Source organism: Sarcophilus harrisii, chromosome 3, assembly GCF_902635505.1.
Source record: "Sarcophilus harrisii chromosome 3, mSarHar1.11, whole genome shotgun sequence".
NCBI classification, from domain to species: Eukaryota; Metazoa; Chordata; class Mammalia; order Dasyuromorphia; family Dasyuridae; genus Sarcophilus; species Sarcophilus harrisii.
Window position 1 is genome coordinate 534,829,925 of NC_045428.1, and position 72,089 is coordinate 534,902,013.

Sequence of the window (72,089 nt, forward strand, 5' to 3'; positions counted from 1 at the left end):
CTCAATTCAGAAAGAATTCATGAGTAGGCTGGCTGCTGGGAGATAGATAAGGTATCAAGACTCAACATCTTTCTACCAATTTGTGAAAGGAAAACAATTCTATAAAGGAGGAAGTTCTTAGACTATAAAATTAAGGATTTCTCAAGTAATGATTTACTGTTTTTATTATTATTGTTATTATATGTAAGAAATCCTCAATATTAGTTTTTGATGTTTTTCTTTTCTTTTTCTCCAGAGAGTTGGAAGAAAGGGAAATAAAGATGGGGACCCATGGGCAGAAGAAAAATTAAAGAATAAAGAAAGGGAATACATAAATGATAACAATTCAAATTTAAATAACATTCCAAAGCTTACAGAGAACTTGCTCAACAATTCTATGAGTCAAAAAGCACACATATTATTATTATTCCTATTTTACAAATTATTATCTATAAAGACTACCTCCTAAGGAAATCCATTCAACTGATGGACAGTCTGACCATTAGATATAACTTATAAACAAACACAATTTGTTACCAAAATGCCTAATGTTGTCCTCTGGTCATCAAACTTCTTCCATACAACAAATTTTCCAAGTGCTGAAAAAAGTGATCTTATCCTCCCTCAGGAATAGTATTTACAAAGGAAAAAAAAAGTATAATGGAAAAAACAGACAGAAGAAAAACTTTAAAGAGTGAGAAAATTATCACTAAGTACCTAAACTTTGACTTTTTGTTTTCATTGATTACTGATATAATTTTGCTCAAACTTGTGTTTGTGATTCTTTGAACTTTTAAAATGTATGCTGTGTTTAACTTATGTTTCTTTAAATAAGGTACTTTTCAGTCTTAGAAAAGGCAGGAACAGAGTGTTGTAATAAATAGGTTAGAGCATTATAGAAACCTGAATAAAGGAGTTTCCCTTCCAGAGGAATGGGAGCCTCTCTGGTGATTCTGATGCCATGTTGCCTACCCAACATGCATTTTCTTCACTATGTATTTGTGCCTTTCAAAAAATGGCACAATATTCCATCTTTGAACTTATGACAGAAAACAGGCCAGTAACCCAACAAGCATTTATTAAACTTGTTGTCAGTTTGGCTTATTGTGTGCCCACCATTATGCTGAGTCCTGGGGATAAAGTTACAAGTAAAAAGAAAAATACTACCTGCCCTCAAGTAGTTTACATTCTAAAGTGAAAATACAAAACACAAATTACTTGGGTTGAGATGGCAGCTGAGGCATGGTGGCCAAACCACAAAGTCAGGACTAAATCTGAAATAGGAATGGAATATGGCAGGCCTAGGCCCACCCCCTAAATGGAGATCCAGGAGGACCTCACTAATGGGCCAAAGAAGCCAACATGATTGAGAGTGGTTTCAGATTAGGCAGCAGTTGAGGCAGAGTAACAAAATCTAAAAAATTAAAAGCAAGGCTGGGAGAATAAACCTCTGAAGCAGCAAAGGGTCCATAAGGACAGTAATACTTAATTCTCCAGACTCATCATATCCCAAACTCTAGGAATGATATTTTAAATTGATCTCTTTTACTTTGAACTCTTTGGAATCCATAATCCTACAGAATAAAGAACAAATCATACTATACAAGATATCTACCTCCCCAAAGTTCAGGAACTCTTAAAATGAAATGGTCTCTTTCTACCAAAGTTCTTATCATTCACATTTCACTAAACAGTTCTTTTGTTTAAGTTGAAAGCAGGATCATAATAGCTGTTTTTGTTACATTATCTACCTTGTGAAGAGTGAAATTAACCAAAAGGCAAAGACAAAAATGCTTTTTTCAGACCACAAAGACCATCAAAATCTTATAGGATTACAGGAGTTAATTGGGCTTATATCCCAAAGAGATATTAAAGAAGGGAAAGGGACCCACATGTGCAAAAATGTTTATGGCAGCCCTTTTTATAGTGGCCAGAAACAGAAAATTGAATGGATGCCCATCAATTGGAGAATGGATGAATAAATTGTGGTATATAAATGCTATGGAATATTATTGTTCTATAAGAAATGACCAGCTGGATGAATACAGAGAGGCTTGGAGAGACTTACATGAACTGATGCTAAGTGAAATGGGCAGAACCAGGAGATCATTATACACTTCAATAACAATACTGTATGAGAATCAGTTCTGATGGACATGGCTCTCTTCAACAATGAGAGGATCCAAATCAGTTCCAACTGATCAGTATGAACAGAACCACATATGTACAGCAAAAGAACACTGGGAAATGAGTGTGGACCACAACATAGCATATGCTCTTTCTGTTATTGTTTGCTTGCGCCTTTGTTTTTCTTCCTCAGGTTATTTTTACCTTCTTTCTAAATTTGATTTTTCTTGTGCAGCAAGATAACTGTAGTAATATGTATACATATATTGTATTTAACATATACTTAACATACTTAACATATATGGGACTACCTGCCATCTAGGGGTGGGGGATGGAAGGAAAGAGGGGAAAAGTTGGAACAGAAGTTTTTGCAAGGGTTAATGTTGAAAAATTACCCACACATATGTTCTGTCAATAAAAAGCTATAATTAAAAAAAAAAGGATTATGGGAGTTAGGGATATTGAAACACATTATAGTATGAAGGTCTGGTCTGGGACTCAAGAAAATTAGTCTTCAGATCCTGAATCTGACACTCACTGCCTATGTGATCATGTGAAAACTGAACCTCAGTTTTCTCATCTGTAAAATGAGGGGTTGCCTTTAATGCCCCTTCTCACCATATATCTAAGATCCCATAATTATGTAGTCCAACCTCCTTGTTGTACAGATAAGTATACTTCCTTCTTTACTAGGAAAGAGTGGCAGGATCCAAACTCAGGTCTTCTGACACCAAATCTAATGCCCTTTCTATTATTCTCATTTCCTCTTTAGCAGATGTCCAAATGGTTAATGAAGTCCCAAGACTCAAGTATATTCTATGTCACTATCAGTTTGGTGACACATTTGTAAGTCATTCCTTAGACAATTCTTCATGGCAGGACACCATAATTCTAGTCTTAACCCATTACTGGTGTTCTTGATCAGTCTGTGGGTCCTCACCCAAGTATATGTGAGCATACATCTCACCTCATGGTCATGTGCTCTCAAGCATTTATCTTCCTGATTTATGATGGCATCTGATTTTTCTTTTCCATTTAAAAGCAGAATATCCTTCTACCAGCACATTAATCACAAGAAATATAGGGATCACAGTGACTTGAGAGCTATTTCCAAAGGCAAGTTAGAAATAAAGCTCTATTTTTCATACTGTCTGTGAGATCCTAACCTCTTAGGATGCTATACAACTTTTTAAGTTGCAGAGAAAATTGCTGACCCGTTTTGGCAGAAAGAATGTCCCAATCTATGAGTGCTCTATGAAATCACTTTTCCAGTCCTTTTCCTAATGTTTCACATACCAACCAATCTCGGTGATAACTATGATGTTGAATTTACTTGTTCTTAGCAAGATATCTAGCTGACTGTATTTCTTTGCCATTCTCTGTGCATCGGTATCTGATCTCACAAATATTGATTCTCTATCACTTCCTCTTATGAATTATGATTCTCAAGTGCTATTCTTTTCTTTAGGTCAGAAGTTCTTAACCTGGACTCCATGAACCTGGATTTTCTTTAATATTTTTCTAACTGCAATTCAATATAAATACTTTCCTTTTTAATCCTGTTTATTTTATACATTTAAAATATATTATGAGGAGTCCATAAGTTCCACTAGATTATCAAGGAGGTCCAAAATGAAGAAAAAAAATTCTAAGCAAAACCTCCTGTTCTCTGTAGATTTCATTTAATTGTTATATCTAAGATCTTTTCACAACCTTCTCTTCTTTTTCAGCTTAAAATGAAAGTATGACATATATTTTGACTACATTGCTTTTATTTTCTGCTAACAAAGAGATTCAAGAATAGGAAGGAGACATTCTGTACTGATAGGTCTGAGAAGAATGAGAAAAGAAAAGTCTGAGAGACAGAGAGCAGCCTGAAAAAATGTGGGAAGGGGAGAAAGATATAGAGGCAAAAATGCAGAGAAAGACAGAGCCAGAGGAATCAGAGACAGATAGGGGAAGAGATTTGTAGAAATAGAGAATCTGTCTGAGGTACAGAGAGAAGGAAATACTCAACACCTCAGGAAGGGTGGGCAAAGAGGAGGAGGAAATTAGAATATAGTGAGAAGGAAGACTCGGTAAATGAGACTTAGTAAGTGAAAAGAAGTAGAAAATACTGACCCTACAATGGTATTTCTCTGAGGCCATTTAATTCAGGATTCTGTCTTTTGACAGGATTGTTGTTTCTTGGTGAGATATGAATGTATCTAATCTTTCAAAACCTCCAGAACTGGAAATTCTGTGATCACTTTCCATGACTGATGTGCTACAACTCTTAGGGGAAACATAGCAGTAATGGGTTCTCCTGAACTTAGGATGCTTTCCTTCTAACAATCAATCTGATTCTAAAGTTCTCTGGCCTTAGGATAGTCCTACAAACATAGCTGACTGTCAAATAGATAATCTGCTGGGCATTGTGTTATGCCCTGAATAAAATTATTATGGCCACCTCCCTCCCCACCTTGCCACTAAGATTAGAGGAATTGTGTCAGAAAAAACTTGACATACCCTTGAGTCGTAAACTCCAGGTGCTTTATCTCAATCCTTGCTGGGATAATTCCCAATCCTTTTGAGTATTGCCTCACTGTCTCTCGCCCTCAATCTTCTTATTTTAACCCTATCCTGTCAAGATTAAATTATGATCCTTTCCTGGAATCATGGCTTGTCTACCCACCCAGTGTCCTTGCCCCCTTTATCTGCCTTTGTTCCCCCTATAAGATTGTATACTCAGGTTATGTATTCTGTTTTCTAACCCTAAGTAGGTAAAACTCTATATAAGTTCCCAACCTCAGTTTCTCTGGGCAGAATCATTTTGAACATGAGTTCAATTCAGTCAGCTAGCCCCAAACTCTCCACATTAAAAAATTAAAAACCAAATCTCTATCTTGCCTCAATTTCTCTGGCATTACAAGTGATAACCAAATTCCTGAGACAATAGTGAATGGTCTACTCCTCATTTCTACTTCTAGGCCATAAAATTAGCATATCAATGACGTGAAGAACTGGATAAATTTGTCTTCTAGTCCTTTTGGAACTTAGCCCACTTCACTTGGCATTACAATGACTATAAACTTTGCACCTTGACTTGGAGATGGGTTCAGGCCTGCCAAATCTTTTGAGACACCTTTCTACACCAATCTGTCACTCCAACCTTTTAGGGTCTCCCTTCTGAATCTCCGCAATGATCACCATCAGTATCTCACTCAGTTATTGAGCTACGGGATTTCTCTTTGAAATGTCTTATATCTCTTTCAATGTAGCTTCAGACCTTTCTCTTGTGTTCTATTTTTGAAATTCGCTATGTGGAATTTAAAAATAGTAGAAAGACTGCTAGATATATAGTTAAGAGTCTCTATTTCCAGGCTCCATTACTGAAAAGCATGAAGACAAATCTTTCATGTAAAAGATTTGAATCAAAAAGGGTTACCTAGTAATTGACCTCCTTGACTCAAAGTACTGTATTGAAGATCAAGTGAATTTGTGGAAGAAAGGTATAGTGATGAACACCTACAGGTCTTGATACTGAAGAAGCTGAAACTGGTGGATCACTTAAGTTTGGGAATTCTGAGATGCGGTACAATTGAAGCCCATCAAGTACCATATATTTGAACAATATATGAACTTTTCCAGATAAGAGGACAACAGGTTATATGAGAAGGGGTAAACTAACTCAGATCTGAAATGAAGCTTAGCAATGGGGTGGGGCCAATGACAGGGTCTGGACAAGCAGATCCAGTCTCAAAAATTGATTGAATAATAAGAAAAATAAAAGTCTTTGAAAAGGGGTAGCTAGGTTGTACAGGGGCTGCATCAGCCCTGAAGTCAGGATCTGATTTCAAATCCGACCTCAGACACTTAACCCTTCCTAACTGTGGGACCCTGGGCAAGACAGTTAACACCAAATGCCTCAACAAAAAAATAAAAATAAAAAAATAAAAGTTTTTGAAAAGTAAAAACAGATTGAAAAAATGTAAGTAATAGGTATTGTTAATACTTAATATTCTTCCTCTTCTATTCCCTCCTATTCCCTTAACTCAATAATTCAAGATTCTGTTCGAGCTATTAGAGATTATCTTCTGGCAGAGCTGAACTCCACCCCAGTCCCTATACTCTTCATATTTACTCACCTGCTTTCTTTATCAGCTGGGCTTCCTCTGCCCACATCTGCAGAACCCCAGACCTATCCTCTGCCTATCTAGTACCCCAATCTTTTTCCCTAGAGTGGTTGATAGCCTTTGGGTCACCCCCTGCTACTGAGATATTTATAGTAACTGCACAAACAATGCCTCTGGGACTTCAGGCTAAGGCTTAGTAGTGACTCTTAAGGGACTCCTATATTCATAGGAAGCTTTTGAACTCACAGATTTTGGGGGTTTGGGGGGGTCAGTGCTCTTCCCTCCTTTCTCTCCTTCCTTGCCCAAATGGATGAAGATTTTTAAGTTTTACTGCAAAGAGATCTTAGAAATCAATTAGTCTAATTCTCATATTTTAAAGAAAGGAAATGAGATGTGATGATAATTAACATTTATATAAGCCTTTAATATTTACACAGCCTTTCAAATGAATTTTCTTTTTTGAGCCTCTCAACAAAACTTTGGGTTCACAAGTCAAGTCAATAAGCATTTATTTAGTGCCACTGTATGCCAGGCATTATGTTAAGCCCTGGGGGATACAAAAAAAAAAAGGTTAAAAAAATAGCTCTTACTCTCAGAAATCTCACAGTCTAATGAGGAAGATAATATGCAAATAAAAATGTACAAACAAAATACAGTAATTCTGGTAATATAATAATAATAATAATAATAAATATAATAAATAAAGGGAGTAGTCTCATAGGGAAGATATTCAGGTTAAAAAGGACCCAGGAAGGGGCAGAGCAAAAGAGTAGAGTAGAGGAAGGAATCCAGCTAAACTCTTATCAATCACCTCCAGGGCACAGTAACAGCAATATTGTAATGATCAACTGTGAAAGATTTAGTTATTCTAATAGATACCATGATCTAAGAGAGGTCCAAAGGATTCATGAGGAAAAATGTTATCCCCCTCAAGAAAATGAACTGATGGACTCAGAGTACAAATTGAAATATAATTTTTTCACTTTTTTTTTTTTTGCTTTTTTTGTAGCATAGCTAATATGGAAAATATTTTGCCTTATTTTACATGTATAATTTAAATCATATTGCTTGTCTTCTTAGTGGGTGAGGGAAGAAAGGATGATTCTGGAACTCAAAATTTAGAAGGTCATTTAAAATAAATAAATAATGTAAAAGGACTCAGGAAAAGCTTTTTATAGAAGGTGGGATTTTGACTGAAACTTAAGGAAAATTAGGTTAAGATAAAAGATAGAAATGAGGAGGGAGAGTCCCAGCCCTGATCACTGAGGTGATCAAAATGTCTGGAATGGGAAGATAGTGTCTTGTGAAAAAGAACAGCAAAGAGGCCAGTGTCACTGGATAAAATACAGTATGTGAAAGGGAGTGAAGTGTAAAAAGACTGGAAAAGTAGGAAGGAACCAGCTCATGAAGGGTTTTAAAAGTTAAACAAAGTGTTTTATATATCCTGGGGGTTAAAAGGATTCACTGGAATTTATTGAATAGGGGAAGGATATGATCAATCATTATTTTAGGAAAATAACTTTGATAACTGAATGGAGATTGGATTGTAGTGGAGAGATACTTGAGGCAGAAAGGAAGGGCAGGAAGAGGGTGACAGAGAGAGAGATAGCCTGAGAGAGACAGAGAGAAGATGCATAATGCTCAAGAAGCTTCTGGGTTTTCCTATTGCCATGTAAAAAGTCCAGATGACTTTTCCAGACAAAGGTCATATTACTTTCCCATATAAACTCCTTGAAGGAAGGAATTTGTTTAATTTTTGTCTGTACGTGTATTGTCTATAAGAATTTTTAACATATTAAAAGTTAGGAAGAACTTAATTCAAATTCAGCATTTACTAGCTTGCTGATGTTGCGTAAGTAATTTAATCTCCATTTCCTCAAATTTAAAATGGGAATGATAATAATATTCTTTTTCTCTCAGGATGTTATGAAGAACAAATGAGATATTTGTAAAATGCTTAACATACAATAGTCATTTAGTAAATGCTTATATACTTTCTCTTCCTTTCCTATAAATAGATGCTTGATAAATTGAATCTATCAGGAAATAAATTCCTTAAGGGTAGAGTCTATGTTTTATTTGGCATAACAGATATAGCACTGGAACTGGAGTTAAGAACAAAAAGCAGAGTTCAAATCTAATCTCAGACACCCCTGGACAGCTCATTTAATCTCTATGTACCTTAGTTTTCTCATCTGTATAAATGGAATCAATTAACTCTTGTTGTGCCACAGTTCTCTTTTAATTGGTCCTGCCTCAGTTTCCCTAAATTGTTCTGCCTCTATCCCCTTGGTTGCAAACCCCACCTCTGGTTCATTAAGACTGATATAACTCAAGGCTCTAAATTTATAAATTGTCAATGTGTAAACTCAAAAAAGGGGAGTCCAGACTGTGTGTCTCTAGTCAGATACTTTCTTACTTCCCAGTTTGTTAGAATCTATGGTCCTACCCCCTCCCCCAACCTGTCAGAACAGAATTGATAGATCCTGCCTGAAGATTTCCTCTCACCAGAGTTTGGACTCCACCCCCCTGTCTTTGTTTAGCTACATTGAGAACTCACATTGGCTGCTGGATGCTGGATGTTGGAATCTTGGAGATGATAGTCTCATTCAGGCCTGGGACCAAACCATGGATCCATTTGGATCCATGGATTCAATCTCTCCCTTTCAAATAAATTATTTAAAAAACTCTCTAATCTCTATCCTACCTCAGTTTCTCTGGCATTACACTCTAAGGTCTCATTCAGCTCTAATTCTGTAATCCAAGATTGTTTGGATTCTTAAGGCTTAGTATAGCATAAGTACTTAGGTATTTGGAGCTGAATACAATTTTATTGAATCTAAATGAACTTATTTCAATTTGTACAATTCTCCATCCTTCAGAAAAGTTTTACATAATTGTTGTTCAGTTGTTTTTCAGTCATGCGTTTTCTTGCCAAACATTTTGGAGTAGTGTGACATTTTCTTCTCCTCCTCATTTTGCAGATGAGGAAATTGAGGCAAACAAGAAATGACAGCTTTAAGCGTCTGAGGATGGATTTGAACTCAGGATTTCCTGACTCCAGGCCGGACATTCTACTCTGTATCCATCCACTGATGATGATGATGATAGTGTCTGACCAATATTAACGATGAAGATAGGGAAAACTCAGATTAGTACAGGCCTGCCAAGGACCCTTTCTTTTGTTGGCTTCTTACTAAAGTCTCTGTCCTTTTCCTCTGTCTCCTCTCTCTCATTATACTCTCTCCATTGTTGACCATGCCTATTTATATAACTTGAGTGATCACTTCCATGTTGATAAATCTCATAGAAACACCTCTACCCTAAATTGCTCCTATAAATTCTTACACCACAATTCCAATGACCTAAAGAACATTCTTACCTACTTATCCCATAGTGATTTCAAATTCCATATTTACAAAAAACATGCCATTATCATCCCTGACTTCCTAACCCCCAAAACACCAAAATAAAAGACCCCTGCCACTCTTCCTAATTGATTCATGTATTGATGATACTATCAACTTCCTAGACTTCCAGCCTCTATGCCTCATGATCCTCTTCAATTTTTCATGTCTAATCAATGTCCTAGATCAGTGCTTTTACCACTATAATATTTTTAATCTACTCTCTTTTCTCCACTTATTCAGTCACTACCTTAAAACACGCCTTTCTCACATATGTCTTGGACTATTGAAATCACTGTATTCTAGATTCAAAAGCTGCATAGAAGTCTTCAGAGTATAGTTCATGTATCATCGCCTCCTTTTAAAGTAATAATATTAAATAAATCATTGCTGGAATACAGGATACTTCTGAAGAGTCTTCAGCATTTTGCCCATGGCACGTTCTAAGTCCCTCATTGGAGTTTCCCCAAAGAGACCACCTTGAGGATGGCTCGGCGGATTTGCTGGGTCTTGACACTGTAGATCACAGGGTTCATCAAGGGTGGGAAGAGCACTGAGACTGTGCCCATCAGCACATGCACAATGGGAGAAGCACGGCGCCCAAAGCGGTGAACTATGGACAAGCCGAGCACAGGCACATAGAAGCACAGCACGGCCAGGATGTGGGACACACATGTGTTAAGGGCTTTGAGTCTCTCCTTGGCAGAGGCGATGGAGAGCACAGTGCAGAGGATAACGGTGTAGGAGACCAGGATAAAGAGCACATCAGAGCCCATGGCCAACATGATAAGGCACAGGCCGTAGATGCTATTGAAGCGTGTGTCAGAGCAGGCCAGCCGGATCATGTCCTGGTGTACACAATAGGCATGAGAGAGGGCCCCAGGGTGACAATACTGGAAAGTGAACAAGTGGAGTGAGGGGGCTGCTGTGATAGCAGCACTCCTCAAACCCAGCACTGCCCCAGCCAGGGCCACACGGGGGCCAGAGAGGATGCTGGAATAGCGCAGTGGGAAGCGAATGGCCACCAGGCGGTCCAGGGCCATGGCAAAGAGGACAGCAGACTCCATAAAGGAGAAGGAATGGAGGAAATGCTGCTGGAGAATGCAGGACACCAGCCCAATGGCCCGTGCATCAAACCACAGCACACCCAGCACGGTGGGCAGAGTCGACATGCACAGACCCAAGTCTGTCACTGCCAGAATCGCCAGGAAGTAGTACATGGGCTGGTGCAGGGAGTTCTCAGTGCGCACTAGGTGGTGATGTTGCCCAGGACAGCCACTAGGTAGCCTGCAAAGATGGGCAGAGAGATCCAGCAGTGAGCCCACTCCAGACCTGGGAAACCAGTCAGCAAAAAGGTGGTAAAGCTGAAATTGGTCCTGGGCAGGTTAGGCATCCTTGGAAATTCTTCCTGGGACAAATTGGTATGGAGTAGTTAATAAAATAAAATTTTTTAAAAGACCAGTCTCTCCCATTAATCCCAAACCATCACTTACCTTCTGGTTACCTTGGCAACAGGATGAATACCCATAATCATTGCTTTTAGCAGAGGCTTCACTCAAAGTCTTCATACTTCCCCTTCCCCTTCTCAATTCTACCGTCCCTTTTTTTAATCCCTGATCAATGCTTAAGGCTGGATCTTGCCTCCATGGTGAATTTTCTCTGCTATTATTCCCAAACTGCATTGCTGCTGCAGATAAGTATAGAACTGGGATGATATGACCTTTATTACATCTATTTTTATGTATTCTCCAATGAGCATTCCCTGCTTCTCAGAAATTCTAATATCTTTGACTCATTATCCTATTAAAAATTTAAAAAAACTATGCAGGTTGCTCCTTAAAAGTCCAGATACACCTAATTCTTTGTAAATGAGCGCCCATGCAAAAATCATCTACAATGAGCTCCTTCATCCATTTAGTACCAATCAGTATTTCCTCTTGAGTAATTCATTGTAAAGTTCTTGACTTCAGTTATTTTATTTGTAAAATGAGGTAGCTAAATAGTGATTTCTAATGTCCCTTCTAGCTCTAAATTTCTAAGTTTCTCCCTTTAAAAAATATCAGAAATTAACTAAACTTTTTTTGGTGGGTTGTGGGAAAGGAAGAAGTGTTTGTATCTGTTGGGAAGTATTAAGAAATGTCAAAAAATGCATCATTATGTTTTTAATATTTAATTTCAAGCAGAGGCCATTTCTAACTAAACATTGTTGTTTGTCCTGTGTTTTTGAAGAGGACTGTGACATCTGGGAGATAATACCTTGACATGCAAGTGAATGGATTTAAGTCAGGATGGACTTTGCAAAATCACTAGCCTCAATTTCTCCTCCAGAGCCATCTGGATCCAGAAGCAAGGTAGATTGCTATGACTAGAGATGGCATGCAGTAGGAGATCTTGGCTTTTTTAAAACTAAGGATTTTAATAGTTCTAGATAAGAATTGAGATAAAGAATGACCTCTTATAAAATCAAAATAAGGGGGGGGGGGAAATCATCCAATCTGAGAGGGGAATCATCCATTTCTGCTAAGTGAAAAGAGCAGAACCAGGAGATTGGATTGTACACAGCAATAACAATATTATCCAATGATCAATTCTGATGGTCGTGATTATTTCCAACAATGTAATGATTGAGGCTAGTTTCAATGACCTTGTGATGAATAAAGCAGTGTGGACGGCTACACTCAGAAAGAGGACTGTGGGAACTGAGTGTGGATCACAACTTAACATTCTCACTTTTTTTGTTGTTGTTTGCTTGCATTTAGCTTTCTTATTTATTTTCTTTCCTTTTTGATCTGATTTTTCTTCTGCAGCAAGATCATTGTATGTTTACATATATTGGATTTAATATATATTTTAATATGTATAACATATATTGGATTGCTTGCCATCTAGGGGTGGAGCTGGGGGAAAGGAGAAGAAAATTTGGAGCTCAGGGCTATGCAAGGGTCAATACTGAAAAATTATCCATGCACATGTTTTAAAAACAAAAAGCTTTAGTAAAAGAAATTTAAATGATTATGGGAAAAAAATTACATTTCTTTGGGTAGAGCACTTACAAGTAAGTTTATGATACCCTATGTGGGGTATCATAAAGGAAGGGAAAGAAAAGTGAAAGAGAAAAAGAAGGAAGGAGGGAGGAAAATAGGAAGGAAAGAAGAATGGAAGGAAAATAAGGAAGGAAGGTAGTAAAGAAGGAAAGAAGAAAAGAAGAAGGAAAGGGAGGCAGAGAGGGAGGGAAGGAGAGAAGAAAGAAAAGAGGGAAGGAGGGAGGGAGGAAGAGAGAGCAAAGGCAGGAGGAAAGGAAGGAAGAGAGGCCATGTTGTTCAACTAAGAGCTCTACTCACATAAATTTTTTGTCTTTCATTCTCAAAGAGAACATGACATCAGTGAAATGATGCCATGACATGCAAGTAAATTGGATATAAGTGAGAATGGGCTGTTCAAAAAGAACAGCCTCAAAGCTATCTGGGTCTAGAGATAAGATATAGTTCAGGATGATTAGAGATAACCCTCCCCTTAATTTTATGGCATACTTCATAAAGTCCTCCAGAACATTTAATGTGATCGGAATTTGATGTTATAATCAATACTTACAACAAAATGAATTTCATACACATAACAATACACATAAATTATTGTTTTGCTAAACAACTTAAGTACAAATATATTAAATACATCATCATCCATGTGCACCCCCTCCTTTTCCCATGTGGGCTAAGGACTTTGGTGTAGCATACATTACCAAAAACAAAAGATCAAACAATGTTTCCAATTGTATTCTCCCCATTACTTCATATCACTCAGATTTCTCATACTCATATTCTTCATTCTGGTCTTAAATGAAGAGATGACCCTTCTCCTTGCAGAGACCAGCCCCTTTAAATGTGCCATTCATTAATCCTATACTATCATAACTCTTTTGTATTCTTCAGAAAATCCCCCCCTTTAAAATCCCTGCTCTCTCTTACCTCTAACATTTCCCTATTTTCTAGCTCCATCTCCCTTACCAATAAGCATGTGTCCTTTAATTTTTTTAATCTCTTTATTCTACGATCCTAGCTAGCTCTTGTCTTATCTATCTGTCCTCATGTTAGCTAAAGAAAGCTGTCTACACTAGATATCTCAATTTCTCCTTTCACTATCAAACTTCCTGCAACCTGGCTTTTGATATCATTCAACTAAAATTATTTTCTCCAAAGTTACTAATGAATTCTTAATTACCAGATCAAATGGCCTTTGCTCAGTTCTCATAATTCTTTTCCTTTCTCTAGCTTTGGGCAGAATTGATCACATTGTGCTATTAGATCCTCTCTCCTCTCTAGGTTTTCATGAAACTATTTAATCTGGTTTCTCCTACTATTTTCCTGATAAAATCCTCATCTCCTTTCCTAGTTCTCTATTAAAAATGGGTGTCCCTCAAGGCTCTATCTAAGACCCATTTCTTATTTCCCTCTATACCTTCCTTGTTGGCTATTTTATTAGCTTCCTTATATTCAATTATCAGCTTATGAAGATGATTCCAAGATGAATACATATGTAGTCCTACCTTTCTCCCATGTAACAGTGATATACAGAAACTGCCTTGGTGACATCACACACTGAATGACCCATATCCATACCAAAGTCAACATATTTCAAAAAATTTTACTTGACTCTCCAATCCCCTCTCCCAATCTACACTATCCCTATCTTCCCTATTACTATCTGGAGCACTATCATTTTCAGTCATTCAGGCTGGAAACCTCATTGTCATCCTATCTTTCATGATCCTACATACCCAATATATTGTAAATTTTATATCAATAGCCTTCTAATTGAACACTATACCTTAAGTCTCCCCTCACTCAATCCATTTTTCACTTAGCAGATAAAGTAAGTTTCATAAAGCATACACCTAATCAGTATAATACTACTTAAAAAACTCAGCTTTATTTTACAAAGACTTATATTTTGTATGTAAAGTTTTTTCCAACTTGACTCCTTCTGCTTTTCCGTCTTCTCTTTGAAAGCAGGTCCTTAATAACTGTTCTCTTCAGTTCTTCCACCCACTGAAGAGCAAAGTTATACAGAAGAAAAAGGCAAGAATTTGTTATTGTTCAAGTCATTTTGGCTCTGTCTGGCTCTTTATGATCCCATTTGGACTTTTCTTTGCAAAAATACTGGAGTAGTTTGCCATTTCCTTCTCTAGCTCATTTTATAGGTGAGGAAACTGAGGCAAATAGAATCAAGTGACTTGCCCAGGGTTATACAGTTACTAAGTGTCTGATACCAATTTTGAATTCTGGCCTTCCTGACTCTAAACCCAGAATTGTGTCCAGAAATTTATTAGATACTTATCTTTCAATTCAGAGAGAGCACCATGATCTCATAGAATTATAGAATTTAGTGATATTAAGACACATATCATATAGAATGCTGGTCTGGAAGTTAAGAAAACTAGTGTTCAAATCCTGTATCTGACACTTATAGTCTGTGTGATCATGGATATGTCACTAAAAGTTATCTTATTTGTCAAATGAGGGGATTGCTTTTAGTCACCTTTCCAGCTATCAATCTAAGAATCTCAACCTACTTATTGTACAGATCAATAAAATAAGGTTCAGAAAAGATAAATTCCTCCTTTACTAGAGAGAGAATCTAAACTCAGATCCTCTGATAATGTTCTTTCTATTATACCCACTCACTGAAGCAGATGTCCAAATTGTCATTCAAGTCCCAAAGTACAAACATATTCTACTTCTATAAAGCTATAAAGTACAAACATATACTATTTCTGCAAAACTTAGTGATCTGCAACAGTTACTCCTCATCCAATTCTTCTGCATGGCAGGACATCCCATTAGTGATGTTCTTGATCAGCCTGTGGGTCCTCACCTAAATGACTAAATATATGCATCTCACCTCAATATTCATATGTACTTAGAGAGATTTCTGATTTATTCTGTCATCTATATTTTTAAACAAGTTGCTGACCAGCATCAACAGAAGAAATGTCCTTCCCTAAGGGTTCTCTATGCCAATAAAATCACTCTTCCAGCCCCTTTCCTAATCATGTCTCACATTCTAATCAGTGTCAGTGATATAACTGTGAGACTGAATTTAACTGCTCTTGGTAAAATATTTAACATACAGTCTAGGAATTTATTTTTACTTGACTATACTTATCTGTAACCTGCTTTGTTTTCTTTCTTTCTCAACTATGGGTAGGCTGGCAAGTAGAAGGGATAGCATGCAGAACTGAAAATAAATAGAATTTAAAAATCTTTATCATAGTTTCTTTCCCATTTTCTGTGCATGCATACATGAATATGTCCTCCCATGAACTTTAATTCTCTTTCTTTCTCCCATCATAGCTTCCTTTACTTGTATTTTTCTATGACAATTAGAGTTTCTTTGGATGAGGTCTATGATCTTATTTTTTTTCTGACAATTATAAGTAACTGATTATATTTTGATGTAATTAGTTTGCAATATTATTTATTTTGACAATCAGTTACTTTTTGCAATCATATTTATTTTATTTTATGCATTTAAAAACATTCTTCTGAGGAACCCATAGGTTTCTTTATACTGACAAAGGAATTCACAATAGAATAAAAAGTATAAGGCAACTTGCTTTAGGCAATAATTACTTGTAACTGAAATCTTTTCTGCTCCTGATCTTTTTTCAGTTTAATTTGAAAGCATGTTATCATCTACTTCTACTTGACTGTTTTCTCTCACTGGTAGTACAGAGATGGGGCAGAAAAAGAGTTACATACTCTGGGATTATGGAGAGGAAAAGCAAAGACCAAGACTTAAATAGCATAGGAGACACTGAGAGACAAAAAAACAAACTGAGGAACAAGAAGTAAGACATTGTTTGGAGAGACAAGCAAGGGAAGACTGAGAAACAGAGAAAGGGAAGGCTAAAAGCTGGAGTGTGCTGATAAATATCAATCCACTCTCAGGTAGGGAAATGTACCCATGACATACTTTTTACTTTAATTTGCATTATTAACATTTTCTCCATCACTTTTTTATGTGATGTCAATCAACAAAACAATAAATCAAGTTTAGATTTAGAGAAGTTGCTGATTTCTGAGGTATGAATGCTTATATACACACACACAAAAAATAACAATCATCTCTCGAGAACCAATTTGAGCTATTCCTTGGCTAAGGAACATAGGCAAGGGAAGCTGGATGATACTGAAAGAATATTGAATGTTTAAGGTTTTGTAAATGAAAAAATACAGAGATAATGGCCATACAATGGTATCTCTCTCCCTGCAGCCATCTTATTCAGTCCCCTGTCAATTGAGAGGATCTTTCCTCTCTGTAAGTAAGCTCTTACTTGGTAAGATCTAAAGTAAAGATCTTACTTTAGATTTGGTAAGATCTAAAAAAGATCTTTAGATACTAAAGATTGGATCAAACTTTCAGTATCCCTCTCTCATCTCCCATGGAGACACCATGGCCACCCTCCATTAGAACCCAATTCTCTCTCAGAAAAATTATTTTTGTTATTTTTTATTTTTATTTTATAAATATCCTACATGTTTCCTGATACAGCTCCAGTCCATTCTCATGTGTTCTGTTCCTTAAATGAAGCCTATAGGATTTGAAAATAGTATTAACAGGATTGGACATACAATCAGAGACCTGAATTTGATCCATGATTCCAGGACTGTTAGTAAATAACTGTGTAACTCTCAATAAATTCCTTCATTTCTTTATTGTTCATTCTCCACATAAGATTCAGAGCAACCTCATCATAAAGACTAGGTGAAAGTAAATCAAAACAGACTGTACAAAAGTGAGAGATAAGTATTACAGTGATCCCAAGTTCTTTCTCACCTGTATCCTCTTCTCTTCCCCAAGTTATTAGAAGAAAATTTCTGTTCCTGTCACCAGTCAGCATCCAAACTTTATCTGAATTGCACACCAAGTCTTACCCTCTCCAAGTGTTCATTTCAGTGTTCACTTACCTGCTGTCTCTGATGGCTGGAGTTCTCCTGCTCACATCTATAGAGTCAGGCCTGTTCTCTGCTTACCTGGTACCTTTAAGGCCCTTGTCCACAATACCCTTGAGTCTGTGGGCCTCCCTCCCTTGCTGTGATATTTATATCATCTCCCATTTCATAGATTGTTACTGGGACTTCAGATTCAGCAGGGATTTCTAAATCACTGATGTAATACTACTTAGGGAGTCCCTGATATCTATCACATGCTTATGAAGCCTATGTCCTCACTTTCCATTCAGGAGATCATAGAAATGCCACATTTTGTTCCTAGGATTTGAAGTGAAAAGATACTTGAAGAATCATCTATTTTAACCCTACCTTTTTATTTTTTCCTTCAATTTTTTAAAATTTTCCTCAGTTACACACAAAAATATTTTTTTTACATTTATTTTTCAAAGTGTGAATTTCAGATTCTCTCCTTTCTTCTCTATCCCATGCCCTCTTATTGAGAAGGCATATTTGAAGTTATGAAAAACATTTCATAAAAATCATGTTGCAAAAGTAGATCTCCACCTCCCAAAAAAACCTTCAAGAAAAATAAAATTTTAAAAAAAGTATGCATCAATCTATATTTAGATCCAATCATGTCTTCTTCTGTAACCTGCCTTTTGAGAGAGTAGGAGCCTGAGAAGCAATGTAGAGAAATGTAGAGTAATTATTTTTATACAGCACTTTAAGTTTTACAAAACCCTTCCAATTCATTTTCTCATTTGAGCTTCAACAATAACTCTATGAACTAGGTATTATCATTATTTCTATTTTTCAAAACAGAACAGTTACTAAATGACTCTGACAGAATTTGAATGCAGGCCTTTTTTTTTTTTACTCAAATCGGGACTTAGTCCACAAAGCTACTTCTCTCGATGAAACAAAAAGGCAACTCACCCAGGAAAGTGGATTGTTGTCTCAAGAAGAAATGCCAGATTTGGTGTCCAAAGATCTTTTTTCAAATTTTGGCTTTGCTACTAACTAGCTGTGTGATAATGGACAAATCAGGATCCTCTGGGCCTTGGTTTCCTTCTCTGTAACATTAGGAGTTTTATTTAATTTTGTTTTGTCTATCTATTTTCCTATCTACTAATTATGGGAACAGGGAACATTACCAGAGATCAAAAAACTTGATTGTTTCAGTATTTTATTTCTTGTCTTCGCAATGAATGAGTAGGAGAAGGATGAGAGAGTGGGACTGAATTTGGAACTGAAAATAAAAATAACATTTAAAATGAAATTATAAACTTCATTTCTCCCCTAGAGCTGAACAAAGTGTTTAGGACACACGTAACAAATAATCGTTTAATTGTGTGGTTCAGAAATGGTGAGGGAGTCACCATTTAATTAAAAAAAAAAAAAAAAAAAAAAAAAAAGGCTGGAGAGATCTCTAGAAGTAAAGCAAAGTTTATTATACATTCTCTTGAGAAGGGCGTCCCATCCATTGAGCAGACAATCAAAGGGAGAAAGAACCATTGAGGGGAGGGTCAACACTTTTAATCCCTAATGCAAATACCCCTACCCACCACTGACCCTCCTCCTTATTGGCTGATGATCTTACATTCTAAATGCGGGAACTACCCAAGAAATTGAACTTGACCAATAAGCACATAGTTGCCCATATTTGACCAAAACAGAGAGACACTGATGTCATAGGAGGATAGTAGGTGGACTTAAGTAAGTATGCCCTTGACTCAATGCTTAAAATCCTTCAGGCCTACTCAAACTCTAAAGAGATGAAACCTTACTTGATTTTCACAACTGTCTTGAAAGATCTCACCTCATCTCATTCAGAATGAATAAATGAAATAAAATTTTAAATGTGGAAATTAGAGAATAGAACTGTGAACCCAAGAAGAATCCAGGCCTGGAACTAAGAATGAACTATGGCTTGGAATCAGAGAGGAAACAAAAGGACAGTTTTTCATCTTTCAAATCTGCCTAACTTTTCCTTAAATTATTTTGTATTTATCATGTATTTTTTTTATTAGCATTACATACTTATATCACTGTTATCAAAATTAAATCAAAAAAGATCTATATAAGGATTCTTGCAGTGACATATTGACAGTTTTTAAAATGTATCTGTATCTACATTCTATTTTATTTATATTTATTTGATTAAATGTTTCCTAATTACTGTTAAAGACCATAACTTAAAAAGGCCATAGTCTCCTATTTTATCCAGGGCCATCTCCAGTCCTCTTGAACTATAATCTGGCCACTGGACTCAGATGGCTCTGGAGGGAAAAGTGAGGCAAGTGAGCTTGCACAGTGCCCCCTCACTGGAATCCAATTCACTTGCATGTCATGTCTTCAACTATTTGATGTCATGATCCCCTTGGAGACAAAGTCAAACAACCACAACATTTTAATCTGGTTCAGGCCACATGTAGGAAAGTTGTAGGGTCACCATATGCCCCTTCCCCCTCAGGCTTTGTGTTTGCCATTTCTGTCATATAGGTTGCCTCTTCCACAGAATGTAAATTCTTAGAGAAGAGATTGTTTCATTTTTGTATTTTTATCCTCAGTGGTTAGCACAGGGTTTAGCTCAGAGAGCACATTTAATAAAGAATTGTTAATTAACTGAAAATGGTGGATCAGGGTCCAGTCTACTCAAAATTTCATATCTATCCAAGGAGTACGGAGCAATAAAATCTCTGATTTGTGGCTCCTTACTTGTTTCCTGCAAAAATTCCATTCTGTCTGATAGACAATATCTTGCTAAAAAAAAAAATAATAAAAAATCCTGTTCTCTAATTGAATGAAAAGATATTCTGGCTTCTCCCTTATCTGTATGTACCTTGGTCTCAGAATGTGGGCTGTTACCCTACTTTTCAGAATATAAAACTCTCCCAAACTTCTTTTAATTTCCAGTCTCTCTCAGAAGTCTTTTGTGAATATAAGACAATCTCTTCGAATTTTTAAACTCAAAAATTCATAGCTGAAACACTGAATAGCTAGAGATATGGGTACTGTAATCCCAATAGCTAGTCACTAAGAAGCAGGGATTCTAGCTGTTCTTTAATTCATATACTGCTTTGGTTTCTGAAGATCTGAGACTCTGTCCCTGTATTAGATGGATTCTTGTTTATGCTACATTGGAATTTGTGCCAGGGAACTTTATCCTCACCCTGATTGATATTTTTCAAAAGAATTCTCCTTCCCCAGGGACACTTTGCCTATATTCTAATTTGGGGCTTACTTAGGTCAAAAGAAGCCCCACCTATGAATTTGTATAGCAGATAGATTAATATGTAAACAGGGTCCTAAGGGTGAGGCTGTCCCCTGAATCTCAGCTCAATCTTTGATAGAACTAAGGAAATAAGCCTGGCTTCTTGTGAGAATAGATGATTTTAAAGAAAGGAAGGGAGTTAGTTCTGACTTAGTGTTTCAGCTTTGTAGGATTTTGTTTTTATCTTCAATCCCTACCTCAGTAATAGAAATACAGTAAATGATGGCTGAATCAAATTGAATTGGAGCTAGTAACAAGAGAGATCTGTGATTCTGAATCAAAATACCTCAGTTTGTCCCAGGAATAGAGAATGCTGTTTGTGAGGCAAGGGCTGCCACTGACAAGATTTTGCCCAACTTGACATTTATTTGATCACAGAAGCCGGCTCCTTTTTGAAATGTTTATGCCGTGGTCAGTTTGTTTTAGTTTGATTTGGATGATCCTGGGAAGAGCTCTGGCTTGAGTCAGTTTTAGCCAGTGTTTCTCACCTGCCCATCACAGGGCCTTAAGTACCCAAGTGATTATATAAATCTTGATTCCTTCTCTTACCTCACTCTACTTACCAGGAAATATTTACAAGTTTATAATGTGAAATTTATTACACATTTAGTTATAAAAGTAACATACAATTAGTCACATTTTTGTTGTTCACTTGTGTCTGCCTCTTCATGATCTCATTTGTGATTTTTTTGGCAGATACTAGCATGGTTTACAATTTCTTTCTCTGGCTCATTTTACAGATAAGGAAACTGAGGTAAATGGGATAAAAGTGACTAACCATAGCTAGTAATTGTCTGAACATAGATTTGAACTCATGTATTCTTAACTTTAGATCTGGTGCTCTATCAACTACATCACTTAACTATCCTAATCATAACTAGAAACTATTTCTACTAATCTTCCCCACCTAAGCCCAAGTCACACAGTTCCACAATCTGTTCCTTTTCCCACTGGCTCCTCATCTTAACGTGAGTCATATCATAGATTTTGAATTATAAGGGACTTTCTAGGCCCTCAAATCTAATCCCCTCATTTTGCACTGAGAGGTTAATTTGCCCAAAGTCACACAGCTAGTAAATGTTTCATGTCAGATTTGAATGAAAATATTTCTAATTTCTAGGCCAACACCCTTTCCACTGGACTACCCCAATGAGCCTTCTACAGTCTAAGAATTCCTGGTTTACTTCATAGCTTAGACTCTTGTCATCAAAACTCAAAGAATGACATATTGCTGGCATTCATTGCTTCATTTCTGTGGCACTCTGATTTGGGAAATCTGAGCTCAGGAACTATTCTGACCACTAAGTTAGAAGTGAACTGGCCTAATAGAAGAGACAAATTTCTTCAATAACCTAGAGAGTTTGGGGGGTGGGTGGTATGCCAGGGAGAAAGACTTAAGCAAATGAGGGGGGAGAAGAAGAGAAGTCCTCTGGGAAAATTTATTAATGTTGTAGAGAAATAAAGAGGGAAGAAAACTGGGTCAAAAATGTACTGTACTAAAGAAGCCCAAAAGGGATCCAAGTCAGAGGGTCTCTGGGTAAAACTTCTTTGAGTTGAAATAACTAGTATCTGTATCTAATGATAGTATCCTGAATGGTGTCTATCCTCATATACTTCTCAAAAATCTGTTCCTTTTGGTCTCTAGTTCTGAAAAACTTTGACTTATATATCATCAAAGACCTACACAGTTCAAATGTTATCTTTTACATAAAGCTTCTAGGAAGGCTTAGCCCAGGAATAATGATCTTCTGTGCTTTGATCTTACATAGCATTTTGTCAACTTTCCCACTCTACTCCCAGTTTCAACTTCACAAGTAATCTTTTAATAATGTGAATACAAATCTTTGCATTAACAGCTGGAATACTAGCTAACAGTAACAGCCAAAACCTCTTGTTCAGAATTGAATTAAACTTAATTGAATTAAAACATTAGGTACAATAAACTTATTCTATATTCCATGCCTTATAAGCTAACATACAAAGACACCTAGATCAGAAATATAGGAGAAATAAATCAAATTCAATATTTCTAGATATATCTTAATGGAAGTAGGAACCATGTTATTATTATTGATACTTCCAAGTTTGAAACAGGTCCATCTGTCTACAGTGAACATATTATATTTTGTTTTATAGTTACCTATGTTAATATCTTACACATCTACTAAATGCTGAGCTCCATGAGAGTAGAAATTGTTCATTTAAAATGTGTTTTTTCCTCAAGATAGAGAACAAAATATAGCTCCCAGCAGACATTTAATAAATATTTGTCAAACTTAATTGAATATAAAAGAAATCATTATCTGCCCCGCTTCCAGGAAGACTTCCATTAACCCCAGTGCCTAGAATTTCATTTTAGTTGTAACATGAGTTTAATAATCGCCCGGCGTATCTCCTTGGTCTTAATGCTATAGATGATGGGGTTGAGCATAGGAGGCACAAATAGGTAGATGTTAGCCATAAGGAGGTGAACAACAGGTGAAGCATGTTTTCCAAAACGGTGTACTAAAGACAGTCCCACCATGGGCACAAAGAAGATCAACACAGCACTGAGATGTGAGGTGCATGTCTGGAAGGCCCGTAGTTGCTCTTCTCGGGAAGCCAGACCCATCACAGTGTGCAGAATGAGTGCATAAGACAAGGCTATGAAAACCAAGTCAAGAACCACAGTGAATACCACCAATGTCAGGCCATACAGATTGTTAAAGGTAGTGTCTGCACAGGCCAGACGGATCACATCTTGGTGTAGACAAAAAGAGTGAGAGAGGATTCTCTGTCCACAGTACGGAAATTTTTGCAGGAGGAGGACAATGGGGAGTAGAGCCACAGGACCCCTGAGAATAATGGCAAGTCCAGCCCGAGTCACTCTCTGGCCTGTGACAATAACTGAGTACCGCAACGGACGACAGATAGCCACAAAACGGTCAAATGACATGACAAGGAGCACAGCAGACTCCATGAAGGAGAAGGAATGGATACAAAACATCTGGAGCTGGCAGGTACCAAAATAGATGTCTTGGGAACCAAACCAGAAGGTGACTAGTGTGGTAGGCAGTGTGGATACTGAGAGGCCAAGGTCATTTAGGGCCAGCAGTGAGAGGAGGTAGTACATGGGTGTATGAAGTTGAGTGTTTGTCTTAATGATGAACAGGATGAAGCAGTTGCCCAAGATGGCCAGCAGATACATAAGACAGAAGGGGATAAGGATCCAATGTTGAATGGTCTCCAAACCAGGGAAACCAATGAGATAGAAAGTAGGGCGGAAATGGGTAACATTGATTGGGGACATAGAATGAGGAATGAAGGAAATTTGGCTTCTTTTCTGGAAAGCAAGCTGAAAAGAAAACCAAATTTCTGGTTATTTATTAACAAGAGACATATCAGAAACGGAACTCATTTTTTGTCTTCATTAAAACTTAGATCATTATCCTCCTTAACATACATTTCACCACAGTCATTACCATCTGCAAGGGAAATGCCATCTGACCACTTATTTCTTTCATCTCCACTCCTTCTTGTAATGTCCGGGCTAGCTTTCTGGAGGTCCTTCAGATGGGTCTTGTCTCAGCAGGATAGACACCATGAGAATGGTCAGGAATAGAGTCTAGAGTCATTATTCTGGCCCAGTCTTGATCTTAGTGGAGGAATGCAGGAGGCAGGAGAGCCACCAGGAGGATGGTCAAAAATAGAATGTCCCATTTCCAGTCCTTCTCAGTCCTTAAATACCCTATTACAATTACATCATTATAGCATACTGATTATGTGTGAACTAGAGAACCATTACATGGCCATGCTAAGTACTAAGTATATGTATACTAGAGATCCATCATCTCATCAATTCCATTGAGTTAACAACTTGTTGTAAGTATCCTTGTTTCAAGTATACTTCTCCAGAAATATAGCCCTCAACATCTTTTTTACCTATGATCTCTGTGAATTGTCTGAGTATTACAAGACTCATCACTAGTCCATTGGATACTAATAACAGTAAAATACTGTTGCTATATGTACTGGAGTAGATTTGAACTATGTTACTTTTTGTAGACAAGAGTTTCAAAGTCTAACTTAAAGTTTCCTAAGTAGATTCAATTTCTTCTTGAATTTGTACAAAAAAAAAAAAAAAAAGTAAAATCATTAAGGTGATAGCTATGTGATAGGGAATTGGGGGTGAGAAATTTAAGTAAGAAGAAAAGAACACTTTTTCCCATTTCACTCTTTCTTCCCCTCCTCCCCCAAATCATCTCTGATAACTCTAAAAGTTCTGAATCTCTACATATCTCAATGTAAAGGTCATTTTGGGTTTAGGAAATTCTGCTAAAGTCTTATACACTAATGTCTGGTCTTTATATGTTGACACAAAATCAGAGTGTATCTCGGAGCTTTTTAAACATTACCATTCACAATCTCTTTTGGCCCCATAAATTTTTACTTGACTCCAAATATATAAACATATAAAACATATTGCAAATCAAACATTCACTGATAATAAATCATAATTTTGTGACTTCCACATTGTTATAACATGCCATATGGGGTTGTGAATCATACTTTAAGAAGCTGGAGACTGTCTAGTAATAATGGTATGTACTTATTTATTGTATATATTGTGTCCCCCATTAGAATGTTGCCTCCTTGAGGGCAGAAAAAAATTCTTGCTTTTTTTATTCCCAGCACTGAATATAGTGCTTGGTGCATACAATGTGCTTGCTAAATACTCGTTGATTGAGGAGTTGATTATGCTGATAGAGTGCTTTGAGGTTTGTACACATTGCTTTTTCAAACTTTTTTTTTTTAATTCCTTTTTGAAATTCCCACAGATTCTCCTCCTTCTACCCTCTCAACTAAGGATTTTGCCTGATATTTTACTGAAAAAAATTAGGCAATTCCCCCACAGTTCCCTTTTTTCCCATGTTCTTCATCTTACATCACTCAGATGCTTCTGCCACTGAATGTCCTCATGCATTCTACTATCACATGAGGAGCCTGCATTTCTCCTTGCTAAGGCAAAACAATCTGCATGTAATCTCTTGCCAAACCAACTTCTCCAGCAGCTTGCTCCCTCTATTATCCCCCTCTTCACTTATTTGTCTTCAACATCTTTGAATGGGACTGATTAGATGAAGCTTTCTCAATTTGAAACTAGGTAAGTCACATGATCCCTATTCCAGAGCTGGGAAATCAAGCCTTTGAGTCTGGGTCCAAGAAGGACCCTGAGAAGTTACATGATCTCTAAAAGGTCAGATCCTAAGTTTCAGGAAGTGACAGGAAGTTACAGGAAGTGACATGACCTGTGGGAAGTAGACAACATTAGTGACCATTGGTCATGGGTGATTGTGTACTTTTAGTCTATTTAATGAAAAGCCTTGAGTCTTTTCCTATTTAACTGGGTATTCCACTTCTGGCTGATCAGGTTCCAGGAGTACATGGTGGGAGATGGGATGGCTCCCAGGTGTGTGTCTGGCCCTCTCCCTGAAAGAAGATGTCTCTGATTAGTTAATTTGGGAAAGGGATCTAGCATCTATCCCACACATCTCTCTTTCTACTAGCTACTTCCCTACTTCTCACAAACATGCTCTTGTCTCTCTGCCTCCCTTTCAAACAAACCTCATTTGATCTTTTTAATCCCATTAACTATTGTCCCATTTCTCCTTTTCCTTTTGTGGCTAAACTCCTTGAGAAGACCATCTATAATAGATGGTTTCACTTCCTTTCATTCTTTTTAATTCTCTACAATCTGGTTTTCAACTCTTAACTTTTTTCTCCAAAGTTACTAATGAGCTCTTAATTGCCAAATTCAATGTCCTTTTCCCAATCTCTATCTTTCTACATTGCTCTGTAGTCTTTGAAACTCACATAATCACTTCTCCATCCAAATGTAGGATTTTAAAAATTATTTTGTTGTTCTTTATTATTTAGTGTCTCTGCCTGAACAAGGAAATATGGAAGGAAGGAGAGGGGGAGCCATGGGGATTCCATATATTCCATTTAGGCAAGAAAAAGTCGTGTGTAACAGAAAGGAAGAAAAGAAGAGAATGGAGAGACATATGAGAGCTGCTAGGTGGCATGATATAGTGGGAAGACTCTAGAATGGGAGATCCTAGGTTACAAATCTCCTCTCTAACATGTATTTTATTTAGGACTTTGGACAAGTTATAGAAATTTTTCTATGCCTTGTTTTCCACATTTATAAAATGAAGAAGTTAGACTAGATAGCTTATGAGGTTCTTTCTAGCATTATGATCCTATGGAAGCCCAAGACGTTCCCTTGGATGTTCCAAGATGTCTGGGGTCCCATAAAATTCCTTAGGCTGCAGTGTGGTAATTATGCTCCAACTCTCTTCCTCTTCTTGTTTCTACCTCTATTTCTGTCATATAATCATAAATGTCAGAATCTAAGTAGTCCTTAGAGGTTAGAAAGTCTTATCCTCTTATTCTGCAAAAAAAAAGAAAGGAAAGAAGGAAGAAGGGAGGGAGGGAGGGAAGACAGAGAAAGAAAGAAAGGAAGACAGGAATGTTATGCCTCAGTTCTCTTTAACTGTTCTGACTCAGTTTCCCTAAACTAGTTTCCTTTGTCTCAGTTTCCTTAACTGTTCTGTCAAATCCCCTTAGTCGTAAAAACCCACTTTAGTCCATTAAGACTGGGAACCGTTTACTCTAAGGTTATGAATTGCTAGCAAGATAAACAAGAGAGCAGAACTCCTGACCCTCCCCTGTCCTCAAGAATTTACAATATCCCTCTAAAATATTCCAAGATACCTCACTGACATCTTTATCTCTGGGTATTCAGACATCCTGTCTCTGGGCTTTTAGGAGTTATGGTCTCCCCCCCAACCTGACAGAAGCCTTCCCGCTTTTTTGGGGGGGGGGGTCTTTGTCTCTAGGGTTATTTAAAGGAGGGGGCCGCTCTTATTTGGGGCTGCTGCATTCTTTGAGATGACAGCCCTGGGATCAACATGGTTTCCTTGGTCCCAGTATATCTTTATCTCTATCTGACTGGATAATTTGAAACAAGAGTCCTGTCCAGTCAATTATACTCTCCAATTAATAAACTATTGAAAACTCTCTAATCTCTCTCCTGCCTCAGTTTCTCCGGCATTACAGGAAGACAAAAGAAGAAAAAAAGAAGGAAGGAAGGAAAAAAAAAGAGAGGAAGGAAGAAAGAAAGAAAGAGAGAGAGAGAAAGAAAAAGAAAGAAAGAAAGAAAGAAAGAAAGAAAGAAAGAAAGAAAGAAAGAAAGAAAGAAAGAAAGAAAGAAAGAGGAAGGAAGGAAGGAGGGAGGGAAGATGGAGAAAGAAAGGAAGACAGGAAGACAAATGAAGAAAAAAGAAAAGAAGGAAGGAAGGAAAAAAGAGAAAGGAAAGAAGGAAGAAAGAAAGAAAGAGAGAAATTGGCAAGACAAAGAAAGACACAAGTCAGTCTCTGCCCTTGAGAGGTTCACATTCACAGAGTTAAGAAGTGGCAGAGCAGGGGATCAAGTTCAAGTCCTTTGCTTTCCAATTCAGTGTCTGAAAGTCATATATCCATCCCTTCCCCAGTTTCTGTCCCTCCCCATCCTTACAGCATCATGACATGAATAATCAGAACAGATCTGAATTATGAAACACTCACAGGCTGCTCTCCAACTGATCAAGTTTGTGTCCTACTGGCTCTTACTGCAGGATGAAATCAGCAGTCAGACAACAGAAAGTAGAGGCATTGAGAGGACATGTTCCATTGTCTGTTCTGGGTATATTTATCCTCCTCCTTTTTCTATCCCCAGGGAAAACTCAGGCCTCAGGTGCTGGAAGCTGAGTACAGAATCCCAGAGATAACACCAACATCCCCTTCCCTACTCCTCCCATTTCATTTTCTTTCTCTCACTTCCCTCTCCCTTTCTCTCCCTCCTTCCTCTTAATCTACCTACTTTCCCCCTCTGCTCTGACTTTTAGTCTGTTTTACTCTTCGTTTTTCATCCCCATCCCCAGGTTAGTTTATAGACTCAGAGTTCAGTCCCTGATTTTCTATGGTGTATCCCATCAATGTCTCTTTTATAACCTTGACTACTGAGGACTACCAATGTCAGCTTCCCTTATTCCTGATCTGATTTCATCTTCTCTCTTTTCTACTATATCATGGGAATCTGTCTAGAGATTGTCATTTCTTCTATGCTTGGGGCCCAGAACTACACTGCCCTATCCTTACTTCTTAATTTTTTTCTGTAATAAACTAATGTTTAGGAACCCATCAATAACCAAACTGCCATGAGCAATTCTGGTAGCCTTAATTATCAGGGAAGACCTCCTAACAATTAAAACTCATTTATTGATATTTATTTATTTATTTCTATTACAAGCCAGTGTGCCTTAGCACAGTAGGAAGTGCAAGAAAGACAAAAACACACAAAAAGTAGTCTCTGCCCTCACAAGGAGCTTACAATCTAATAAGTAAATAACATATAAATACATACAAAGTGAGTTATATTCAAGACAAATAAGAAATACTTAGAAGAAAGGTTTGAATTAAGGGGGCATGGGAAAGGCTTTCTGGAAGAGATGGGATTTTAATTGGGACTTAAAAAGAAATTAAGGAGGTCTGTAGACAGAGCAGAGAAGGGCCAGCATTCTGAGCATAAGAAAAAGTCAAAGAAAATCCCCAGAGCCAATAAATGAAGTGTGTTTTTTGTGGAACAGTAAAAAAACCAGTGTTTCTGGATGGAAGAGTATATGTCAGGGAATAATAATTTGAGGCAGGCAGATTCACCAGCAGGTTATTATAATTGCCTACACATGGGGGCATTGAGGGCCTGTGAACAGTGGTAGTGTCAGAGGATAGGAGGTGGTGGTATTTAGGTTTAGAAGGAGACCCCAAGAGGTTGGGGTCACAGTTTGGTATCTTGAGATGTCTCGAAAAAATTTGCAGAAAATGTTTGTGGCAGTCCTTTTGTAGTGGCTAGAAACTGGAAATTGAATGGATGCCCATCAATTGGAGAATAGCTGAGTAAATTGTGGTATATGAATGTTGTGGAATATTATTGTTCCATAAGAAACGACCAGAAGGATGACTTCATAGAGGCCTGGAGAGACTTACATGAACTGATGCTAAGTGAAATGGGCAGAACCAGATCATTATACACAGCAACAAGATTATAGAATGATCAACTCTGATGCACATGGCTCTCTTCAACAATGAGATGATTCAAACCACTTCCAATTGTTCAGTAATAAAGAGAATCAGCTACACATAGCATTTCCACTCTTTCTGTTATTGTTTGCTTGCATTTTTGTTTTCCTTCTCAGATTTTTTTTTCTTTCTAGATCCGTTTTCTCTTGTGCAGCAAGATAACTGTATAAATATGTATGTATATATATATATATATATATATATATATGATTTAACATATATATTAACATATTTAACTTGTATTGGACTACCTGACAGCTAGGGGAATGGGTGGGGGGAAGGAGGTAGAAAGTTGGAACAGAAGGTTTTGCAAGATTCAATGTTGAAAAATTATCCATGCATATGTTTTGTAAATAAAAAACAATTTAAAAAAAAGAAAGAATTTGCAGGTTTAAATTCATCTCCAAGTCAAGGGGCAAAGTTTATTGTAATTGTAATGTCAATTGAAGCGGGTTGAGTTTCAAAATGATTTAGCAAAGAATCAGGAGAAAAAAGATAAATTTATAGAACAAATTTAGAGTCCAGAATTTCAAGTTATTTATGAGTAAGACCAGGGGAAACTTTCTCAAAAAGTCTATGAAATGGAGCAGGTCAGACTAGGCCTAAATCACATGATCCCTATCCCAGGGGTCTGCCCAGTCAGAAGATCAGGCCTTAGGCCCAGGTTGCAGGAAGTCACAGGATCTCTAGGCCTAGAAGTCTCTAAAGGTTAGACCCTAGGTCACCTTTAGGAAGAGACAGGAAGTGATGTGATCCACAGAAAGCAGACAATATTGGTAATTATTGGTCAATAAGGGTTACTTCTTTAGTCCATCCAATGAAAAGACTTGTGTCTTTTGCTATTTAACTTCCTGCTTGTCAGGTCAGGCTCATGTTGTGAGCTGAGATGCTTCCCTGGTGTGCTTGGCCCTCTCCCTGTTAGGACTAAATAAATGCTTTCTCTTTGTACCTGAAGATGTCTCTGATTAGTAAATTTGGGGGAGGGTGTCTAGCACTCATCTCACATATTTATGTGCTAGTTTCATGGTTTACTGGTAGGTTTGAGGGGTGGTCTGCTCATTATTGACTCAGTAACTTGGTTATCACTGACCAACAGATTTTCTGACAGTCTGTAATGTTTGTAGGACTATCCTAAGGCCAGAAAACTTAAAATTGACAGATTGTTAGAACAACAGCACTCTAAGATCAGAGGAACTCAGGATCACTGCTATATTTTTCCTAGATGCTGTACCCCATCAGTGATATATTCGAGAGATATTTCAGAGGGGAAAATTGAATGAATTTAGCAATAGATTAAATATGGGGGGTAAGAGATAGTGAAGAGTTCGGGATTGGTCTTGGATTACTGTAAGCCTCAGAAACTGGGAAGATGGTATTGCCTTCTACTGTAATAGAGGAAGGGAGAGAGAGTTTAGGGGGAAAGATAATGTTTGGTTCTAGACATGTTCAATTAAAGTCATCTAATGGACATCTAGTTTGCGATGTCTGAGAGGCCTTTATAATGTGATCTATGATATGGGGTTTTTCACTAAATGATGGCAGGTACCAAAAGCTGGGATTTGGTCATGTGAAGAATTCACATTGGCCGTTCTGTGTGGCAAGGGTAGATTTATTTAGCAGAATAGGTTACAGACAAAATGAAGGAATACAATAGAGATCAGGAATGGTAAATAGGAAACAGAGTCAGTAAATAAAGTGTGAAAGACAAGTATCTCATGAAATTGGGGCATGCTGTTAGCTGGCAGGCTAAATTCTGAAAGGGACTTAGCACCCTAAAAAAGTTAGTTAGCTGTAAGGAGAAGTAGAACTAAGAAGCATAGTGGAGTTAGGGGAGATAACACAGGGGATGGGAGGAGGAAGGGCAGCGAAGGGGGGATAAGGAGAAATATACCAGGAAGGCAGTGACAAAGTCAGGGGTCATAAGTTATTTTATAGGGAAATTTTAGCCTCAGAGTTTTGACTTATCTTGGATTTCCAACTGGATTACCTTTAGACCAAAGAACTAAAATGACTTTTTATTATCAGAACTTTCTTATTGCTTGCTAATGGGATTAATTTTTATCAATTTTTTTGCTAACCACACCTAATATTGAAGACCTCATCATTTTCCCCTTTTTTTAATTTTTAATTTCCTTTCTCTGAAACAAAGTTTGTGCCTCTTTAGAATCTGGCATATGTTTCGCAGTCAGCGGGCTTTCTGGTTCTCAGTGTATCTCTAGGTCTAGGAAAAACTAAGCTGCCTTTGTCCATTTGTGCATTATACCATTTGTTTTCTCTGGACCTTAATTCAAACCATTTGCCTTCAAATAAGTATGTTATGTAGGAACACGTGGCCATTCTGAAGTTTTTCTCTCTGTGCCAATAGTATATAGAGAGCACTAATAAAATAGTTTTGATTTAGAGGTTGTCAAACCTATTTTTGCAAGAGGGGATAACTGTTCTTAGATCTTTTCTGAAGTTGAGTTTATCATTCCATAGTTCCCTATTAGGAAGGATCACCTTCCAAAACTATTTAGTAACTTGGATAGTGTAAGAAAAGTACAGTAAAGTTTGCCAGCCTCACCCAAATCCATAATTTGCATAGGCAATGCTGAACATGATTGTGTGGGTTGAAAAGAACTAAAAGAATTTTTTCATCTCAAGTCAAATAGCATACCAAAATCAGGGAGTGGGAAATGGTGACTCAAGACAGAAACAACAGAGTTTAAATGACAGAATTCAATATAATGAATAATAATAATAGCCTTTGTGTAACAACCAAGAATTGCAAAATGCTTTACAAATATTATCCTTATTTTATTGTCATAACAACTATTATTATCAACATTTTTACAGACAAGGAAGTTATGTGATTTATTTTCTTAATATCACATAATTTAGAAGTGTCTAATTTTAACTCAGATCTTCCTGACTCCAGATCCAATTCTCTGTTTACTGTGTCACCTAGCAAATTTGAAGAGACATTAAAGGTCAATTAGCCCCATGTCCTCATTTTTTTTTTAAAGTAAGGAGTGATAAATTCCAGATCTGAAATCAGGAAGGATTCTGGTTATATGGCAGAATAGGTTGGCAAATTTCAAACTGTCCAGATTTCCCCCACAAATAAAATAAATTTGTGCCTCAGGGCAAACATAAACTGGAACAAAATCAAGAAGACTTGGGGCAGAACCATTGTCCTCCTGATACAACCAGAGAAGATCTGGCACTGAGATTAAACTGCCTAAAGTGCAAATACCCTCAAGCTAGCTCAGCAGAATCATCAAGTGAACTATTCACAAGAAAGTAAAGAAAAAATGGACATTCATGAATATAATTTTTTCTACTAATATATATATATATATATATATATATATATATATATATATATATATATATATTTTTTTTTTTTTCCTTGATCTGGTAATTTGTTGTTAGATATTTTGAATCATCCCTGATGTTCTGCTGGGCACATGACAATATTCTCTTTTGTTTTGCTTTATTTTGTTTTGTATTTGGTTTTGGTTTTATTTTTTCTTACTCTTTTTTCAAATAAAATAAATTGAAAAAAAAACAAAAAAAAAAAAGGAATTCCCCACCCCCCCCCCCCAAAAAAACAAACAAACAAACAAACAAAAAACAAACAAAAAAACACAGGATCTGAAATCAGGTCTTCTGATTTCAAATGCATCAGCTTCTTGAAGATCCTAAATATTTCTCTGGCTGAGTATGAGTCAAAAAAAGAAAAAGGAAAAAAGAAGAAGCTTTCAAATAGACCCTAATGCTATGAATTGAGATATCTTTTCTACTCAGAATCCACTGAGTAACTGCATTTCAATGAGTTACCAGAAGGTGGCAGGAGAAAGCAGAAGATGGCAGATGGCTCATAAGTAGATGCTACTTAGCAGAAATCTCACCAGGTGAGACTAGAGGAAGAGAAGCAGGTGACCACAGCAAGGACAATAGCACAATATTGAATATGATTGAATGGTATCACTGGACCAACAGATGACAATAGTGACACAAATAGCAGCATCAGGCAAGGAGAGAGATTTTTGTATGGATACCACTCTATTTTTATTTGCCCTATGTCCAATGCTATTCCAGTTCTTCTAAGCATCTAACAATTTAGGTATTAGTGAACCCCCTTCAGTCACTTAAAATCTTGTTTCCTCAGTTTCCTCAAATGTAAATGGAGATAATGAGGACACCGATCTTGCAGAGTTGTTGTGAAGCAAATGAGACAAAAATTGTAAAATATTTAGTACAGTGACTGGTATGTAGTAAGCACTATATAAATATTAGCCATTATTATTATTATTATTATGTCATCTATTTTAAGTACATATTGACCTAAGAAGTTGGATATGGATATTAAAATCAAGACTTCCAAGAAAAGAGAAGGCCAAGACCATGCAAAGAGGAGGTTCATGACAATGTTACCTATATGAATGAATGGATCCACTAGACGACACACCTGTATTCCCAAGACACCCTTGGCTAGAAGCCCTATCTCTGTTCTGGGTACTCAGAACATTCATTTGGTCTAAGAATATGACTGTTAATGACACCATAGTGTCAGAGCTATGTTTTCAAAGCCATAGATAGCCATAAGAATAATCCTAAAACCTTATGGAGGCATCATAAGTAGCACTGGAACCAACCAACTCTATTAATAAGATCCAGTACTGCTAGAATGTTTGTGTCCCATGTTTTTAGAATGAACTAGCATCAATCATATGAATTTACTGGGTTGTAAGATCATAGATTTATAACCAGAAACAATTATATCAAACTTTTCATTGTCCAAAGAAGTTAAGGTACATATAAACAGAAATAGAGCTGGAATTCGAAATAGCTTTTCTGCCTCCAAATCCAGTGTTCTATCTACTAGAGACATGAACATCCATATACAAATATACTATTATCTTATTCTACTTTTTGTAATGTCTCTTGTTTTTCTTCTCCTTTTCCCCCTCCCTTCAATTCCCTAATCTCTGTACTCAATTATATTTAATCCCTGGTGTTTTCAAGAACTCTTTAGCCTCACCTATTTCCAGAGCTGGTCCATTTTATATTCCCATTGGAGTTGTGACAGCTGATGTGGTTCTATCAGGCTGGAGGGTGGAGAGGAAGAAAATGAGGCAATAAGGACACACTCACAAAACAGGATAAATAGACCACTTATCAGTCTTATCAGTCTCAGAACTGACCTCATTGGAGAGGCAGGTGGGTTCTTGTAAGTCTAGGAGAGTAGAAAGGAGGGGGATGGCTAAAGTAAACTTTGAGAGGTTTAGGGGGAAAAGTTTTGTGATGAAATGAGGTAGGGTCTGAGGTAGAAATGAGGTACATGAAGGCATGTACCTCAGGTCTGCAGCTATAGAGCCCTTAGGACAAGGGGATAATGGCTGTGCTCTTAGGTTTTCAGAGTTTCTAGAGAAAGAATAACTTCCTAGTGAATTACTGAAGAGAGAAGGAAATTTGAGATTGGAGTGATTTTTGGCCTTGTATCAGAATTGAACTACCTGGTCAGTCAGTAGACTTATTAAGTGCCTACTGTATGCCAGGCATTGAGCTAAATGCTAAAGATACAAACAATAGCAAAAAACAGACTTTGTTTTCAAGGAGATCACAATGCAATGAGGGAGACAACACAACATAATTACAAAAAAGGTATATGGACAATAAATTTTGGGGAAAGCATTAAGGTTAAGGAAAACTAGGAAAGACTTCTTGCAGAAAGTTGACATTTAAAGGAAGTCAGGGAAGCAAGAAGTCAGACATAAGGAAGAAGAGTATTCCAGAAATGGAAACAACCAGTAAAAACATTGAGAGTCATGAAATGAAATATCATGTGAGAGGAATGGCAAGGAATGTAATTAGAGCACAGAATATATTGAGAAGAGTAAGGTGTAAGAAGATTGAAAAAGGTAAGAAGCAGCCAAATTATGAAGAACTCTAAAAGGCAAAGAATTTTACATTTGGCCCTGAAGGCTTTGGGAACCATTAGTTTGGAGTGAAGAAGAGTGATGTGATACAATTAAACTTATGTTTTAGGAAAACCAATTTTTCCAACTGAGTGAAGAATGGACTTAAGGCAGAAAGACCAAGAATTTATTGCAAATTACTACTAAAGCAGTAGTCTATCATAATATCCTGCCAACATAAAGTAATGAGGACCTGTATCAAGGTAATGTCAGCATCAGTTGAGAGAAAGGAACATTTATAATTGATAATATGACGATTAAAATGACATAACTTGACAACTAATTGAATAAAAAGGGTGAGAGGAGGTAAGAGTGAAAAGTCATGAGCCTAGATAACTGGAAGAATTGTCTTACTTTAGGCAGTAAAAGAGAAGATAGGATAAGGGGAGGGTTGCCTGGTGGACTGGGAATGGTCAGATAAGAAGAGAGAACCAAGAGAAAACACTATCACAAAAACATAGAGAAAAAGAAACTATCAAAAGAGAAGAGGGTAATCAGTAGTGTCATATGCTCTAGAAAGGTCAAGAAGGATATAAAGTGAAGCAAGTCATTGGAGCATAGACATCAAATAAACACATAACAATTAAATAAAGGAGATTAAATGAGCAAATCCTGGGGTGAAGAGAACCCAGAAAGAGCAGTGTTCACCTCCAAAGATGGATCTCTTTATTGATGGAGTTTTGTAGACAGAGGGAGATCAGAGATCATCATATCACAACAATAGGTGGTCTGCATATAGGGCCACCCCTATATATGAGTCCCTGAACCATTGGCTAAAAAAGGAACCTCTTTTCCTAGAGCCATCTCTCTGGCAAGAACTCTTGGGGATTGCCGACTGCTTAGAATAAAGGTAGGGAATGAAGTGATTCATATGTCCCCTTCCAGCCTTTCTTCCAATCCTAGATACTTTCCATCTTCTCATACAGTTTTTTGCTCCTTCCAAAGCTTTCTCTATATTCATCTCTTACAGAAAGCCTTCCCAGTTTAACTCGGTTTAATTCCAAATGGCTAAGTCATCACAGCCTCCCTACAGGCACATATAGTAAACTATGAATGTGTTTGTGTTCTTCTGAGACAATATGGTATATTTTAATGAGCTAAGTATCACAAAATAAAATCGAAGCACCTGATTCCCTGTTGTGCTACCAAGGATAATTTCTGATAAGCTCTTAACCTTTTTGTTTGAATGTCATGGATACCCTTTGACAATTTGATGATGTCTATGAACCCCTTCTCAGAGCAATATATAATAATAAATAAATAAAAGAAAAAATAAATAGAAATAGTAATAATAAATATAACATAATGCAATTCAAAGGAAACTAATTATATAGAAATACAATTATCTAACTAACTATAGAGGTAAAGAGTTTGGGCAAGAATATGGGGATAAGGAGAAAGATGAGAAAGAATCACTAGAAAGAAAATTGAAAGCTATGAAGAAAAAAACATTGAAGATAGTCTTGGGAGGGGAAGAAAAACCAGGTTTTGTTGTTTATTGAGTCATTTTCAATCATATACAATTTTTCATGATCCTTTTGGATTTTTCTTGGTAAAAGTATTAGAGTGGTTTACCACTGAGACAAAAAGAGTTAAGTGAGTTGCCTAGAGTCATATGGCTAGTATTTGAGTCTGTATTTGAATTTGGGTTTCTTGACTCCCAGCCTGGAGCTCTACCAAACTGCACTTATCCCTAAGGAATGGATTTCTAAGCCCAAAAGCTCTTTAGGAATGAAGTTTCATATCTGTCTCCCTCTTTACCTTTGAGAGCCCCAGGAAAAAGCCCAGGCATAAATTCTCAAAGCATGGAAGGTACTTTTGATGCTTTTTAGATGCTTGGTCTTAGAAATTTCATTCTTCAGTTTTCAGGTTTAATCTAAGGCAACCAACTAGATTTCCTTCTTGTGGCATTGTGAGTCTGTGTTCTTCTGCCCATATAACTAAATTTCATTTCTATTCCTTGCAATAAAAACATCAAGAGAATATGAAGATGGCATAGGATTTACACTACCTCACAAAAATCATAGCATCACACAGAAAGTAACTGTCTGAGGTGGAATTTGAATTCAGGTTCTCCTGATTTTAGATCCAGTGCTACTGTCCACTGCTGGACCTATCCATAACACTAAACTGCCACTCATTCAGATCAAAATTTAACTTGAAACATAGGTTATACTCAAAGCTCAAAAAAGATATTCTTTTCCATTTAGCTTATCATAAGCCTTCTTGATCCTTGTTGACCAAGTAACATTGAGTTCTTAGCTAGTCATTGAACCTATCTATACAAATACCTGCAGTAATAAAGAATACATGGATGTAGGTGGTGGACAAAGAAGGGAATTCACCCCACAGGGATACAAAGGAGTTTTGGTAGGTGTTAGAGAAAAGAAGAGAGAAGCCCTGCCTGCCTAGAACAGAAAATCCAAGCCTCACACAAATTCCTCACACTGTAAGTTCTCCCTTCCCTTTATGGAATGCTTATCTATCTCACTCTACTTTCTTGTGGGTAATAATTGTCAATGCAATTGATTCCAGCTATTCACCCTATTTTTACTTCATCAGGAAGAGGAGATAGATTATGAGAGATTACCCATGAATTCCTTGATCAGTGAAACAGCCTTTACTTTTGAGGAATTCTCTATGAGAGGGAACTAGGGGAATTGGTTCCAATACGTGGTAAATCCAAGTCTATGTAGAAATTATATATTTTTTGAAATTCTGTTGCATTTTCTTTAAAGTATTTTAAAATGTATTTTCTGGGAAAATTATTTTTTCTAAAAGATAAGCAAATTTAGGAATTAGCTGGAGTTTTTCAGAGCTTATCTAGATGACTTTGTGAAGAGAGTTCTGGGTCTGGAGTGACAAAGATCTGAGTTTAAATATAGTCTCAGATATTTATTAGCTGTAGGCAAAAAAGAAGGAAATGATAAACCATTCAGGTTTCTTTGGCAGGAAAATTCCAGGGACTGGATGGGGTCAGACACAACTAAGTGACTGAACCATAACAAAAGGAATGAATTCTATGGAAATTTAAAATTGCCTAGGAGGAAATGGGGAAAGAAAGGGATTTCTCCTTTAACAGATAAAATCTGGTCTTTCATAGGATCAGAAAAATTCTTCTCCTGATTGGAAAAATATACACACACATATCTGTCTGTCTGTCTATCTGTCTATCTATCTATCTATCTATCTGTCTGTCTGTCTATCTACAGACATACATTTTAAAGTATTTGACCCAAACTCAGAATAATCAGTATTGCTAATGACCATTTAAAAAGGTAACAATCCTTTCTTTTATCCATTTAAAATTGTCATATGGATCAGAAAGCCACTAACAGAAAATTAATTCACCAATGAATATTTCAGAATTGATGGACTAGATAGTTAGACAAATGAAGCATTTGAGGTTTTAAGTGGAGATTTAAGGAGGTAACAATGCTTCTTTGGGAGACAGACAGATCAAAAGGTGAATTGAAATTTCCTGAAAGTGTGATAGAAGATAGTTTGATACTAAGATTCTTATTTCAGTAATTCAAAAGATTAGCAATTTCATCAGTGTCAGTAATTCCTCTATTGATGAAAATCCAGATATGACCTCATGAGTTATTCTAGACAAAAAAACACCTCTCAATGAGCTTGCTTTCACTAAATTAAGCTGATCTTCAAAAGACAGAAATAATGTGTGTCCTAAGGAAAACATTCTGTATCTTCTTAATTTGGTAAGCCCTGTTTCCATTTCACTGGCACACTCTTTGAGAACTAAGGTTTAATAAGGAAGTATTAAAATGTGCCTATTAATATTTCTCTAAATCACATATAAAATTATACTTTGCCTTAAATCACTAAATATGTAGGACTACTAAAGATTGAGTCATTTATATATGTACATATATGTGTGTGTACATATATACATATATATGCTTTGTAAAAAATGAATAGAAAAATAAATAATTGGCTTAAGTGTACTTTTTGATTCACTTGTTGGGAAAGTTCAACTAGCTGATCCATGATGTTAAGCACTAGTACCTCTATTATTTAATTGACTCTTCCATGACTTACATGCACAATGCTTAAATGTGTTTATCAAACCCCAGATTCCTTCCTGAATACTTCTCAAAGACCTGGCATTGGGGATGATATTCAACAGTAGTTACTTCACACCAGAGACCTTCTTCCTCACAGGCCTCCCTGGACTGGAGGCTGTCTACCCCTGGCTCGCCATCCCCTTTGGCTCCATGTACTTTGTGGCCCTTGTTGGCAACAGCCTGATTCTAGTAGTGATCCATGGCAATCCCTCCCTCCATCAGCCTATGTATTTGTTCCTGGGTATGCTGGCCTTCTCTGAGCTTGGAGTCTCTGCCTCTACACTACCCACTGTGATGAGCATCTTTCTCTTTAATGCCAATGAGATCAGCTTCAATGCCTGCTTGTTCCAGATGTTCTCCATCCACTCTTTCTCTATCATGGAGTCAGCCGTCTTGCTGGCCATGTCTGTAGATCGATTTATAGCCATCTATAGCCCCCTGCGCTATACAGCCATCCTAACTCTACCCCGCATTGCCCGCACAGGAGTTGCCATTGCAGTAAAGAGCGTGGTGATCATGTTTCCCCTGCCATTCCTTCTGAGGCGCCTGCCCTTCTGTGGCCACGATACCCTATCCCATTCCTACTGCCTCCATTCAGACCTGATCCAGTTGCCCTGTGGGAATACGCGTCCCAATAGCATTCTTGGACTATGTATTGTCACCTCCACTTTTGGACTGGACTCATTGTTGATTGTCATTTCTTATGTTCTGATCCTCCATACAGTGCTGGGCATTGCCTCTGGGGAAGGTAGGCGCAAGGCTCTCAACACATGTGTGTCACACATATGTGCTGTGCTTGTGTACTATGTGCCCATGATTGGGGTAGCTATGGTCCATCGCTTTGTGAAACATGCTGCTCCTGCTGTCCGTCTCCTCCTGGCCAACGTCTATCTCCTAGTGCCCCCTGTAGTCAACCCAATTGTCTACAGCATCAAGACCAAGCAGATCCGTCATGGATTGGTCCAGATTCTGCTCCAGAAAAAATGTTCATGATAGTAGATTTTGGAAGGAAAGACCCCAACTGGCAAAGCCTGTGCCCAAGAGGTCAATTCTAAAATCAGAGAATGAGGCAATGGAAGTTCTCTTTTCCTAGTAAAAGCACATAGTGGGCAGGATCCCCTCAGTAGGATCAAAGGATCAATGAGACATGAGTCTATAACACAGATTGGAATGGCTTCTCTATGACTGATTTTGAATTAGGTATTTAGGAGAGAAATAAAAGAAAGTCCACAGTATTTTCTACTTCTGAGAAGCCTCTAATCCAGTCAGTCAATACACACTTATTAAAAACTTATGTGCCAAGCACTCTGCTGAGGGCTTTGGATAGAGAGAAAGGTAAAAGACATTCCTGCTCTGGTGGGAGTCACAGTCTAATGGTGGAGACCACCCACAATCCAAATGGTCATATTGAAAAAGTCCCAATCTCAGGAATGCAATGTAGTCCCTACCTGACAGAATTCTTGTTCTAACAAAGGAGACATAGTTATGCTCTCTGGAATTTCTGGTCAAAGAAGGAGCTGCTGCCATTTCTTCAGGGAGCCCCTTCCTCCTTCTCTGCTTTTTAAAAATCACTAATATCCTTCAAATTCCATGTGAAATATCTCTTCTCACATGTCCTCACTACTTCCTCTAGCAAGCAGCACCTCCCCCTATCTCAACATTACTCTGTATTTATTGTGCCTATGTTTCCAATATAGCTCTATATTGTAAATGTTATCTCTCCCAATATTCTGTTAGTTCCTTCAATTTGGTATACTTAGTGCCTAGAGCAATTCTTAATACAAAAGAGGAACTACTTAATTTTTTGGATTGATTGACAAGAATCTAACCAAAAGAAACCTTGGGTCCAATGAATGAATCGTACTCCCTATCCTTAATAGTAATTACTAACATTTATATAATACTTTTTACAAATATTTTCTCATTTGATCACTCCGACAATTCTAGAGAGCAAATGCTATTATTATCCTGATTTACAGATAAAGAAATTGAAGCAGAGATTGCATAACTTGTTCAGAGTTATACAATTATTGTTGCAGACAGTTTTAGAACACTGATCTTCCTAAACCCATGTAGTCCTCTATCCACTGCTCCACCTAACTTTCTTCCTTATAGAGTCTCCAGTCAGATAGGCTAACTTCCTTTAGGAGTCAGTATTTTGATGGATCCCCTATTCTTCTATTTGGTAAACTTATTTTCTCTGAGGTTTTAATGATTGATAATATTAAAATATGTTAGGTCTCCTCAGGGGTGCTTGAATTTCCATTTTTTTTGTTTCCTTACATTTAGTGATTATTTCCTCATAAGAGGTCTCTTGCAATAAAATAAAAAAGTTAAATAAAATTAACTTCATGCAAAAGTTCATATAACATGTCATATTTGTTGCAATCCCCATCTTTCTATTTTTAATTAGCAAGAATCTATTTTCTCATTTATTTTTCTCTCTCAACTTATTTGAGAAAAATGGAAAAAAATAATAAAATTTCTTATAATAAATATTAATAGTCAAGCAAAAAAAAATTCCCCAATGGATGCACACACAAACACATACATATAAATGCATTTGTCTCATTGTGCATCCTAAAATCTAGTACCTCTTTGTGACGGAAAACATATTTCAATGTTCTAATAGGTCTTATGGAATCATGAATTGTCATTAGATTGAGTATAGCATATGACTTTCAATATTGTTTGTTTTTAGTGTTGTTGTCAATGTACAATTATTATCCTGGTTCTGCTAGCTTCATTATCACTTTATATTGTCTTCAAAATTATTAAATTTTTATAATATTTATGTTTTGGCATTAATTCCATTTTTGCTCACTGTAGTCTGCATCAATTCATATAAGTTCATATCCTTACACAGAATAATTCTTTTTTTCTTCTGTTTGTGATCTCTACTTCTACCTTTTGTCTCATTTTGATCGCTGAAAGAGTCCTAGATTGGCAGTTAGAAAGCATGATCCCCAGGGACTGATGGTATCACTAGCTATCTGTGACATCATTTATCTATGAGCCTTAGTTTTCTTCTCTATTAATTAAAAGAGAGGGAGTATGTCCTTTATCTTTGGTTCTAAGGTACAATAAACCTATGAATCAGAGAAGAGTGAAGAAACAAAAAGTTTTGCCTATAATAAAACATGTTGAATTGTTGAGAAGTGAGTTGAAAGTATTAAAGAAAAGGCTGAATGATCCCATAAAATATGCTGCCCTTATCTTGGATGGGAGGTTGGACTAGATATTTCTGATGAATTTTGATTTTGATCCTATAAAATTCTTCAACTTTATGTCCATAGTCTTTACTGTTATCTCATATATCCCTCCTCCTGTTCTTAATCATAAGTAGCACATACTCAGGCAATTTAGATGCTAAATCTACATGATGGCACTAAGAGAAATCTGTTGATACAAATTCTTTAGAAATAGGACAATTAAAGGTATGTAATTCAGTCAACATGATCTATCTTGACTTGGTCTAACTCATAAAACTGAGTTTCACATTGGATTTGTTTCAATCACAGATCAGTGAACTACTTCTTAGCCTTGATCCATATGGGACATTATTCCTGGTCCTTTCTTGCTGGGTTTTGTAAACATTTTATATATGCTATCTCATTTGATCCTCTGTGCAGTATTTTCACTAACGTGTTGAATGAAAGTATAAATGGAATTCTTGTCAAATATGTAAATGACAGAAAGCATTATGGGAAAGCTAACAGGTCAGATGTCAAAACCAGAAACCCCAAATTCTTCCACTACTACTAGAATATTGAGTCAAGTCAAATCTAATAGGATGTCATCAAACAGGAACAATGTAAAGTCCTACATTTGGACCACTTGTGTGAAAGCTAAAAAAAACCTATAAAGGAAATGATATCATGAATAGAAGTTATGTGAAGAAATACAAGAACTGAAAAACTCCAAATAAAGAAAATAAATCAAGGCAATCTGGGGACCTCAGAAATCAATTTATAAACTCATGCAAGCATAAATCTAGAGTTGAAAGGACATTCCAAGTTTATCTAGCACAAATATTTATTTTATATATGAAGAACCTAAGGCCAAGAGAAGGGAAGTGACCCATAGTCACAAAGTATTATCAATTTAGACCTAGAAGACATCAAAGGGATCATCTAAGCAAAATTCCTAATTTTATAGTTGAGGAAACTGAAATTAAGAGAAATGAAATGACTTGCCCAAGAACACTCAGGTAAGTAAGCATCAGGAACAAGATTTGAACACAAATCTTCTGACATAAAATTCAACTCCCTTTCCACTGAACCATATGATCCATCCAATCTCTCCCATAGTACAGGAATCTTCTCTACAATATTCCTGACAAAGAGGTGATCATCAAGTCTCTGTTTGAATACTCCCAATATTTTTTTCCAGGTATGGAACAATCATGAACACCTTATCCCAATTCAATATGAAAACCTCACATAAAAAAAAAAAAAGTTATTTAGAACTTTTTTGTCTGACATTGAGCTTCTTGTTTTATTTTCATGACACCTTCCTTTTCTAATCCTAATTTTAGCCTAGCTATTCTCTCAATATCATTGTGTCTCCATGATCAGAGTGAGTCATTATCTAGATAATTGATCCCCAGACGAGTAGAAGATTCTGTTTTGAAGGCTTTTCTTTTTTCAGTCTACTCTATACCTTGGAGGTTTCACACACTTTTATGGACTCATATAAAATGAAGCTCTTTGCCCACCTTTACATGCCTAGAGGGAAGGAGACACAAATGTCAAAACAGCAGGGACCTACTTATAGAGTTTCCAAAGAGTCTCCTTTTCTTTTGGTAAGTATCTATGATCCAGATTTTGGGACCAAGCCTTCTTGGAACTAGTCCTGCATCCTAATATCCATCACAGTTCCCATTCTTAGCCTCACATCTTAATTCTTACATATCTCTTAGATTTTGTCTTTGCTGGAAAAGAGGATACAACTTTTCCCTATCTCTTCCCCTCATAGAAGATACAGAAGGACCTGATTGAGACTGAAAAAGAATTAAAAAAGGACTCCTGTCTAGGATTCAGGAAACCCAGTTCAATTAGGGAGCTGCTGAAAAGAATGAGGAAGAGGATAAAGAAAGAGAGTAGAACAAGGAAATGTGAAAAGGGAAAAAAAGGATAGGGGAATTATTAGCAAGTTTGGTTGTTAGAGGGATTTTTTGTTTGTTTTGTTTTTGGGAATGGGGCAGTACTAACTTCTGAAGCATTGCTGGAGTATTTCTGTTCCTCTTTAGAGCACTCCAAACTACCCTCTGATTCCAGTTTGAAATTGTTTTCTCCATAGACACCTGAAACTTGACTCAGCAGTACTGAATGCAATATCACCCCAGGTTATTTTGAGTTCTCTCTCTGTGTCTTGATAAAGTCCAAGGAATGCTCCAGTGTTCAAGTTTTTCTAAGTTATTTGCCTCTAATTAATCAACATCCCAAGATCTCCACAACTGGCTTTGAATAACATTCTTTCTGGTTATCCAGTTGAATGTAAATTTCTGTGAGAGCAGAGACTATTTTTCTTTTTATCTTTGCATCCCTAGCTATGATAAATAGGTAGATAGAGTGTGTGTGTGTGTGTGTGTGTGTGTCTGTGTCTGTGTCTGTGTGTGTTTTATGGCTATAAATTGCTTTGTATACCTTAAATCACTTAGCCCTCATAATAAATATGTGAAATACTTCACATGTATGTACCACCACATATATAACTCTGTTTCTCATTGAGTGGGGAGGGATGGGAGGGAGAAGAAAAATTTGGAACTCAATTAAAAAAAAAAAAGAATGTTAAATAAATAAGTACATGCATTAGTATCAGTAATTTCCTTTTTTACATGTGAGGACACAGGTTCAGAGTGATGAATGTCACATAAGCAGTAAGTGGGAGAACTGTTCCTCATATTCAAGCATTCTGACTCTTGAGAGCTAACTTAACACAGTATCTAGGACATAGTTAAGTTTTTGATAAATGCTTTTTTCTTTATGCCTTTCTTTTTTCTTTTTTCCATTCTTTTCCCATTCTCTTGTTTCTTTCCTCATTCTTATTTATATCTCTTTTTTTTCTCTTATACAAAACTGTTTCTCATAAAATAGGAAAGATACTATGGAGTGGTAACATTCTAATGTTCTAAAACTTAAGTCCAGCATCACCCTCTTTTGATTTTTGGATCAGACTTTGAAGACCATCATGTATGTTTAACTATAGGATCCCAATGGGAAAGGGAATAATCAATTATTTGCAGGCACTATGCTAATCCTCACAACCACCGTATATGAGGGAACTGCTGGTAGGTTCCTTCATATTACAGTTGAGGAAACTGAGGTAGATAGAGATTAAGTGACCTGCCAAGGGACACATAGCTAGTAAGTATCAGAAAAGATTTAAATTTAAATCTTTCTGACTCCAGGTTTATCATTCTATCCACCATGCTCCCTAGTAGCCTTGGGATGAGACTCTCTCTACTCCTTTCCTTTCATCTGCCCTCTCTGGACACCCCGTGCATAAGATCACAGATTTCTATATGAACATTTCTTTGTAGATTAGTTAATCCAAACTTCTCATTTGACCATTGTAGAACCAGAGAAGTTCACTGATTTATATAAGATCATATAGACAGTTAAATGAAAGAGGGAGAATTTGAAATCTACTCCTCTGGTTCCAAAGTCAGTGTTCTTTACAGTGAGCCCACAGGAATCCTGTTGGCAATAGTCCCTGGCTGATTAACATTTTGCTTACAATCCTTTAGGAAACTCTGGTCTTATAGGACAAGTTCTGCCATGCAAGCTCTCAACAACTTCTTCACATTCACTCCTCAGACCTTCATTCTGGTTGGGATCCCTGGACTGGAAGCTGAGCACATCAGAATTTCTATTCCCTTCTGCCTGATGTACACTATCATCTTCCTGGGTAATGGCATTATTCTCCATGTAATTCGGGTTGACCAAACTTCATCAGCCCATGTATCTTTTCTTGGCCATGTTGGCGTCAGTTGAGCTCGGTGTCACCACATGTACACTGCCTACTGTCTTGGGCATCTTCCTCTTTGACAACAATGAAATCAGCTTTGAAGCCTGCCTGTTCCAGATGTTCTTTATGCATTCCTTTACCATGATGGAGTCAGGAATCTTACTGGCCATGTCTGTGAACCGCTTCATAGCCATCTACAACCCACTGCGCTACATGGCCATCCTGACCCTGCCTCGAATTGCCTGCACAGGGATTGCCATCGGGCTAAAGACCTTGGGGCTCATGCTTCCACTGCCCTTACTCTTAAGGCGCTTGCCTTTCTGTGGGCACAATACTCTGTCCCATTCTTATTGCCTACACTCAGACCTGATCAAGTTGCCTTGTGGAAACACCCGCCCAAACAGCATCCTGGGGCTCTTCATTGTCATCTTCACCTTTGGAGTAGACTCAATGCTCATCATCGTCTCTTATGTACTTATCCTTCGAACAGTGCTGGGCATTGCCTCCAAGGAAGGTCGATGGAAGGCACTTAATACATGTGTGTCACATATCTGTGCTGTGCTTGCATACTATGTACCTGTGATTAGTCTTTCTGTGTTACATCGCTTCATGCACCCTGTGCCTCCCCTGCTGCAGGTCATGATGTCCAATGCTTACCTCTTATTCCCACCTATGGTCAACCCAATTGTCTACAGTGTGAAGACCAAAGAAATACGGTGAGCTATCGTACAAACACTGTCCAGGAAGAGGGTCACAGTTAGCTAAGGATAAATAGTAGGAAGATCACACAGGGAATTTTAGATTAAGCTCAAATAGGCTGATGGCATTCGTGTGAGAATTTTTCTTTGAATTTCCTTTTGAAAGTAAGACTTTGACATCAATCTGGGGAGGCTTTCCGAATATGATAGAAACTCAATTGTTCTGTTGTGACCCAAGTCATTTGCACTTATCACCAATTGTTCCACCTTCCACTGTGTGTGTGTGTGTGTGTGTGTGTGTGTGTGTGTGTAAGGCTAGGCAGAGTGGGGGAAGAGGAAAGGAGAAGGATAGGAGAAAGAATGAATGAATGCAAAAACATTTATTAATTGCTGACTGTGTGCAAAGCACATATGTGCTAGGGGTTGGGGATCCAAACAACAAACAAAATAATTAATGTTCTCAAGGATCTCACTTTCTACTAGAGGAGACAACATATAAAGGGGATTTTCACTGTAAGCCAAATAAAAAAGTCCCATGGTCCTTAGGTACCAGCTGCAAAAAAGTTGCTAATGCATTTTCTTTAATGTTATTTCCACTAACAAAGCTATCTCTTTCCATTGTTAAATCATTTGACAGTGCAAAAAGCTGATGGTAAAAACTTTCTTTCTCAGATCTTCAGTACCTATGGCTACCAATGTGGAAAGAGAATGCCATAGCTGCAGAAGCAATTGTCGAGTAACGATTCCACATGGATTCATCACATAAGAGATGATTTGGAAGCAGGGATGAAAATTTGGGGAGAGGATAGTTTGGTAATTTTGTTTCTAAATTCTTAAGATTAGAGTCTTGAATTGTTTATCCTGAACTCCTCACCCACTTTCCTTTTCCTCCCAACTTCGCCTTTTATGCTTTTGTATCTTTCTTGTATGCGTGTATATGTGTATGTATGTTTTGGGGTGAAGGTCTGGGAGGATCATGTCTTGGAATAAAAAGAAAATTATTAAAATACATAAAAATGATTACTTCAAATAAATAAGAATAAAAATGCAAAGCAAAACCACTCTAACATCTCATCTCACATGCAGAAAATTGGTAAAGAGGAAGAAAGAAGAGAATAATCAAGTGCTCTAACTATTCTGTAAAACAATTTGGAATTATGTTAAGAAATGCAAATGAAAACAATCCTGAACTTTTACTTCATAACAATTAGCAAAAGTGAAAATATACATTGGAGAGGGATTGTAAATTGACAAACAAATTAATACACTGTTGCTGGGGCTATAGATTATTACAAAAGGTGCCTAAAATATTTATATCCTTTGACTCAGAACTCTTACTGCTAGGAGTATACCAAGGAAGTCAAAGATAGAAATGAAGGTTTTATGCACACCAAAATATAGATAGTAGTATTTTCCTTGAGATAAATTGCATTCACCTTTTCTTGATATCCAGCTGATACCAGTTGAAAACAGTAAATATCTATCTACTGAGAAATGGCTATATAAATTTTCATACATTCAGTGTAATAAAATATTGCTAAATCATAAGAAAAATGAATGTGAAGAAAAAATGTAAAAACATGAACTGATACAAAGTGAAGTCAGCAGAACCAATTAAATGATTTTAAAACGATTGTAATGTAAGTGAAAAAGTATAATAAGCACAAGAACATTACAGTTAAAATTACCAAGAAGATTTTTGAAAATGCACTTTCCTATCTCCCTTGCAGAGGTAAAGGATTACTTGAACATTGTTGCTGTGCTAGTTTTGCTTTAATGTCTTTATCTCTCTCCTTTTTACATTGTTGCTAGAAGGATAGGAGAAAGGAGAGAGCTATATTTGGAAATAAATGTGATACAAACTTTTAAAAAAATAAATAAAATATTTCCAAAGTTAAAATAGGACATTTAAAGCAAATATTAGCTATTATCATATTTTCAAAATCTTTAAAAAATAAAGTTTTTATTTTTATTTTTAAATTGGGTAGAAAAGTTAAAAGAAGAAATAAGTAATGATTAAGAGTTTACTATGTCATGCTCTGTGTATGTAGTACTGTGTATGCCCTTTGACTTAGCAGTCTCACTGCTGGATCTGTATCCCAAGGAGATCATAAAAGACGGAGGGGTACCCACATATGCACAGGTGTTTGTTGCAGCTCTTTTGTGGTGGCAAGGAACCAGACGGTGAGTGGATGCCTTTCATTTAGGAAATGGCTTGGATGATAAGTATGTGAATGTAATGGAATATTGGTGTTTTATGGGAAGTAATGAGGAAGCCAATTTCAGAGAAACTTGAGAGATTTTCATGAGCTGATACTGGGTGAGACCTTTCCTACTTATCAGAATATTTGGTGCCTCCCCCCATTCTGTCATTGTTCTTCTTGATCTCAACTGATCAGAATGTCCAGTGCCTCTCCCGACCTTGTCAGAACCGGGTTGATAGTCCCTTCCCTCTCTCGGTGCTCTGACTCCATCCATGCCTTGGTCTATTCCTCTAGCTTGGAGACATGTGTGTATATATTTCATGGGAATTGCACATTCCCTGCTGGATGCTTTGAGACATGAGCCCTGGGGGCAACATGCCCCCAGCACAATCTCTTCCTTTCAAATAAAATATTAAAAACTCTCTAATCTCTATCTTGCCTCAGTTTCTCTTCCATTACAATATAGGGAATTTTCATAAGACTAACCAGAAAAATTAATTTCCCCCAGGAAGAACCTAGACTACAACTTCTATGATTGCAAGCTTTTCACACTCACCCCATTTCCATTTTGCCATAGAATACCATTGTTTGGTTCTATACTCCAAGCTGCCCTAAAAAAACTATAAAAATCCAAGATGTATTCCAAGAATTTGAAGCTGCTTTTATCTCTACAGTTCTTCTTTAGTGGACTAATAAATTAATTTTCTTCCAGTTTGGCTACTCATAATTTTGCATATTTCATGTTGCATTAAGATCTTCCCTGAGCTCCCTGGAGTCTGTCTTCCTGGAAAATGAGGGTGGGAAACTCCCACCTGATTTAAGTCCTAGAAAAGAGGACAGGCATATCCACTAGAGATATTTTGAGGCATTCACATAGATTTGAGTTAGACTAGACACTTCAAAACAAATGTGTGCTGGGAAGGTGAAACCTGTACATCCACACAGCCAATAGGATAATCCACACTACACTCTTCAATCTACCCTAGAGATGCTGACCTTGGAAGGGATATACATGAAGATGAGAATGGAAGGAGAAAGTCATGGAGAACTGGAGGCCCTTTTGCTTTCATCTTTAAACATCTATTGAAAAACTATACTTTGATATTAGTAGAGAATATCATGGTTCTGGAAAAATAAGTCAAAATAAGTTATTTGCAGCCATAATTTCCAACCATCAACTTGAAGATCTAAAAAGAAAGAACCTCATTGCCACAAATTGCACTGGCCTTAACAGAAAGGTGAGATTACAGGAAGTAACAATAATTTCTCCACAAATCCTGTGAGATAGTCAAATAATATGGCAAAAAGGCAGTATATTTAGTCAGATAACCTGGATTCAAATTAAAGGTCTGCTTTGCTACATGCTGTATAACCTTGAATAAAGCATGTGACTTGGCTTGGTCTCAGTTAACATATTTAAAATGGGGTGAGGAGGTAAAAGAAGAGAGCTTTTGTAATGCCGGAGAAACTGAGGCAAGATAGAGATTAGAGAGTTTTTAATATTTTATTTGGATTTCTGAGAGGGAGAGATTGTGCTGGGGGCATGAAGCTCCCAGTGTTGATGTCCAAAATATATATTTTCTGACAACACATCTACTATTGACTGGTTCTATTTGTATATCACTTAGTGTTTCTTTCTCTAAGCATTTTCTGTTTTCTTAAAAACTCTATCTGGATATCACCTCCAGAAAACCTTTTTCTGATTCTCCAGCAATTAGTACTCTTACCTACTTCTGTCCCTCCTACAAATCACCTGGTTTTACTTCTCTGAGCATATATTGTATTCTCTATCCCTTCTACTCCTAGAATGTAAGCTGTTCTGAAAACAGGAATTGTTTTGTTTATGGATCTCAACTGGCTAGCATAGAGCATTATAAATATTCTTCATTATTTGAATGAATGTGTGATCTCTTGGATAAGGGATATTTCCTTCCTAGGAGCATACTGAGACCCATGCCTTTTCTTTCTATGATATTCTTTTCAGGATTATTCAATAGATCCACTGGTGTGCTGGTAAATGTAAATCAGCTCTCCAAGGGTTGTAGAGAGAGGAGGCAAGAGTGTGAGAGAATATTCATGACTCACTTTTTTATTATTATTATTTTTTATTATAGCTTTTTATTTACAAGATATATGCATGAGTAATTTTTCAGCATTGATAACTGCAAAACCTTTTGTTACAATTTTTTCCCTCCTTCCCCCCACTCACTCCTCCAGATTGCAGGTTGACCAATACATGTAAAATATGTTAAAGTATAAGTTAAATACAATATATGTATACATGTTCATACAGTTATTTTGCTGTACAAAAAGAATTGGACTTTGAAATAGTGTACAATTAACCTATGAAAGAAATAAAAAATGCAGGCAGACAAAAATAGAGGGATTGGGAATTCTATGTAGTGGTTCATAGTCATCTCCCAGAGTTCTTTTGCTGGGTGTAGCTTTTTCAATTCATTACTGCTCTATTGGAACTGATTTAGTTCATCTCATTGTCGAAGAGGACCACATCCATCAAAATTTATCATCATATAGTATTGTTGTTGAAGTATATAATGCTCTCCTGGTCCTGCTCCTTTCACTCAGCATCAGTTCATGTAAGTCTCTCCAGGCCTTTCTGAAATCATCCTGCTGGTCATTTGTTACAGAACAATAATATTCCATAATATTCATATACTACAATTTATTCAGCAATTCTCCAATTGATGAACATCCACTCAGTTTCCAATTTCTGGACACTACAAAGAGGTCTGCCACAAACATTCTTGCACATACAGGTCCCTTTCCCTTCTTTAAAATCTCTTTGGGATATAAGCCCAGTTAGTAGCACTGCTGGATCAAAGGGTATGCACAGTTTGATAACTTTTTGAGCATAGTTCCAAATCACTCTTCAGAATGGCTGGATTAATTCACAATTCCACCAACAATGTATCAGTGTCTCAGTTTTCCCACATCCCCTCTGACATTCTGCATTATTTTTCCCTATCATTCTAGCCAATCTGACAGGTGTGTAGTGGTATCTCAGAGTTGTCTTAATTTGCATTTCTCTGATTAATAATGACTTGGAGCACCTTTTCATATGGCTAGAAATAGTTTCAAATTCTTCATCTGAGAATTGTCTATTCACATCCTTTGACCATTTATCAATTGGAGAATGGCTTGATTTCTTATAAATTAGCATGACTCACTTTTAAGATTAAGTTTAATCTGCATTATTTACATTTTCTTCATTATTTTATTAAGTCTAGACAATCAACAAAATAATAAATCAAGCCTTGGTTTGCAGTGTTGACCAACGTCTCAGGTATAAATGTTCACACTGAAAAATTAAAAATTGATTATAGCATATCCCTTCAAAGATGCATCATAGAAATTAGGTGGCAGAATCTAAGATTTGGAATTGAGAAGATTGTGTTTGAAATATTGCTCAGTTACTATTTGTATGACTCTTACCCTCTGTCAGATTTAGTTTCCTCAGTTAGAGAATGAGAATTGTTGGGAGGATCAAATAATATAATATATGAAACACACTTTAAAGTATTTATATGATATTAATCGGCATTATTGTTGTTCTTGTTATTAGTATTACATAGGGTTTTTCAACATACTAGAAGCCTTACTTTAAGTGGCATTTGGGCTATAATGGCCCAAACATGTATTATCTCTTGCTCTTGCTACACAATAATTCATCTACTTTTTTGATCATATTTTACTGGATAATACTTCTTAGGCCATTTCTTCTGTGTAGATTATTGTCAAAATTGCTATAGCCCCTCTGTTGATTACTGTTCTCTTGATTACATAATTCTCCTTTAACATTTGAGTTACCTTTAAATTTGATTCTTTGGACTTTGTGGTCCATCAAAATATGCAATCACACAGAAACACAAATATGTCCTGGTCACCTAATCTTTTCTATTAATTAATTGAATATTGAATATTGAGTTCAATTTACTCTCTGTAAGAGTTGTCTATATAGTGTTGAACTAACCTAATGTACTAACCACCTAGTTGATAAGGTCCAGATGACAATGGGCAGTTTTTACACATGTAGTTGATTCTGTATGGATTGTTAAGTCAATCTCTCCCTTTTTATTTTTCTCTTTACTTCAACACAGCCATATTTGTTGATTATCTTACTTTTATGTTTAATGATCCTTTTTAAATATCACATTCATTTCTGAATATTCCTTCCCCATCCAGAGAATCATCTCTTGTATAACAAAGTTTAAAAAAAGAAAAAAAAAAAGGAGGGACAACTAGATGGTGCAATGGATAGAGCACCATCCCTGAAGTCAAGAAGACCTGAGTTTAAATCTGGTCTCAGACACTTAACACTTCCTAGCTGTGTGACCCTGGGCAAGTCACTTAATCCCAATTGCCTCAGCAAAAAAAAAAATAAATAAAAATTAGAAGGTGCAATTTTGATCATTATAATTATGCAGCGATTGGTTTCATTTTTCTTCATTTAATTTCATTATTATGTATATTAATTTCCTGTTAATACTAAGTTCATTATGAATCAGTTCATATATATTTCCATACTACTCTTGATTCTTTGAAACAATTCATTGTGGAACAGTAAAATTCCATTATTTTCATGTCACACAATTTTTTTAATCTTTGTCTAGTAATATGTTTCCAGTTCTCTGATATAATTATTAAAAAAGGTATGGTTCTAAATAGTTTTAGAATAGGTTCTAAAAGTTTGGGGCTACAAAATGCATTAAAGATCATCTAATCCAAATGGTTCATTGGGAAACTGAGTCACAAAAAGGTTACATGATGTGCTTCTGTTCACTGTTGACATTTCTTTTTTAAGTTATTGTCCAGATGAGGATTTTGACTTCTAGTCTCTTGGGGGATTTCCAGAGAGCTCCTTAAATCAGTGCAGAAGAAAATAGTAACTAAATGGATAATTATTCCTCTAAGGATTTCCTCCTCTCTTCATCACCCCACCTGCTTTTTGCCACAGCTCCTCAGCTGTCCAGGTGGATCTTCCCACAGCTGATTTAAGAAGCTGTAGAGGGCCACTCCACATGCCCAGAAAGAAAGAGATGTCAGGTGTGAGACGTTGTGGGTGTGGTGTCTCTACCTCAAAAGAAGCTGAATTTGCCTCTCTGATCATGGTAAGTTTTTGGTTACCAGTCTCATTCATTCATGTATCTTTCAATTCAATAAAAATGTATTAATATCTCCTATGTTAAATACCTTCAACTTTATTCTGGGGTAGAAAAATGAAAAAGGAAAAATCCAGGGCCTTAGGGAGGTTCCAACCTAAGTAGCTAGTAGTAAGTCTACTTATTCATAATAAATCTAATACAAGGTACAATTGGATGAGAGGGAAAAAAGAGGTTTAGAGAAAACACCATAAAAATGAGAAAGGAAAAAACATTTTAAGTTGGTGGGATCAGGAATGGCTGCCCAAAGAAGATAATACTTAACCTGAGTCTTTGAGGAAAAAGAGGTTCTCAGTAGGCAGAGAAAGTCAAATGGGTTTTAGATTTGAAGGCCAACCTACACAAAAGCAGAATGGTGGAAGAAAGCAGGATGAGATCAAAGAACAATAAGCTTCAGTGTGAATGTGCAGTACCTAAAATATAAAATTAGGCTGGGAAGGTAGATTGGATTCATATTTTGAAAGGCTTTACATTTCAGATTTTTTTTCAGGAGGGGGGAGTTGATTTCTTCAGATTTTATGCTATGCATAGAATAAAAATAGAGGAACCCTGGAGAGTTTTGAGCTGGAAAGTTTCATGGTCAGTTCTGGGCAGTAGTAAGTTTACTTGGGTAATCTATTGGGTAAGACCTGCAGGATTGCAGAGATAAGTGAATATGAATTAAATATATACAAATATATTTAAATATATTTTATTAATAATACAAATTATTATTTGTATTATTACATAATACAAAAAGTAGGTGAATTGGACTTGAACTAAGACTGTGACAATGGAAGTAGAACTGATGAGACAGAAATGAAAGGTATTTCAGAGGTAAAAATTGTCATAATTCATAGATGATCCAACATTTTGAGCCTGAGTGAATGGAAGGATTGTAGTGCTACAACAGAATTAGAGAAGTTGGAAAGAAGGTTTTGAGAGGAAGCCAATGTGTTTCATTTTAATCCTGTTTAATCATATTGAATTTGGGATACTTAGAAGGGCAGCAGAAAGCTGAAGATTCAGGACAAAATATCAGAAGAGAAATTAGGACAATGTAGAAATTTTTGAATCATCTTTATAGAGCTGATGATTAGAACCATGAAAAATATTATAATTATCAAAAAAGGGGGCATAGAAAGAGAGGAAGAAAAAAAATCTGAGGAGTAAATTTTAAAATAGGATACCCACATATAAAGGTAAAGATACAGATTATAACCTCCCTGGACTGTTGTTTTTTTTTTCTCTTTGTATCCCTCCTTCCTGGTATACTATGCAAATAGTACACCATTATTAAATGTTTATTGAATTAAAGAGGCCTCAAGAAATAGGAGAAGACCTATCAAAAAAGACTATGTAGAATGTTGATAAAATGGTGAGGAAGGAAAAAAGAAGATGTGACAGAAAGAAGGTAATCAACAGTAGCAAATTCTGGAGAGTGATTGGGAAAGAGAAGGTCTGAGAAAAGATTATTGAATTTGGCGATTAAAAATTTCTTAGTTATTTCACAGGAAGCAGTCTTGGGGAATGATGGGGATGGAAGTCAAATTAATAGGACTAAAAACTGAATGGCTGGTAAGAAAAGGCAGTGAATGTTGTATACTCTTTCTAAAATTTTGATAGTGAAGGGAGAGCTAAGACAAGAGCTTGAAGGTTCGAGGGTATTATATGACTTTTTTTTTTTTTTGTTAGTCTGCTTGTTTTTTACTTTCTGGGAGAAAAAGTAAGGAAAAAGCTCAAATAATTATGGAAAGATTGAAGATTCATGAGAGAGAGAAGATAATTGCTGGTCGGATGCTTCAGAGATGACTTAAAAACAAAAAGATGGGATCTAGGATATAGATAGGGGATTTAACCTTGGGAAAGAGATCTCCCTCATCAAGTGAAATTAGAGGAGAAGGGATAATGATGGGAGGTATAAAAAAAGATGTTTTGTGGCATAAAAAAGAAAATAAAGGAAGTCACATTAGATGATTTCAGTCTTTTCAGGAAGGTATCACACCAGTCTCCAGCTTCAACTCAATTTCATGATATAGCGGAAAGACCACTGGACTCAGAGTTGGTTGAGACTGGTCTTCAAATCCTGCTAGTTATGTGACCCTGAGCAAATAATTTCAATCCTCTGTTTACAATGAAGAAAATATTCACACACTCCTACTTATCTTACAGGGTTGTTGTGAGGTTCAAATAAGGAAAGAACTTTGTACAATGTAAAAGCCTATTTAAATGTCAGATAATCATGGCTTCACCATTTCCTTGAATCCCATTTCCATGTCATGGTACCAGTTCCTAACACTATTCATAGCCCTCATTTTCGCTCCTTCACCAATTCCCACCCCAGTTCTTAATCTAATTTTAATCCCATGTCAGATGCAGCTTCCAGATCCTGGATCCAACTCCAGTCTCCAAATATTTAATCTTCCCCCCATCCTTATTAGAAGAAGAACATTAATTTTTATTCCATTTAGAGGTAGGTCAAGAAAGATAAATCTATAAGTATCTATAATAGCTATAAGGAATCTCAGGAACAGTTGACTCTGGAAAGGAGTCTGAATAGTAGGGTTTTAGTCATTATCTCACAATCAATGAGTATATGGTTTTGTGAAAAGTCACATATTTTCACAGTTCTGTTTTCTTTTTTATTATGAAAAGAAAACCCCTTCCTCCTTTCTTCCCAGGAATAATATGAAGATCAGATGGAAGAATGAATAAAAACGCTCTTTAGCAAGTACACTGCCCTATACAAATGAAAGAATTTGCTAGTATCACTATTATCAGTCAATGAACATTTACTAAGTAACTACTATGTATTAAACAAGGTAGTTAAATGGCAAAGTAAATAGAAAACCAGGCCAAGAGTGAGGCAGACCTGAGTTCAAATTCCTGTTTACCTCAGTTTCCTATTCTATAAAATGAACTAGAGAAGGAAACAGCAAAACACTTCAGAATCTTTGCAAAGAAAACACCAAATAAAATCATAGGGAGTAGGACACAATTGAGACAACTGAAAAACACCCTTAATACTGTGCTAAATGCTAGGGATACCAAGAAAGACAAAAAATAATACCTAACCTAAAGGAGCTTACAGTAATGGGAGAGATGATATGTAAACTATGTTCAAACAAAATATATCCAGGATAAATTGGGAAAAGTTTCAGAGGATAGACATTGCAATTAAGGAGAACTAGGAAAAGTTTCTTGCAGAAGGTGGAACGTTATTTTTATTTTTAAAATACATGCAAAGATAATTTTTAACATTTATCCTTGCAAAACATTGTTTTCCAATTTTTTCTCCCTCCCTCTTCCATGCCTTCCTCCCCTATACAGCAAAAAATCCAATATAGATTAAACACGTGCAATTCTCTAAACATATTTCCACATTTATCATGCTGCACAAGGAAAATCAGCTCAAAAAGGGAAATAAATGAGAAAAAAGCAAGCAAACAACAACAAAAAAGGTGAAAATATTATGTTGTCTTCCATATTCAGTCCCCACAGTCCTTTTTCTGGTTGCAAATGACTCTCTCCATCATAAGCTTAGTGGAATTGGCCTGAATCTTCTCATTGTTGAAAAGAGCCAAGTCCATTACAGGTGATTAATCATATAATCTTGTTATTGCTGTTTACAATGATCTCCTGGTTCTGATCATCTCACTTAGCATCAGTTCATGAAAGTCTCTCCAGGCCTCTCTGAAATCAGTCTAATGATCATTTCTTATAAAACAATAAAATATTATATTCATATATCATAACTTATTCAGCCATTTCTCAATTGATGGGCATCTACATGGTGTCCAGTTCCTTTCTACTATAAAAAAAGGGCTGCTACAAATATTTTTGCACATGCGAGTCATTTTCCCTTTTTTATGATCACTTTAGGATACAGACCCAGAAGAGACATTGCTAGTTCAGAGGGTATGCACATTTTGATAGCTTTTTGGGCAGAGTTCCATATGGCTCTTTAGAAGGATTGGATCCATTCACAATTCCAGGAATAATGCATTAGTGCCCCAGTTTTCTCATGTCCCCTCCAAAATTTATCATCATCTTTTCCTGTCATCTTGGTCAATCTGAAAGGCATGTGGTGATATCTCAGAGTTGCCTTAATTTGCATTTCTCTGATCAATAATGATTTAGAGCATTTTTTCATATGACTAGAAATGGCTTTAATTTATTCATCTAAAAATTTCTGTTCATATCATTTGACCATTTGTCAATTGGAGAATGACTTATATTCTCATAAACGAGTCAATTCTCTCTATATTTTAGAAATGAGGCCTTTATCAGAGCCCTTGATATAAAATTCCTCCCCTCCAGTTTTGTTTCCCTTCTAATATTGGCTGCATTTTAATTTAATATAATCAAAATTATCTATTTTGCATTTTATAATGTTCTCTGGTTCTTCTTTGGCCATAAATAACTTTTTTCTCCACAGGTCTAAGAGGTAAACTATCCCTTGTTCTTCTAATTTGCTTATAATAATACCCTTTATGTCTAAATCATGAACCCATTTCGACCTTATCTTGGTATAGGGTGATAGGTGTTGGTCAATACCTACTTTCTGCCATACTATTTTCCAATTTTCCTAGCAATTTTTGCCAAATAGTGAGTTCTTATCCTAGAATCTGGAGTCTTTGAGTTTATTAAACATATTACTATAGTCATTAATTATCATGTCTTGTAAATCTAACCTATTCCACTGATCAACTACTCTGCTTCTTAGCCTGTCCCAAAGCTGCTTTATGATAGTCTGTTTTTTAGGTCTGGTACATCTAGGATAAGGTAGGATTTTAGGTAAGACTTGAAGGAAGCTGGAGAAGACAGGAGATAAAGAGGAAGAGAGAGAACATTACAGGCATAGGGCAAAACCAATGTTGGGAGACAGAATTCAGTGGCTAGAGTGTTGGACCTGGAGTAAGTCCTGAGTTCAAATCCAGTCTCTGACACTTAGTAACTGTAATTCTGGACAAGTCATTTAACCTCTATTTGTCTTAATCCACTGGAGAAGGAAAAGGCAAACTGCCCTGTTATATTTGCCAAGAAAACCCCACGGATAGTATGGTCCATAGGGACATAACTGAACTGCAACAACTTCTGTGCCAGGTACTAAGCTCAGTCCATTGAAAATACTGTATTCATCTTCATGTGATACTTTAAGGTTTAAAAAGTGCTTTTTTCGAATGAGCTTTATTATTATCCCTATTTTACAGATGAGAACATTGATACTCAGAGTAGTGACTACATGTTTAAAGTTACACATAATAATTGATAAAACTGCAACCAAAAATTTATGTCTTAGCATGGTATCCTCCAATGCTCTTTTCCCATACTCTTGCCTTCTACCAAAGGAATATAGTCTTAGAGAAAAATCAGTCAGCTGGCTTATTTCTTTTTCACCCATTTCCCCAAATTTGTGGCTATTTCCCTACAGAGAACATAATTTGTTCCTCCCTACTTCTGAGTGTGTCATTCCATTTCCTCTCCAGTAACACTGAATAGCTACTTCTCCCCATTGTCAAGCTACATTCTTCTCTTTTTTTGCTTTCACATTTTCTCAAAGAAGCTTTTCCTGATAACTCTATGGTTACAGTTACTCAAAAGTTTTCAGGCTTTCTATGTACCTCTTTGCTCATATATTATGCAGTTCTAGAGAGGGTCTAACGTGGACCATCATAGCCTTGTGAACATGACCCACTTCTTCCTCATGATACTAGATACTAGATACAAAGACCACATCTTCCCCATTGAACCAAAAGTCTTTGCAAAAGCAAGTATATCATCTCTCTAATCAGATTTAAAGTTTTCAAAGGATGAGAAGTATGAATTATCTTTTCCAGGAATTTCTCCAATGCCCAATCCTAGGTTTTGTCCCCAGGCAGTTCTCTCCATTGTCCTAAACTGACTGGCACTTTGTTTCTTATTCATTAGGCAAAATTATTTCTGTAATGCAAGGTTCCATCATGCAGACTAGTAATAGTTCTAGTCTAATGGTGGGGTTCACACCTAAAACATTTATCTTGGCTGGCATCCCTGGGATGGAGGCTGAACACATCTGGATCTCCATCCCTTTTTGCCTGATGTATGTCATCATATTCCTTGGAAATGGAACCATCCTCCATGTCATCCATATGAATCCCACCTTGCACCAGCCCATGTACTTGTTCCTAGCCATGCTGGCTCTTGCTGAGCTTGGTATATCTGCTTCTACACTTCCCACTGTATTGGGAATTTTCCTTTTTGATGCAACTGAGATTGACTTCAATGTCTGCCTTCTCCAGATGTTCTCTATACATTCCTTCTCCATCATGGAGTCGGGTATCCTGTTGGCCATGTCCATGGACCGCTTTGTGGCCATCTATAGCCCACTGCGCTATACAGTCATATTGACTTTGCCTCGAATCTTTTCAATGGGTGCTACAATTGGACTCAAGAGTGTGGTGCTCATGGCCCCACTGACTGTCCTACTCCAATGCCTACCTTTCTGTGGACACAATATCCTCTCCCATTCTTACTGCCTGCACCCCAACCTCGTCCACCTCCCATGTGCAGATACCTCCATCAACAACATCTATGGACTTTTCATTGTAATTTCTACATTTGGACTGGACTTCCTACTTATTGTGGTCTCATACATGCTCATCCTTTACACCGTATTGAGTATCGCCTCTAGAGAGGGCCGGTGGAAGGCCCTCAATACGTGTGGTTCACATGTCTGTGCTGTACTCGTATACTATGTACCCATGATTGGTCTATCCATGGTGCATCGCTTTGGGCGACATCTCCCCACTTTGGTACAACCTACCATGGCCAATATTTACCTTTTCTTCCCACCTGTGGTAAACCCAATTGTTTACAGCATCAAGACCAAGGAGATCCGTCGAGGTATTGTTCGTGTATTCTCTAAAAAGAGGGTCAGGGGTTAGCATAGGTAAGAGGAGATGTATCCCAGAAACATGGGAAATAAATAAACTTGAGTGGAGCAGCGCTAAATGAGGGCTAATCTACTACCACTTGAAAGAAAAATCTATGAAGCCATGGAAACTAAGGAATTGGAAGAACTAGTCATCCCTGAGAGCAATGGAATATTTTGATTCATTTCGGTGGAGGAGGAATAACCTACAAATTTGGCTCATTTCTTTAAGAGAAGCACCAGTTATAGCCAAGGTTGCTATATTTTTAGTTTCATGATCTGGCATTATGAGGATGGGCCTCACTGGCTCAGCAGAGGATGTCCAACATAGATTATCAATGCCCAGCACTTTGGATTTTAAATTTTCCCATTTGACTCATAATTCTAAAGTGTTTTATGGACTTTATGAAAGTATGTAAGTTTGAGCACTGTGTAATATACCTTCTTCTAGTAGTATTGTTTGGAATTTGTGTATTATTGAATAAACCTGCTTGGACATTGCTTTTGTGACATATCAGTTTTAAAGTTTACATTTTAAGATAGATAAAATAAACCTAATCTAAAATTAGGGCTTTTGGTTACTAGGTTTGTTTTTTATCTTAATTGAACAGACCAAATGATAACCCTAAAGTTCTAACTGTATTTGTCTGAAGTCAAAGAATTCTTAAATGTAAATGTGGCAGAATAATAAAGATAATCTCATAGAACTCATTTATTTTTACAATTAAGGAAACTGAGATCTGGAGACCGAAGTGACTTTGCCAAGGACACACAAATTATTATTGGAAAAATGGAGTTTAATAGAATTTTCATCCTTTATTGATGATGATGATGATCCCTAACATTTATATAATATGTGCCAGGCACTGTATCAAGTACTACATAAACATTATCTCATTTGATCCTCCTAACAAATTGGGGAGGTAGGTGCTATTATTATTTCCATTTTACAAAGAAATATACTGAGGCAAACAAAAGTTGTCACTTTTCCAAAATCACACACCTAGCAAATATCTGAGTCTAGATTTGAACTCAGGTCTTCTTGACTCCATGGCCCAAGCTCTGTCCATTCTGACACCTCACTGACCACAGATAAAAATGAGAGGCGACAATTGCTAAAGGATAAAGAAAAAAATCTAACTCCTGATTTTAAAAGTTGAACTATAATTCCTCGACAATATCCCCAACAAAAATACTTTTAACCTCTTCTAGAAGAACTCTAGTAATAAGCTACTACCACTTCTCAAAACAGCTTATTCTTTTTGTGGATTTCCTTAATTTCTTGGAAGTATTTTCTATCTAACCAAACTCTGCTTCTCAGAAACTTTTATGTATTCTCAATGATTAGCTAAAAATTTTATATATATATATATATATATATATATATATATATATATATATATATATATATCCTTCACAACACAACCTTTTCAGTAGTAGAATCTAGGTTCTTATTGTTATTTGTATGATTTTAAAGCAAGGTCTCTCTGAATCACAGCTTCTTCACCTATAAAGCTCAGATAAAAATACTTGCAACAATTAATTCAATGCTGTGGAGAGCAAAATGTTCCATAAATGAACCAAAAGCACACAAACTTCATTCCCTCCCTCCTATAAGTGAATGTCTCATTTTTGTCTCTGAATCACCAATATCTAGAACAGTGCTTGGCACATGAGAGGCACTTTATAAATGATTCGTGAATTGAAATGTCACCACTACCATTACAAATACCAGCAGCAGCAGCAGCATCAAAAATAGCTACCACATGTCTTATTAAGGCCTCTTTTTCTTATGATATTTTTAATTCCTACAACCACCCAACTCTTATGTGCATGGTTTCTAATCTGTTCAGCTTCTTGTTCCCCTTCCTTTAGATAAACTATCTTATCAGTCCTTCTGTCTAGGTTTTAACGTAACAGTTCAAATGTGGCCTGACCAAGACAGAGAAAAGGACTATAATTCCCCTCTTTCTTCATATGATACTTCTATTAATGAAACCCAATTTTACTTTTAACTTTTCTATCTGAAATGTAACATTGGTAACTCATTCTCAAGGTTGTAATTCACTAAAATACCCAGATGAACTGTCTCATACCACTCCATCCTGAATTTTTATAGTAATTTACTTATTATAGCAATTTACATTTATCTCTATTGTATTTTACTTTTGTGTGTTTCATTGATTCAATTTTTAATGATCTTAATGGATACTGACTCTTAGCTATTTAACCGAGAATTCTGTCATCCCTAGCATTGTCATTCCAAGGTGATATTAATCCATTAATCACTGCCCTGGATCTGGTTATTCAACTTGGTCTGAAGCTAACTCACTATCATCTAGACCAAAGCTTTTTAAACTGTGGATTGCAGCTCTATATGGGGTTGCATAACTGAATTTGAGCGTCATGAAATTATAACTTACTATCAGCAAATAATTGATTTGTATGTCTATTTCATATATTTATATACCCAGGATCAATTATTTGGGTAAAAAAGGATTTGAAACTGGAAAACATTTAAGAAGCCTTGATTTAAAATGTATTTTCCCACTTATCATGCTATCATGCAAGATGTTGACAAATTCCTTTCTAAATTCTAAGTATATAACATGCCAGTTATATCCCCCATCTCTACTTTTCAACTTCCTTTTATGTGTTTTTTTTCCCCCATTAGAATATAAGCTACTTGAGGTAAGAACTACTTTTCTTTTTTTAAATGTAGTGTTGTGCCAAACACTGGGGCTATATGCATGACACAGGGTCAGTGCTTGATCAATGTTTACTGACTGCCAATAGCATTTCAAATAAACTTAACAAAAATGGAGATAAGTTTTATCTGGAATGATCTACTTCTGATGAACTCATTCTGGGTGTTAGTCACAGCTTTGGTTCTTTATATTTTAAAAAAGCAATCTTTCAAAGTACATACTAGTATTTTGCCAAGAACTGAAATGAAACTCACCAGCTGAAGAATGAAATATCTTACCCCCTTTTTTTTTTTAAAGCTTAACTTCTGCTCTTCTCAGAGTAGAAACATTTCCTTATTTTCAAAGGTCACTAGCCCTAAAAAAACATCTACCTATTATATTAGTACCTTAATAAGTTAGTCCATCCAAGCTTTGAATTGAACTCTTGAGGAAGGAAGCATTGAATGCCTATTATGTCAGGCGCTGTGCTAAATACAAGTATTATCTCATTTGACCCTTATAACAAGCCTATGATGTAGGTGCCATTATCCTCTTTTTACAGTTAAGGGAATCAAGACAAACAGAGGTAAAGTGATGTATCCAGGCTCACATACCTAGTAAGTATCTAAGGCTGGATTTGAACTCTGGCCTTCATTATTTCAGGTACAGTACTCAATACATCATACCCATCTAGTTGCTTCCAAGTACAATGAATGAATCGCTTGGACCCAATTTAATCCCACAAGGCAAGAAATATGAGATCACAGCCATTAGAAGTTGAAATAAAATTTATTAAATCTTAGATTACATTCATAAGATCAGAGTGCCCACAATAAGGAAGAAGTCCACTGCCATGAGAGGACTGCTTCTGTGTACCACTGCATACTTGGTGCCACATTCTAAAAGGAACTCTGACAAGTTCAAGAGCACCCAGATGAGGCCAGATTTTCAGCCCAGATATGCCTTGCTTTCCATCTGATAAATTTCATGAGTTCTGCCTTGCCACTAATGCCTCTCATAAGAACATTTCATGAGTTCTTTCTTGTCATTGATCCCTCTCATAAGAATTCTCATACACCTGAAAGAAAAGCTGTATATAATACTTAGGACAAGTGGCCCAAAATTCACCTTCAGAGAGTAGTTATTATGATCCAAAATCTCAATCAGATTCAAAACCTATGATTCTTCAATTGATTTCTTATCTCATTGATATACCCTCCTCTTCTCTCTTCTCCTAGTGGTTTCATGACGATGGTGGTGGAGGAAGAGAGCAAGAATAACTTTGGATCCAGTCCTATCAGAAGTTCCCAGTTTCTCTTTTTCATGACTGTGCTATTCCTATTCTTTGCTATTTTTTCTTTAATGTTTATTTTCATAACTTTCACTCATCATTTTCTACTCTGCTCATTTGCCCTCCCTCCTCCTAGAGGAGCAGAAACAAAACCAGTGGCAAGGAAAATTGAGGCTGGAATCAGGAAGATCTGAACTCAAATACAGCTTCAGATATTTATTATTTGTATGATCCTGGGAAATCACTTGACTGCCTCAATTTCCTATGCTGTAAAATGAAGATGATAATAATACTTGACTCATAGGATTGTTATGAGTCTCAAATGAGATATTTCGTGCCTGAATCATAATAGGGAATAATTTCCTTCCTTTTCCCAGACCACTTTTCCTCACTAATTACTTTCTCCTAACTTCTGAAAAATGTAACATACTTGATGTATCTGGCCAATCCTTATATTCATTCCCTCAGTACTAGTCACCCAACATATGATCTTGATAATGGCCAGAATGCCATATAAAAATCAAGACAAATTCTGCTACCAGTTATAATGGCACAGTTATAATGAAATTGGAGGATAAAATATGATCTTATAGAGCTAGAAAAATTCATTTGGATATAATAACAAAAGAGTAAGAATATCAAAGAAATTAATGAAAAAATGTGTGTGGGGTGTGTGTGTGTGTGTTTTCCTTTTGGTCTGTTTCTTGACTAATGTAGCAATGACTAATATGAAAATGTTTTACAAGATTGCACATCTAATATAATCTTTATCAAATTGCTTATCATTCTAGGGAGAAGGGAGGAAGGAAAGATAAATTTGCAGTTGAAAGTTTCATAAAAATGAATGCTAAGAATTGTCTTTATGTAGAACTGGAAAACAAAAAACTAAGAAAATAGATAAAATATATTAAGTATCTTAACAACTTTAAAGTACTACACAAAGTATCCCAAAACTCTTAGTGCCATTCGAAGCAATTTAAACTTAAAATTTAGGCACTAAGACTTTTGAAATGGTTTATATAAGTGAAGGCTATAATAATAATTCTTAGGGTTTCACCACCATTACTCAGCTCCTTCTCACTCTGCAATGTCCCTCAGAGTTTGGGACTCTCTTCAACAAGACAGCCCCCTTCTCTCATCACGAGTTTCTTGGGTCTATTTTGGGTATAATCTCAGGTCAGCAATCCATCAATTCCTTTTCCACCATGTTCCTGTGTGAGTACTTACTCTTCTACTTTTTCAATTTCCATTTATAGGGATACATATATAAATTCGAGAGCAGAGACTGCTTTTTCTTTTTTTATATTTGTACTCTAAGGTTTAGCGTAAGCACAATAAATGCTTGTTGTCTTTCTGTTGATAATTGTTCTTATTGATATACTGCTTTAATTATAGCTAAGTGTCATAGATATATCATCTCATTTGATCCTGATAAACCTGTGAGGCAAACAGTTTTACCATCCCTGTTTTACAAAGGAGAGAATTGAAGCTGAATAATAGTAACTGACTTGTCCAAAGTTTTTAAGGTTCAGAAGTGAAATGTGAATTCACTTTGCTGGACTCCCAGTTCAGTTATTTTGAATGAACTTAGGATGGCAGAAGTTCCAGCTATTCGCTATTCCCAAAGATTCTGGAGTATTGACATCCAAAAGATGCTGGAACCAACTCAAGTAAATTTTTAGGGTGAGCACTCATACTTTGGAAATCAGACAATGTGATTGCCTAGCCCACCAGTGTCAACCTCAGCAATAAGAATGCAAGAAAGAATCAGGTTATAATATAAATGGGAAATAAACAACAAAAAACAGTGCACCCTCCATCCTGGAGCCCCACTTTATAACACTGAGTTAAAAGTCGAGAAATAGACTGGAAATATGAGCAGACAACAGAAAAAATTCTGACCATAAAAAGTTAACATGGTGAGAAGGATGATCTAAGGCAAATGGTAAAAAAAAAAGCACAAAAGGAGCAGTTGGGTAGCACAGTGGATAGAACACCAGCCCTTAAGTCAGGACTTGAGTTCAAATCTGGTCTCAGACATTTAATATTTCCTAGCTGTGTGACCCTGGGCAAGTCACTTAACCCCAATTGCCTCAGCCAAAAAAAAAAAAAAAAAAAAAAAAGGCACAAAAAAGCCAATGAGGAGAATGTCCTGAAAAATAGAATTGGCCAAACAGAAAGGGAGCACAAAGATTCACAGAAGAAAAAACTCCTTTAAAAGTACAACTGGTCTAATGAAAAAGGATATAAAAACTCACTGAAGAGAATAATTCCTTAAAAATTAGAATTGCCTGATGGATGTGGCTCTCTTCAACAATGAATTGATTCAGACCAGTTCCAATTATTCAGTAATGAAGAGAGCCATCTATACCCAGGGAAAGGACTGTGGGAACTGAGTGTGGACCAAAACATAGCATTTTTACTCTTTCTGTTGTTTGCATTTTTGTTTTCATTCTCAGGTTTTTTTTTTTTTTTATTTTTTCTTTCTAGATCCGATTTTTCTTGTGCAGCAAGATAACTGTATGGATATGTATACATATATTAGATTTAACATATTTTAACATGTATTAGAATACTTGCCATCTAGGGAAGGGGGTGGGAGGAATGAGGGAAAAATTTGGAACAGAAGGTTTTGCAAGGGTCAATGTTGAAAAATTACCCATGCATATGTTTTGTAAATAAAAAAAAATTAGAATTGACAAATGGGAGCTAATAACAATTTATGAACAAGAAAACAAAAGAATGACAAAACAGAAGATAATTTGAAATATCTCATTAGAAAAACAACTAACCTGGAAAATAAATCCATGAGAGATGATTTAAAAAGATTTCAGACATCATCTTTCAAGAAATTATGAAGGAAACTATACTAATATTCTAGAGCCAGAGGCTAAAACAGAAATGAAAAAATCCACCAATCACCTCTTCAAAGAGTTTCCAAAATGAAAACTTTCAGGAATATTTTAGCCAAATTTCAAATTTCTCAGGTGAAGGAGAAAATAATGCAAGCAGCTAGAAAGAAACAATTTAAGTACTGTAGTGTCACAGTAAGAATGACATTAAGATTTAACAGCTTCTACATTAAATGATTAGAGGGCTTAAAATATGATATTCTGGAGTGCAAAGGAACTAGAATTACAACCAACAATGACTTACCCAGCAAAACTGAATAAAACCTTTCAGGACATTCAATGATATAGAGATCTTTCAAGCATTCTTGATGAAAAGACCAGAGCTTGTGAAGCCTGAGTTAGCACCCTGGATGCCTTAAATCAGCCAGAGTCAGAATAAACAAAAATCCTTGGTCTTATTCTTGGTCTTTATGGGTAGAAGTGAAGAGAATGGACACAAGCTCTCCACTACCTCCCTTTTCCTGATCCATTGGAAGAGTGACTCTGGCTAGTCTTATTCTATCCCTTAATCCCGCCTACAATTCTCTGTATACACCAAAAGATCCAGCCAGCACAGAATAGTGGGAAGGGCCATTTTCCAAGCATATGCCAACAGAATATTGTCCAATAAGTAATTAGCCTTACGTGCTTAGTTGTCTGATTCCAGTGCACCTACTCAGAGTTTCAGCCTTTTACAAAAGCTGAATAGAAAACTTGACTTTAAATATAAAATTCAAGAGAAGCATAAAAAAGGTAAACAGAAAAGGAAAATCATAAGGACTTATGTTTAAGGTTAAACTGTTTATATTCCTACATGAGAAGATGATACTTATAATTCATAAAAACATTATTTGGACAATTAAGAGTTACAGAAAATATGAATGTGAGTTAAATATAAAAGGAAGATATCTAAAAAAATAAAATTATGTGATAAAAAACAGGAATGCACTGGGAGAAAGAAAAAGGGAGGGATAGGATAAATTATCTCACATAAAAGAAGCCCTCACCCAAAAAAAAAAATCTTGAGTGGAGATGAGGGATATGGAAGGAGTTGAATGAACATTACTCATCAGAACTGGCTCAAAGAGGGAATAACATACACAGAGAAATCCATCTTATCCTACAAGAAAGTAGTAAGGGAAAGAAATGGGGGTGGGGGGAGAGGAAAGATTGATAGAAAGGAAGATTGAAGAAAGATATGGGAGATGCAGTAGTGGGAAACAAGGCACTTTTAAGGAGGGACAGGGTGAAAAAAGAGACAAACAGGTGGGGAGAGGATGGAAAGAGATAATAAGCAATTACTTCTAGAAAAAAGTTTCTCTGGGTAAAGGTCTCAGTTCTCAAATTATTAAAGGACTTAGTTAAATTTATAAAAATAGGAACCACTCTCAAATTGATAAATGATTAAGAGCTATGAAGACTTTTCAGATGTAGCCAAAGCTATCTATAGTTATATGAGAAAATACTGTAAATCATTATTTCCTGGAGGAATGCATATTGAAATAATTCTGAGATACTACCTAATACCTATTAAATTGGCTAACAGAACAGAAAAAGAAAATGACAAATGGTGGAGAGGGTGTGAGAAAAATGAGATATTGATATATTGTTGGTGTTGAACTGATTCAGTTGTTAATTGATTTAACTCTGTAGGGCAATTTGGAACTATGCCCAAAGGATATAAAACCATGCAAATCCATTATCTTGCAGTGCCACTAGTAGGCACATATTCCAAAAGAGATTTAAAAAAAAAAAAAAAAAAAAGGGAAAAGAAACTTATTAAAAAATTTTTATAGCAGCTTTTTCTCAAGGCAAAGAATTGGAAATTGAAGGGATACCCATCAACTGGGAAATAGCTAAATAAATTATGGTATATGATTAATGATGAACAGGATATACTCGGTGAACTGTTCTATATACAAAGTAACAGCAATATTGTAAGATGATCAGTTGTGAATGACTTAGCTATTCTCAACAAATTTTGATCAGACAACTCTAAAGGACCTATGGTAAACAATGTTAATCATCTTCAAAAAACTTATCTGAATATAGTTTGAAACATACTTTTAAATTTTTTTGTTTTTTGTATTTTCTTTCACAACATGACTAATATGGAAATGTTTTGCATGACTACACATATAAACTATATTGAACTGCTTGCCTTCTCAATGGGGGGTGGGGGTGGGGAAGAAGGGAAGAACAGAATTTGGGACTCAAAGTCTTAAAAACAAATATTAAAATTTTACATATATCTGGGGAAAAACAGATGGTAAATTAATATTAGGAGTTTGTCTAACTGGTGCTTTTGAACTATTTGAATAAGCCACTAATATTTTCTTTAATATAAACTCCATAAAACAACAAATGTAGCATATGGATAAAGCCCATGATATTGCTGATGGGCTTAAAAAAAAAAAGTGAGCTAATAAGAGTATAGCTGCAAAGAGAGAAATGGAGAAGTGAAAAAAAAACTGGTGGTCAAATAAATGATTACATTCTAAAATGCCTCCCAAGGAGTAGAAAAGCAAGGTGGGAAAAGGATTTGGCTTCCCTCTATCACAAAAAATCAAGTACAAGCCATTGCACAGTGATGCTATGCTATTTCTTTTAAAATATATACATATATAATCATTACATTATATACTTTTCATTAAATGCCTTTGTATGGAACTAATTGTGCCCTCTAATAAAAGCAAACTATCCATGTGGATTCATGAACTAGTTTTTGAGTGAATCCAAAGAGTACCTGGAAGCTGGGAGAACTTATCTAAGTGGGTGGGACCCATGTGCATGATGGAAATAACCCAGGTACCACAATTTATTTGTTGTACATCTAAATTGTATTTAAGGCACTGACCACAAGACTAAAAAGCTAAGGATTTAAGGGCAAATACCTCCCTTCTCTAGCAAGAGGAAAACTAACTGACCTTAGTATGTAGAATAATTAATCATTTCTACATATTTGACATCCCTTCATCTATCAACAGCATCATTTCTCCCATCTCCAACATATGAATATACAAGACTTAAGCAACCTAGGGCAATGCTTTCTCAGCTTTATAAGTCAAAACTGGGGAATAAATTCAACTTTCAAGAAATGGAGAACTATATAATTACAAGGCACCTAAAGGGTTCTGTGGATGGGGCGCTGGATATGTCAAGAAGATCTGAATTCAAATCTATCTCAGACATCTTGGGCAAGTCATTTACCTT

The 72,089-nt window shown here is 36.4% G+C and overlaps 5 protein-coding genes across 5 annotated transcripts; 3 read left to right on the forward strand and 2 right to left on the reverse strand.

Annotated features, from left to right (window-relative positions):
* Positions 1 to 9,054: 9,054 nt before the first annotated feature.
* Positions 9,055 to 11,021, reverse strand: LOC100927075 (olfactory receptor 51L1-like). The gene is given in 2 exon segments (XM_012545457.2): positions 9,055 to 10,886; positions 10,889 to 11,021. Coding segments are annotated over 2 exon segments (939 nt in total). The 3' UTR covers positions 9,055 to 10,080.
* A 12,183-nt stretch (positions 11,022 to 23,204) lies between these two features.
* On the reverse strand, positions 23,205 to 24,143 carry LOC100932951 (olfactory receptor 51M1). The gene has a single exon (XM_003764787.1). The coding sequence runs from the start codon at positions 24,141 to 24,143 to the stop codon at positions 23,205 to 23,207; it is 939 nt and encodes a 312-aa protein (XP_003764835.1).
* A 15,966-nt stretch (positions 24,144 to 40,109) lies between these two features.
* Positions 40,110 to 41,054, forward strand: LOC100927334 (olfactory receptor 51A4-like). Its single transcript, XM_003764841.1, has one exon. It carries the CDS (start codon positions 40,110 to 40,112, stop codon positions 41,052 to 41,054), a length of 945 nt encoding a protein of 314 aa, XP_003764889.1.
* Positions 41,055 to 46,843: 5,789 nt separating this feature from the next.
* On the forward strand, positions 46,844 to 47,778 carry LOC100927592 (olfactory receptor 51G2-like). Its single transcript, XM_012545430.3, is given in 2 exon segments — positions 46,844 to 47,010; positions 47,012 to 47,778. Coding segments are annotated over 2 exon segments (909 nt in total). The 3' UTR covers positions 47,754 to 47,778.
* Positions 47,779 to 60,927: 13,149 nt separating this feature from the next.
* LOC100927849 (olfactory receptor 51I2-like) lies at positions 60,928 to 62,020 on the forward strand. The gene has a single exon (XM_003764842.2). It carries the CDS (start codon positions 61,043 to 61,045, stop codon positions 62,018 to 62,020), a length of 978 nt encoding a protein of 325 aa, XP_003764890.2. The 5' UTR covers positions 60,928 to 61,042.
* Positions 62,021 to 72,089: the final 10,069 nt, after the last annotated feature.

Coding starts and splice junctions, on each gene's coding strand:
- LOC100932951 (XM_003764787.1), bottom strand. CDS start 24,143: ATGTCCCCAATCAATGTTACCCATTTCCGCCCTACTTTCTATCTCATT.
- LOC100927334 (XM_003764841.1), top strand. CDS start 40,110: ATGATATTCAACAGTAGTTACTTCACACCAGAGACCTTCTTCCTCACA.
- LOC100927849 (XM_003764842.2), top strand. CDS start 61,043: ATGCAAGGTTCCATCATGCAGACTAGTAATAGTTCTAGTCTAATGGTG.